This window comes from Tinamus guttatus, unplaced genomic scaffold (assembly GCF_059628265.1).
Source record: "Tinamus guttatus ecotype Peru unplaced genomic scaffold, ASM5962826v1 Tinamus_guttatus_pri_ptg000067l, whole genome shotgun sequence".
NCBI lineage: Eukaryota > Metazoa > Chordata > Aves > Tinamiformes > Tinamidae > Tinamus > Tinamus guttatus.
In genome coordinates, this window is record NW_028288601.1 from 652578 (window position 1) to 724666 (window position 72089).

The window sequence follows — 72089 nt, forward strand, 5'->3', positions numbered from 1 at the left end:
AACAAGTAAACAGCATACTCAAGTACAAAACAGATTTGTTGGAAGAAAGTTGAAAAAAAAATTAAATATAAGTTTTGAGTTGACATAATCCAGGTTAAATCTAAAAAAGAAAAATACTTACTTTTGTAAAATGAGAGGCTATTTTATCACTCAGAGAATGTCACATCAATTGTAAAGCCATCAGCCTCCAGGCTTGTTGGTGATTGCTTCATATTTACTGTTAGTCCAGCAATGGAGATGGTACTTTTACAGTCTTTGGACAGACTAGTGAGTGTGACATTTAAAGTGTTGATTTTTGCAGCACTTATGTTAATTGTTGTAATTTTCCTGATGAACCACCATTCTGGTTCCCTGATGCAGCCAAGATAGTTTTACATTTTCTATGCAGGCCTCTTTGCCATTTGGTCTGTGTAGTGTCAGCTTCGAGTGCTACTGAAAGCAGACAAAATTGCAAGCAAATTGCATCAGATTGCCAACATTGTGAAAAGGTAAATTGCTTGCAAATCTATTTAAACCACTGCCCTATTTTCATCAGCTTCAGTACTTGGTATTCATGATTGCTTAATTGGCGACCTTTCCTATTGTGTAGTGCTTTATGGTGTAATGGAAAGCGATCTTTACCAAACCAATTACCCTTTTTTTCTCAGCACTACATTATTGCTGTGATTGCAACTGCCAGTCCTTTGTAAATGAACTTTCTGATTTCAATGATGTTTTTAAAATGTAAGATAGAAAAAAAGTGGCATTCATATTGTGTGATGTTCTATTTTGAAGCCTCTTTGTAGTTGCCATTGTCTGGGAAAATGGACTGAAGGGTTACACAGTACCTACAAATATCCATGTAACTATTATTAATATTATCATAATGTCTCCCTTTGTACAGCAGCTCAATTAGGAAAGGATAGGAGAAATATTTTGTCACCCTGTCAAGTGCACAGGAAGTGCTTTTGATGCCTCTTTTTTGACACATACATTATCTTCACTAATAATACGAGATTTCTTTTTAAGACATGGACATAAATATACAAAATCTTAAATGCTATGAAAATTCAAATCACTTTACATTTACAAAAAATATTTTCAGAGAGTCTTAGCATTTCCACATGTTTAGGTATAAAATACTGTGAAATACTGGGTGAAGTATAAATAAAGCTAAATATAAATATTTCCTTGTGATAGAGCAGAGATGCCAGCTATTTGTCTTGTAAATGCAGAATGAAATTGTAAATATGTTGAAAGAAAAATATACTTCACAAGCTGTATATTATCTAGTTTGGTTTCAGCAAATATTTGAAAGTGTTTCTGAAGAGAAAATAAAATTCACTTCCACAAAAATGACAATTTTCATTTATTTTTATAATGCAAGATACAAAAAAAAATGCAGGATTCCAAGAGTTTAGTTTGTGTATTTATTTATGTGATTTAGGAAATTATATCGTTACTCCTAAGTGGCGACACGGAAAAGGCTTTACAAGTAATTTAGTCATTCCCTAATATGGTACTGTAAGTGCAAATGGATGCATCATTCTACCCCCTACAGTTAAGAATTCTATTGTAACCATAAAAAATTGAAAGGATTTATTTTACTCTTTGTCCTCTCTTTTCTTTTACCAATTAAAAAAAAAAAAGATCTTTTGACCAAGCTTTCTGATGATTTTGGTACTTTGGATGTAATGTAATGGTTTATTTACAGATATACTCTTAAGTAAAGTGCTTCCAATTGTATTTTCATGTATTTTTTTATAAAACAAATATCACTGCTCTTCTGTATTGCAGCACAATTTCAAAACACTAAAATTTCAAAAACATTTAAAAAATGATAAAGTCATCAAATCTAGCCTTCTTTCACAAGTAAAAAGTCATTTACTTCACAAGGAGTCATGATTCTATGATTTACACCAGTTGAGTTCCAGTTCTATACTAATACTACAAAAGCTTACATGATAGACTACAGATCACATTGTGGGAGTCATGGCATTTACACACATACATGCACAAACACACACACGCACACACACATCCATACTCTGTCATAGCCCTAAGCAACTTAATGCCTGAGAAGATAAAAAAAAATGTGAAAATTGTGGAGAAAAGGATGAGGACAAGGATGTTGTTTATAACGCAGGTTTTACAGAGGGACAGAATGCAGCAAGGAAAATTATCGCCGTATCAAATTTAATTATTTTCTGTCAATAGGAAAAAAAAAAGAGATGGAGAACATGATTGAGAAAGAGAAATTGAGGGAGAATGATGTGAAATTTCAGTTCTCTTATATATGTTTATAATACATATAAATTATCAAGCATAGTTGACTATCCCTCAGCCTACATAGTGTTTGTGAATTTCTTGTAGGATCTTACTAAAAAAAAAAGCCTGAATAGCAAAGTAATGGCATCACTCACTTGATGGCATCAGCTCAGAATGGTGTTCAATTTTAGAAAAGCAATGAGATGACGTGGCAACAGCAAATAAATGGTGATTAAGCCTGGTGTTAGTAAAGTATAAGAGTGAGTCTCTAGCTGAAGAAAACTGGCATTGATGGAGTGAGGAACTAAGGAAAGGAGTTTTAAGTAGGTGCATTGGAAATAATTTAGCTGCATTGTGGCTTAAAGAGAGGCCATGGGTTTGGGATGAGGCAGTGTGGCTTCAGTGAAGTACAGACATGATATCAAGATTTGAATAGGCTGATTCCGTGGGGCAAAGGACATAGAGGAATCCAGGATATGCCTTAGGTTATCAGAGAGAGTGAAGTATTTTGAGAGTTGCAGTGTGTATGTACGGAATGAGAGAATTCAAGGAGTTTGTGCTTGGCTAAGGAAACTTCACGGTGAAGGTGAAACACCATTTGGGGGAGGTGAAGAAGTTTCATTACTCTAAATGTTTGTAACTGGACTCTTTCTCAATATTGTATAGTGGAAAATTCCATACAATTTAAAGTAAGAAAAGAGCAGAAATAATAAAATATGATAAAAATCTTTTCTACAATTCTCTGTCAGGATTTAGTTCTTTGTTAAATAATACTCTGTGGCTTACTTGTTGCATTGACTTTCATACTGACTTTGCCTTAAATTGAGTAGTGTTCAGATAGTCACTGCAAGTTAATACCATGATCCATAAATGAACTATTACCTTTAATATACCTTTAAATGAATGCATACATTGCTCAGCTATGAGGAATTTCTGCCTACTGGACTGATATGTTCACAAAGAAAAGGTATATGTTATGCATCTGAACTTATCTCATTCTTCTCCTCTACATTTGTGAGTCTAAAATCCTTGGACTTATTTTTGTTAGTGCTATCACTGAACACTTCTGATCAGTCTGCATGTAAATTGCTTCATTAAAAAAGCTATAGACTTTTACTGGTCTGGTTACTTAGTCTCCTTTATTATATGTATATATTAAATCATAGAAACAGAGACAGGAATTTTGCCATTGTTTTGAGTGAGACAGCGATACAGGAGGCTTGCAAAGTGGAGCAATTAAATATGCTCAGATCAAAAAAAATCCTTCTTTTTATCTATTTTATGTAGAAATTTCATTAAACATTGCTAAGTTTGTAAATGGATGCCTAATGATATTCAACCATTTTAAAAATGTGTGTGTGTGTGTGTATGCATCTGTAGTGGCTTTTAGAGATGCTTGACAGTGAGCAGAAACTTGACAGTGTAAGCTTTGCTATGAATGGTTCTGAGTCATCCATAGCAGAAAGATATTTGGCTTGGAAACTTCTCCTTGTTGGTTTACTTTGCAGAAAAGTTACCTCACAGATCGCTGAAGTTTGTTCAGAAATTTCAATTAAGTGTGAGTGAAGGGAGTTAGTCAACAATTTGACTTAAGAACTTATCTTGTAATTAAATAATGTTATCCAAGTATTCACAGTAAGTATCACATGATTCTCCTGCAGAGGATGTTGTCCCTGGTACTACGAATACTCTTTTATATGGTTATACAACTGTTAATGGTTATTTCATAGAATTGACCTAGTTGACCTATAATCTGACTTGAAGTCAGACTTAGTTTAGATTTAAGTCAGACTTAGCTCTGACTTAGTTTTCAAATGTAAACCTGAATGTTTGAAAAGACACTCTATAAATTATGTCATGCCATCAATAGTTGGATAAAACTATTAATTTAAATTGGGGGCTGTTAGGGAAAATATTCAACTACAAGTTAGAGGCTGATAATAAGCTTTGAGACATTGTTTTGTACATCTCTTTAAGTTTGTAAAGCTCTTTGGGATCCCTTAAAGTAAAAATGATACATGAGGAAGATATAATTTGTACTAACTTACTGTTCATACAGCAGTATATAATCTATTATGAACTTCATCAGTATGATAGTTCAGCATATTCTATCACAAAATTTCTACATAGTCTTTTAAATGAAAAGGGGTGTTCCTCTGTGACAATATTTGGTTTTATTCCGTCACATTTATGCCCTAGACTAAATTATAGTACTTTGTTTGCAATTTTTTTGTCATATCATGTTAGCCTAATATACCACTAATACAATTTTAATACAGAAATGTTAGTATTCCTACTCATCAGATGTTACAGGACCTTATCACTTTAGCCTGCTATGACTTCTTGTAATATCAGTTACTACTCTATAATTAATTTCCTACCTTTTTTACAGACTCAGAGTCACCACAACTATTCACACTTCTATATTTGAGACCCTCCACAGACTTCATGTTACCAAGATTCACTGTTGCAGAGGTGGTGTTGATTTAGTTAACAAACTTTAGGAGATTATTCACAAGTAAAAGTGGGTCTTGTCTGCCACAGTGGGACAGCAATTTCTAAAAGGTGAGCATTTTTGTTTGTAACTTACAAAGAGAAGTAAGGAAAAGTATTCATTGCCTAGAACAAAACTGTCCTCCCACCAACAGCATTAGGATAGCGAGAGTTGTTCAGTAAATGAAAGAGGAAACCTCTCTCAAAAACTTCACTCTCAAAACCTGTCTCAGTAGAAGCAGCTCTTTTATTTCCCTACTTTTCATTTTCTCCTGACAGATTCTATTCTCCCATTAAAATAGATCATGAAACCTCTAAAGCAAAAGAAAACGCAGGGAAGAAAACCCTGTGATCTCCATCCTACAGACTGTGCTGCTATCTTAGCTACTGCAGCCTTCCTGAATAGGGCTCTTTAGTGACCCTCTCTTTCAAGGGAGGGAACAGGGAGAGTTCTGGTGTTCTGGACCAGCCAACCCGCCGAGGTCATTCTGACACTATAAGGATGAAACCATTTATTTCTCTTTTTTTCTTCTTCTTTTTTCTTTTTTATGTAAGACAAAATGTTATGCCTTGGTTTAGATTAAATACAAGTTTTAAGAAACTTGTTGCAAAATGATTAAATGATGAAGTGTACGGCTGTCCAGATCAACTCCTGTACTCCCTTTCATTCCCGTAGCTGGATTATTTTGCACCCTTCTGTGCCCAGATTTGCCACATTTACTTCTTGGACCATCTAAGAACACTCGTTATCATACTCTAATTTTGCAATTACAGCAGCAGAAGTAAAATGAACAAAAAAGCACCTGTGTATCTTATTTTGTATTTAGGAATAGAATCACATATTTTTTAGAAATGTTTTAACAATACAATGTTATCCTTAGCAGTCCTTCTCGAATGTGATACTAGCTAATTCTTACTCTACCTTATCTATTTGTATCGTTATAATTTCATCACTCATTTATGCTGTATTTTGAATGGACAAAAAACATACTGAAGTAAAGAGTAGCATTCAAGATGTGAAAGGGAGAATGTGATGTGATGAGACTTAGCACAACACAGTAGGAGTCCTTTGTACATTAAATTTTGCAGAAAGCTTTTCTGAGGTCTGGCTGTTTAAAGCAGGCAGAATCATAGAGCTGATTCTACAAAGTTACTGCTGCTTGGAAGCCTCCTTTTCTAGCTGGGATTGTCAATTTCCTCTTGCATTTCTTTCATTCATATTTTTAATCAAGGTTTCATAGTTAGAATCCAAGTTCATGAGCTAGCATTTTGCTTGCCTGCAGGTTTTTAGAGTTCACATATTTCTGTGTTTGCTTTAGCTTAAATTGGATGTTTAAACCTAATTTATTCATGTCCCAGATTTCTTTTTCACTGTAAGATCTAACTGTGTGTCCTTGAAATTTTTCTCCACTTGAGGAGGAAATGCATATCTTTGGTCAAAATAAAATTTCAGTAAGACAGGCAAGAGATGTGGAGCTCAACCTGAGTAAAATCTGCATCATCACAAATATGCATTTTGGCCCTTGGTAATTTTTTTTAAAAGTCAGTTTCTGTGCTTCAAATTTTAGTATTATTGATAGTTAAGTTCTGAACGTAAATGATGAGCAGAATATAGTTTGCATATGAACAGGTTTACAAACCATTGGTAAATTGAGCAATTCTTTAATTCTCTGTCTATTCTTTGGCAAAGTACCTTTGCCTTTGGTATGGGCTGGGACTACAGCAATAGAACCAGAAATTTCTGGTTGAATGTACAAACTGCTCCAGTTACTCTCTGAGTGTTTCCAGGTTGCGGGAGTATCTGTCCTTTTGAGTGATATTGTGCAATGCCATGTATTTTTCAATTTAACTTTGTAGTGCTTTTAGGGTATTTCCTATCACAAGTTCTGTGAATGTCTGTATTTATCCTTATATAGAGAAATTGCTACATGAACAGGATCAACCTTTTGGATAAGGCTTTTCAGTGCATAAGTTACATATAATGTTAGTGCTACTTCCATTGCATAATAGTTTTTTTTTTATAATTCAGAATCTGAGTATCTGAGAATCTATGATTAATCTGCTGCCTACTATTTCCTGGAATTTTGCTCTTTTAAAATATATTTCAGTTTTAACAGAAATTAGAGGCATCACCCATAATGAAGTTACAATTATTCTGCCCAAGTTTGTAAGCTAAATATTCACCCTGATACATATTTCAGGGGCAGCCCAGAAAAGGTATCTGGGTGTCTTTGCTGTTGCTTGTGATCTGAGGAGCAGATCTACCTCAGAATGGATCTATCTGGTGGGATACATCGGCCTCCAAAATTCGTGATGGGTTCCGTCTGTGTCTACCACTAACAGATATTGACAGTGATGTTAATAAGTATTTATCCATAACCATTTTACTTTCCTAAACTACTTGCGGTATCTTCCTTTGTAAGGGAAAAGCTAAAGGCTTGTAGTATATTCAATAACTTTACACAGAGCTCTTTAATTACTGGTGAATCCTGTAATACACTTTTAAAATTTCTTTGTGTAGTTATATTGTGGTTTTGTAGATTGATTGTAGCTTTGCCTCCATGTGCCCTCAGGCTTTTGGAAAATGAGATTCATCATTTCAATGAATTTACACTAAATATAGCTTAATCAATTATACTACATTTCAGCAAAGAGATTATAGGAGGTCAACAGACTAAAGTAAAAGGCCATTTTTTAAACACAGTGTAATTTCCTTTGGATAATTGTCCTGCATTTTGAATTGCTAAGGAAGTGTACAGGTTCTTTTGCTCCTGAAAAACCACCAGTTAAGCAACAAGAGCTCCTGGAGTTTAATGAGAATTCTGGTGCAAATCTATGTGTAATTGATTAGTAATCTCAGTAGTGCTAGTAATTAGCAACCTGGACTAGAAGGCTGGTGATTCAAGGCCTCTCCTCCCATGCTGAGTAGTTGCTGCAGGGGACAGTGTACTTCTGCCCCGAGTCTTCCACTTCCATTCTTCAATGTGCAGATTTCTGGACACTGAAAAAGTCCTTATTGGGATGAGAAAAGTGAAAGAAATTTCATTTTCTTTTCCAGAAATTTCCTTTTTTTCATTTCCCATGAGCTTTTTTTTTCATCTTTTCCAGAAAAAAAGTGTTGACACATTTAACATGCTTTCAACAGTAGTGCCTCAGATCAGTTGAAAACCTTGATTTTATGCAGGTTTGGAAACTTAAAGTTTCCGTGTTTTTTTTTTTTTTTTTAATGGGGAGAGGGAAGAAACTGCCACAAAATGTAATTGTTAACTCTGCTGTAACTTAGAGGGGGGATGTTATCTGGCTCATTGCTTTGTGTCTTGCAGTCAACTGTAATCTGAGTAGTCTTTACTTACTTGGGTTCTGAGGGTGCTTCTCCTTTGTTTTTCTCAGTAGAGACAATTAATACTATCACACATAGTGAAGTTGTTTCTGTGCAAAAATGCCTTAAACACAATTTTGAGAGCTATGACCTTTCTCAAAAGTACAACAAACTTCAGGGCAATATACTCCCGTGCCTTTTTCTCTGCCTTTGTACATATGGGATGTTGATATTTCTCCAGGATGAATGAGGACTGGATGCATTTCAAAACTGTCCTTCACATTTTTTCTCTGCTTGGTATGATATATCTCATATATATGAAGATGCTGTAGAAAAAAGATGATGTGTGTGATATTGCATGTGTTGTGACTCGGAAGGCCAATAAAATTCACTTTACACAGATGGCTGGTGAAATTCACTGGGGTATTAAGGAAAAGTTTTGATGAGTAGAAGCACATTCTCTCCACCCAAGGTCTGCTGTAGCATTCGAACTGTAAACTGAAATAGCAGTCTATTGCATGGCAGAAAACCCTGGAGAACAAGCCAACAGCCTTGCCACCTGTTAATCCTTGCATGGCTATTGAAAAGACATGGGATCCTTCCTGTGTATGAGAAGATATATTCTATTTTTAATTTCACTAGTGAATAAGATTCTAGTGCAGATATTAGATGTGTCCTGAAAGGTGAATATTTTCATTGTGTGTTTTTCATGCTGTAGCAATAATTATTACTCCCTTCAGGATCCCATAATATTTAGCAGTGCTTATGAAACTTTTAAGCCAATGTATATAATTTAATTAGATGTTTCCTATATAATTCCTTAGGTATCATTAGTTTTAAAAGCAGTAAAATATATTTTTCACTAAAAATTTGAGAAGATACATGGAATCCTATAGTTTATTATTGATTAAGTTGCATAATATATATAGTGGTTTTCCATTTCTTTATGGAAAAAAGAAATTTTTTGTTGGAAAATCAGCTTGAAAATATAAAGATATTAATAGAAATAATATCAAGTTCAAAATAGCGCATTATATACATAAAAAGAGAAGAGTAAGTATTCTGGCTTAGTATTGAGCATACTTCTAAATTTTCGTGAAGAAAGTTGCCTGCTACTTAGGAGACTGTCAGGATAAATGCAACCTACTTTCAATTAAATAACAAGCTGTGAAAATGGACATTTCATAAGTGGACCAAGTTTTTTATGATTTGCTTTAATGTTGTGAGTAGTACATGAGCTACACATACTTTTACTTAGACTATCCTGAGAGGCTGAAATCCACGGGATAGAGTTTGCACAGATCTTTCCACCACCTTACTCCTGCTGTAACATCATGTATCTCCTCCTAGTGTGTCTGCCAGACACAGTCCTGTCACACCTGCCATACACAGTGTAAACTGAGACCTGGAGAAACTTGGTCTAGTTTTGGTAAGGTCTAGGAGTCTAAAATAACTGGGATGAATTGCTTACCGACATTCAATATTTCTCTCTACAGATTGCCGAGGAAGGTTATGTGGCTAGCTTAGACACTTAATTTTTGGATTCAAAAGTCAAGCAAGATAAATCTGAATTCCACCCTTAATGAATTGGCTGTTTTCATGCAAACAAACTGCGGCAGACCCAGAGGCAAGACTTCAGTCCTGAAACCCAGATAGAGGCTTGATCTCATGATAATTTACAATATCTTGAAACAGTCCATGTGTTCAATGGGTAAATCATATTTCTGAAAATTTGAAGACACTTCAGATTAGGCTGACAGAAACAGACACGTCCCAGATTACTAGTTGTATTTGAAGTGTTTAATCTAAAACCAGGTTTTGTTGGCAGAATTATTCAGTAATTATTTTCTTTTTAAAAACCTGGGCCCTCGGCTTGAGAGAGAGATTACAGTCCCTTGGAAGACCAAGTCAGTTCAGTGTCCTTTTACATACAGTAATTTGCAGATAAAATCCATGTTAATATCTGCAAATGAGAAAGTAAAATAAAATCGATTACATTTAAAACTTGTCACCATCATCCTTTTAGAATAATAGTAAATTGTTTTCAGGTATATGCTAAGAGCACCCAGGTGTTCAGGTAGCATGAGACTATCCCTCAAGAGAGGAGAACCTAAAAAAGTCAGAGATGGTGTCACAGGAAAAAGACACCTGCAGGGAAAATAAGTGCAATATCCCTCACAGAAGATGATATCTTTCTAATTTCTGGAGGGTTGGTCCCACTGTGTCAGACAATCACAAATGAAGGGAAAGGAGAAAAAGTAAAATAAATCAGCACTCGTCATACTGTTTTTTGAAACCCTGGTAATTTACTGTCAGATTACTTGGGGGCAAATCATACTGAGGTGTCATAAATAAACCATGTAGCACTTGTTTTTCTGCATGTTGTATTTCTACATTTCAGAGTTCAGATTGCAAATGAGCTACTGTACCTTTCTACTGTCTTGGTACTATTTTAATTTCCTTCATCTTTCTTTGTTTTTAGTTGAATACAAAAATTGCATGCTTTTACTTCCACTTCATAAGGAATTAGGTCAGGAGAAAACAGCAGAATTGCTTGGTTGTTGGTTTTTTTTTTTTTTTTTTGCAAACCTTAGGCAATAGTTTTGCTAGTGCAAGTAAAACAGGGTTGTCTTTTTTTTTTTTTTGATTATAAGTTTTTAAAACAGTAAATGAATCAGGACTGCAATAGGAGCAGTTTAAACACTCCTAGAAGTGTTGACTCTGACTTCATGGATGTTATAGGCAGATGTTCAATCAGGTTCATATTATCTCATCTTGCTGAAGAAACACCTCTTTTTTGCCTTCACCAAAAATAAGTCTCAGGTGAAACACCCAATGCAAATAAGATCCCATTCAGTTAAGAAAGCAGCACAGTCTGTAAAACAAAACATCTGTTTTACTGGGTGAATTATGTTAAAATCAATGTCTGTGTATGACAACAAATTTCTACTGACTCTGATCTGTTATTAATGTATGAGACACTTGGGCTTCTGAGGGACAGGTATGTTTTATGTTATTCTGTCAGGCAAATGACAGAATTTTATATAGAATTTTAAGCTCTTTGACACTAAGTAAAAGGAATCTGACCTTGTAATATGCTGAATTTCACAGTCCTTCTAATGAAGGAAAACAGAGGACACTGGACTGTATAGAAAATGTTAGACAACTACTGGGATTGAACTCCTTCTCCCCAAAATTTTTCAGATGATTACAAATACATATACTCTGTATTTTGAGATATAGTCAATCCATTCTAGTTCCTGGTCCCCTGACCTTTCATTTAGCTACTAAACTGACCAATAAAGAATTGCTTTAAGGAGGCAAAAAGCTTGAATTTACCAAAACCTAGTGATCTTTAACTCTCCTCAAACACAGTCTAATTCTTTCTAATCTCTGGTCTTTATTTCTTCCTTTAACAAAAATTCAGCAAGCAGTTTGTAAAACGGACCTCTCCTGTGAACCCCTGGGGCCTAGAAGCTCTTAAGATTGGTAATGCAAAGGGTCCTATCTGCTTTCTTCATTGTAAAAAGACAGTTCAGATCCAATTCCCAGATACAAGAAAAATTGTAGTGTGGAAGTAAGTTAGCTTAGCCAACAACTGCCTAAGCATCACAGCTCGTGTCTTTTCTGTAATTATTGCATTTAATACAGCTAGTTACTTGCACAAAAGAGCTTCCGGATACAGCAATTTCCACAGAGGGCTGTTTAGGAATGTGCAGGCCCATCATTTAGCTCTGATATTGTTGGGTTGTCAGAACTGATCATAGCTCTTGACGGAACACCTCTAGCTTTTTTATGGGGTGCATCAGAGTGGCATTTCACATTGTTTAAGTAGGACTGATCTGTTTTAGTTTATATTTTATCTAAAACTGCAGAGCAGATGACCCCCCTCAGGGTCTAAATGCATGAATCCTATGCACATGTTATAATTAATAGCAGAGCTGGGAGAGAAATTCATAACAAGGGGCCGAAGAGTTGGGCAGAGCAACTTGTCAAAAAGAAGGAAATTCCACTACAGATTAGCTTATTTTTAAGCATGTCAGGCTCTACATACAAACATGATATATTGCTTCCTTGTAATGTCTGTTTAGGCCCAGATGCTCGAGGCACTGTCAGGGAGTGCTGTAAATTTTGTCTGAGTCAGGGCAATTCTGATTGATCTCTGAGTGTAAAATCGATAAGAAGACACTGTCATTTTCTTAAAGGATGAGCTAGAAAAGGAAAATAAATTAAGACTCCACTGAATGTCTATCTCCAGTGCTCATTAATTCAGTGTGGTCTGTACTTTGTTAATGTTATGTCCACAGCTTTAATCTTCCAGGTGCTCTTCCTGCAGATAGTCGACAGCAGCCCTTTATTATGTTATGTATATTTCATCTACACATGGTGGAAATAAAATGTCTGCCCTCTTCTTTCCCTTAGCTCCTGATTAATCCATTTTATTATTTTTTGGAAATACATCACTTGGGTACTGATTAACTTAAAAATGGAAAGCCATTGTCTTTCTTGCATGTCCTTCATCAGAACTAACACACTGACTGCTCATTTGTCTTGAGTTGTTACAGCAAGTAACGACTACCAAGCATTTCCCCTTATGTAATGGACTTCAGGAAGATTAATTTACTTCCGTGCTTTTCCTCTGTCTCTTTTTTGTCTACTAAGACTTTTTTGACATGTTTTGAACTCCCTCCCATCTCTCCCCCTCCCTTAGCTACTTTTTAAACATATTTTTACAGAATGCACCTGAGCAGTGGAACCATTGCTAAACTTAGACATTATAATCTTAAAAAGAAGTAGCTCAGTGCTGCCTCAGGTATCAGCTTCCTAAGCTGACTTTCCTCTGTCTGCACGTGGGAGTACTAGCTCAGGGACTTGAGGTGGCTCTTCTTTAAAAATATCTTTCTGGTTATCATTTTAGTCCAGCAACCTTCTCATACAAAAACAGACAAATTGAAATAAATGGGGTTGGCAAGGTGAATATAGACTTATAAATGTTACAAGATCAGACCCCATTATGCTGAAGTATAGAATTATTTTTATATCCATGAAGCCATTTTCCCTTCTGTGCATATACTCCCAATATAGCAATAACTTGTAAACATAAAGAAGTTTGCATTCTGTACTTCTGTTCCTGCTTCAAAATGTTAATGCTCAGCCCTGGATGACCTTCTGTCTCTGCATGGCAAAATGCAGTTGCTATTAATAATGAATTATAGCGCTTAAATAGTTTTGAGAATAAGAAATGCATTTTTTTTCCAGCTAGTCCTAATAGATAAATATGCTATTTACTTACAACTTCATTATGTACCTCTAGGGTACCTTGACTGGGAAAACAGAAGTAGTTCAAAAAGAAGACACATCAGTTTCAGCAATCATTTAATTCATATTCATGAAGTATCTGATTTCCCTTCCTTAACAAAGCACATACATGCCAATTAATTAATTTTCATGGAGAGGTCATTGGCTAGACTAGATTTCAGCCCGGCTGTTTTCTCACTGAGCTAAACTAGAGACTCTCATAGTTTCATCAAGAAGTCTGTAAAATTTTATCTGAAATTTATCTATCAGTATTTTCCCTGTAGTTATAATTTTTTGCAGAAGTTCACAAAAAGAAAAGCCTTTAAAAATTGCAATAAATGTATCTAGACCTGAGCATGTTGAGTTAAATTCCTTATGTCCCCTGTCTATGTTTATCTTTGAGAAGGAGTATAAGTCATCTGATAGTTATTTGTCTGTTATATGTCAAAATGCATACTTTGAGAATAGCTCACTAGAGATGGTAGGACTCCACAAGAGGCTGTGGAGCCACACAAGAGGTGTTCTTATCACCAGGTTATATTTTGGTAATATCTGGCATATGATAATTGCTTCCTTGGTATCCACCTTTAAAACCGCTTTCATAGTATTTAAGTTAAATAGTGTCTTGCACTGCCCTTGTGCAAGGAGGGAGAGAATCAAATTCCTAATTTGCACCTGACTTGCATGGACTGATTCCCATGTTCCGTGGAAAGTTTAGGCTCCCCAAGGTTAGCAACAGTCCTGGCATTAACATCCCCAAGTTAAGTAGGCAAAGGTGAGGTCACAGCCAAAGTGTCTTCAGGATAAAGACAGAATATATGGTCTTCTGCAGCATCATCCAAGCCACCCATCAAGATAATCTGGGCTTTTCAGCAGAGAAAGCCATAAAGATCCTCCAGACACTAACATTCCACATTAGGAGGAAAATTATGACTAACTAAATGCAGAAGCTATCCCCAGATACAGAATTGCCTCTGGGTTAGATAAACACTGATCTGATCGTTGTCTGAATTACAAATCTGTAAACTGCTCTGACAGCCAGCTATTTGCAAAGGCAATAAGCATTTGTGAAAGTAAAGGACTTCATAGTGGTTATGCTGCCTAGCCTACATGTCTAAATCAGCTGAATTTGGGAGTCAGAAAACCCCCACTGAAATAGAATTGGTCCCACAGAACATTATTAAACAAGTGTATTTTTCAAACATATTTTGAAAGACTGAAATATACCAGCAAGTTTATAAACTGTATCATAGTAGACATTTTTACACTGTCCTTGAAAAATGTACCTATAGTTGAGTGGATGGAATGGATTTAATAGATGGATTTAAGGAGAAATGCACATAGTAAATATATAAAACTATATACATAATGCACATAGAAAATGACAGTACATCCCCCACACTCCATTTGTACTAGATCCTTTGCCTGTTCTCTGCAGGTTCTGTTATGTACATAGCAGAATTATGTACAGAAGCAGAATTAATCGAAATTATCTAAATTAAATCACTGCTAAAGTAATAATTTTCCTGGGCTATTCCTGTTAGTATTTACAGTCATTTTCATGAATGAACTTAATATTTCCCATTCTGTTCTTCCATCAGGTGACTAAGCTAAACAGTGTCTGATCCAAAAACTGACACTGAATTCCTTAGTTTAGAATGATGTTATTGTAGGACCGGATCATGAGACCTAAACAGTCTAAATTTTTCTGGAAATACTAAGGGATTATTAAAAAAAATTGAAAGTCATGATTGAAGTTAAAAGTTGCAGGATTCTTGACAAGGTAAACTGCTCCCTTATATGCAACAAAAGGGTTATTTTACTGCTATGCAATGGATCTGTGTATGACTCCCTTAAAGTTTTGATCAGGAAGACTTCCATGGACTCCATGGAAACAACAAAGGCTAAACTGAATCAAACTAATTTAGATATTATAAATGTAGATATCTTCTAAATAGGTTCTGGATAAATAGGTTAAAATAAAGATGGCTTTAAATTTCCTGTGTGAAGGGAGAAATGAAAGCTAAAGAAAAGATAAAAGAAATCGATATCCAAATGATTTGGAACTGGTTCATTGCACCTCATGGGAAAAAATGGATATGTAATAGGAAAATTGAGGATTTACATAGAAATTATAAAAGTAGTTTAAGAAAATTATCCTTTGACATAGTTAATTCAGGTGAGTAACACATTGATCTATGAGGTTTATCATTACACTGAGAACTCTGCATAAAATTTTGTACAGTTTATGGAAGTATTCATGGACCCATCTTGATAGTGCCTTGGGCAGTCTAAAATTTCTCAGTCTAATTTTATACTTGGTTATTAAATATCTGTGAATAAATTCTCAAAGCAGTTAAATTTAACAATTTTTTTTTTGTAAATTTTAGTGGAAATAGGTTAATGTACAATCAAAAGATTTCCTAATGCTCAACATATATTTGTGGGAACTCACTGCCTTTTCTGAGCAGTAATTCATTGCTTCTTACAATGAATTCATGCTTCTTGTGCATATGAATATCTGCAAATTTGTAGAGGGCTGGTCACCATTGAAATCAACAGGTTAGTTTCCATTGACTTCGGTGGGGGCCAAGATTGGTCTGAAAATGTAAACAGAATGATTTTCTTTAAGATTGTAGATACTGAGAAGCATTAATGAGAACATGTTTTACAGGATGTGTACTTCATGTGTTTCCAACACCAACATAAGAAACCTCAGCATTGCTGTACAGCTATATAGCCATAGTATAACTGGAATCCATATCCTTTTGGATATGAATAGCAGCAATACATCAACATACATGTGCACATTTTTGTTGTAACATGATTCTCCTTTTCTACCACAATTGTTGAAATAGCAGCAGATGATTTTATTTTGTGAATTCTAAAGCAATGTGGTTACAAAGTAGAATGTTTTCAATAGTGGCTATTATTGAGTTTAGTGACAATGTAGTTTGGTAGCTGCACAAAATCCTCATAGAATCTTTTCTCTTACTGCAGTTTTTTCTTAAGGAGTTGTCTTAGTTTTAGACACTCATTGGGAAGCAGTTCAGATTCTTTGCTGACACAGATTTCACTTGTCACTTCTTATTCTAACCAAGGTACCAAAAGACAAAAAAATGCTTCTCCATAAATCACTGGTATTAATGATCTTATATTTTAAAATCGATTTCCTCTTCATCCTTTTAAGATACAGCATTGTATCTTAATACAGGTTAAGATACAGCAATCTGATAGAGCATTATTAAAATGAATTGTAACCATGCTTTACAATACAGATGTTGAACATTCACTTCACATATGTTGAGATAGCAGCCACAGGCATTTTTCCATTTCTTCTTGAAATCACCAACATTTGGTGATTGGCATCGCCAACATTTAAAAGCACAGCTGTTGCTTCAGATAGTTTTGCTGTCAGCCCTAAATAAAAGCAAAAATTTCTTAAGGGAAAAATAACAAAAACAAAAGAAAAAATGACTAGGAGAGGAATAATCTCCTTTGCGAAGCACACTGGTTTAAAGTGCATGTTATTATGTTAAAGAGAAAACAAACATGGGTCTTGCTCTATGAAATATTTGACAGAGAGACAACAGCTGCACTGTTCTTCAAATACATCTTCACAACCACTTCTTCCAGCACCCATCTGCTCTCCTGCCTTCACTTAGGCACATAAAATTACCTATCCAACCTCCTGTTCTCATCAGGAGAAGCTTATTAAACAAAATCCAGAGAGGGTACTGCTAATACTTAATAACAAGCACAAATTCCTATCCATGACATATCAAAATAGGGATACAAAATAAAAATATTTTTCTTGCTCTGGACTTATTCTGCTATCTTTGCAATTTGATTCTTGAGTTTTCCATTGTCTTTGTGTATCCCATTTTCTTTACTATTTGCGCTGTATTTATTTATCTTCATGTAGTAGATAACTGCATATTATCTATGTATATCAAACCACAGGTGCCCTTCTTGCCCGTACAAAACCCCTAATATTTTTCCTATCCAGCCCTGTAGGAATAATAAAATCCTCCAGGCTAGTTTATTCCCTTCTTTGGAACAGAAAGTTCAGTAGCTAGCAAAACATCCCCCCTACTAAGAGAAAAATTCAGGTTTATTTTGGGACTAGACTCTCTGAGGAAGTGAAAGTAGCAGAAGAGGACATGGAAGAAAAGCAGCAAGAGACTTGCTTATGCACCTCAGTGAGTTGTTCAAACCATTGGAATCAAGGACAATTTGGGTTTCTGACCTGTTTCAGTTGGAGGGAGGTTCTGCTGCTACTTATTCCCCTCTGGGATGTAGCTTTACCTTGAAAGGACAATGTGCCAGTCCATTCTTCTGATGAAGCTAATTTGTTGGAATCTTGTGGGATTTTTATTGAAAACTAAGGCAGAGTAAACACATAACCAAGTCCTATGTCTTTCTGTTGTGACACATCCTTGCACTCTGCTCTTCCATGTTGTCAGGCCCCTTGTTTTTCAAGACAGACCACCTCTGACACTGAAAGCTAGCTTTTCCATGTTCAACCCATAAATGCCTATTTTGCAAGATAGGAGATGGCAACAAGAGGTCCATCAACTTTCTCCTTCCAACTGCCTGGAAAAGACACTGTGCAGCAGGTAACTGTGTCATAGTGCTGGTCCCTTTGTGTTACAAACAAAGAATCTCCCTGGAACCAGGATCATGCTATTTCTTGGACTCCTCCAAAATATTCTGCCTTAGCAGGTACCGATAAAGCTTTTAGCTAGTGGGATGTTTCTATGGAGTAGAAAGGACAAGAAAATCTGAAATTATGTCATATGATAAGCTAAAGTATCTTTTGAAAAAGCGTATTTTTCTATTCTATATTAGCAAAAATAAAGGAAGAAATAGCATACCTGAAATATGACTGGTCACTCAATACCTAAATCCTCTTCTTCCCATCACTAAAAGTAAAGATACTTATCTCCAGTGGACACTGCCTGCCTATCTCTTATTTCATGAGTCAAGTTGCTACTCATCAGCAATCCAGTGCCAAATAAGTGTCATTTTCTTCCTGTGGAATTCTTTTTGCTACTATACAATATATTCCTTATCTAGTGTCTACAACTAATATCTCTTTTTTTTCCACATTTTAATTTTTACCTTTAAGATTAGAGAAATTTCTCCCTTCTCTTTGGAATAAGAATTCCAGGAATAACTTGGATCTTGCTCCCCAGGAAACTTCCTCTTTAACTTCCCACTTAAATATTTTGTTTCTGCATTTCCTGTTCTTTTCTTGATTTACTAAGACTACATGTGACACATCCACAATGATATTAAGGTGCTTAATTGCCAGTTGATTTCAAAGGAAAAGTTTTTATGCATTTCGGATCTGCCAGGTAATTATTTGCAGAGGAGGAAACGTGTTTTTTATTGCTCTGCTGGACCACTCCACACTTTGAGGATGTGAAGTCCTGGATTTTTCTTTTCTTTTTTTTTTGTCCTCCATCACAACTGTGGCAACAAAGTAGCTTCACAGCCTGAGCAGTTTTATACCGGTGCTTGGTATATGAGAAATTAAAATTCTGTGGTTACTTAATTTGTTGACTTGCCTCTCATAGTCTTTTTCCTGAATCTGTAGGGTTTTCCCATCTCTGTGATACAAATCTACCACAATTTCAAAATTTCACTGTGTAAAACCTTGATATCTATAATATTTTTACTTGAACAGCATATTTTCATCAGATTAAGGACATAGTTGAAAAATATTCCTTTATCTCTTCTCTCTGTAGTGTTGGCTATTTCATGACAGTCCTGTGAAGAATTGTCTGATAAATGTGGTATTAAGCTCAACCTATCCCTTTTGATTTAGGAAACATCTTGATAACAACAGTAGGCCCATAACCCTCCTAATTTATAGATTTTGATGAACTTTATTATCACCAGACAATAATGGGAATTTAAGCAGGATTAAACTTTTCTTTATTCTTTGCCACAGCCTTCTCTAGCAGACCAGTTGCAGATTTCTGAGGTGATATTGTAGGCTATATTTCTAGCTTTGAAAGATACTGGATGTGACCCAGATAAATCTCTGAGCCTCCCTCTGTCCTGTACTATTCACAGCATGTAAGGAAGCTATCCTTATCGCAAACGTGCTTCCTGTTTAACTTTCGTATGAGAAAATAATGAATTTTTCTACCTTTTACCATTAACTGAAATTTTGCGCTTTTTCCTGTCATCTTCCCTGAACTGCCTGCTTATTTGTACTATTCAGTGAAGTTGGTGCTGTCAGTAGGTCTTTCTCAGGAATAACTACTGGGTATCATTCTAATACTGTGATTCCCTTGGTACCTCTATTGCTTGAAAGTATGGCAATATACAAACTTATGTGAGGATGTATATAATGAAAATGCTTGGGTGTCCTATTAGTCCTTCACCTGAAGATGCTTGAAGTCTTCTTATCACTTCAGATCATTTCTAGAGAATTCACAATTCGATTTGTTAGGTGATCTCATCCTGATTAATTCATTATATTTTTGATACCTGTAGAGCTCTTGCTCCTGGAAGAAATGAGCAAACTATGCCCCAAGAAGTTAGGTCCAGCTATAGTAAGTGTCTTGAAATGGTACTGCAAGCCTGCTTGCAATCCGGTTTTGGCACTGCTTTTCCCAGTCTGAACAGGAATGCCTGTTCATTCTTACTTTGTCCTTTCACTTTCTTTTTTTTCCTCACCGGTGACTTTCTCACCCTTGTCTCCACAAAATAGTACAGAAGATGGCCTCGACTATAAATTAGTTATTCGGACACTTTCATTGTTCCAGGAGATGAGTTTGAGTATATTAGTATCTCAGATATGCTTCCTAGAAGCAAATCTAAGCAAATCTAAGTGGTTCTCTAACCATTAGAAGGTAAAGCCTTTGACTGCTCCGAACAGCTCTTCTTTTCCCTTTCTATAGATAACATGGAGGCTGAGACACCAGGAGGTGTCCCTTGAAACACCTGTGCAGCACAGTTGCTCAGCGCAAGATTGTTTAGCCCCCAAATCTGTTAGAAAAATATAATTTCGTATTCTTTTTCTGAGTTGGTGGCCTGAGCAAGGTTTTAGCAATTCCTGATTCTTCATCATGAAGAAATTTAGGCTCTGCGATTTGGTGGTTGTTTTTTTGCCACGGGGCATTTTGACTGCTATTCTCAAGAATCATCCCATCTAAGTCCGTATGATAGACCTGTCTCCAAGAACCAGAAGAAAGGCATCCTTTATCTAATAGCTGAATGTATTTGTCATTTGAATGTAAAGAGAGGTAAGGGCAATACAGCCCTCAACAATGTTTGATATTTCCAAATGTCATCTCTTCTGGTTTCATGCACAGTGTTGATTGTTCTAACATCTTGATTAAAAGTGTAACTCTAATAATGAACTTATTTTTAGACTACTTCTCTGAGAAGTGTATTGTATCAAAGGACAGGCAATTCAGAAAGCAGTTAGTCTGTGGATCAACAGTGACAGAGAGCACTTGAGTAGTCACTGGGGGTCAGTCAGCACATTTCTTTCGCCTTGGTGCTAGTCAATCACTTTTGTTTTCCAGATTAATTATGTGGCCTTTCATTAAAAAATGTAGCACTCTGTTTTCTTGCTATTTCCATTTCAGCTGTGGAAATAGTCTTGCCTGGATGAATTTTATGTGTTGATATGTTTTTTTTTCTTCCTTTTTTTTGTTTTTGTTTTTTATTTTTTTGTATGGAAGTGGAAGAACTCAATCTAACAGCATAATGTGGGGGTTGGTCCATAATTTCTATATATCTATAGAGAAAGTTGGATAATATGAACTCCTATTGAAGAGGTGAATATTTCATATTAGGAACCATACTACTGTCATTGTCTCCCTTCTCTTCGTATTCTATAGTTTTCTGCAAAAGCTGAAGCAGTGACTTTATTCAACACCTGCGTCTTTAACAGCTAGTGCAGTATAATTACCTTTCTTGAATATTCTATAGAATTGTCAAACAGCAATTTTCTTTTACAAGGCAAGCTTTTGAATAATGCCGTTTACATACAGAGCTTAACATCTCTTACGTTGAAAATCTAATTATAAGTATCCAAAATTTACTGCATGTTTGCTGTTTTATAATTCAGTCTACATAAAATTGCTAAAACACAGAACCTTTAACATTTATTCTGGAGCTGAATTAGCACACTCTCTATTGGACACTGTTGCAGTGTTAAGTGTAATTTATTCTGTAACAATATTTTTCTATTTTTCTTGCTATGTTTTTCTTAAATTTCTAAACATATTTAAGGAGCAGATGTAGTTCAAGAAGATGGGCTGTTGATAGAGGTGTTTTAAGTTCTGTTAATTTCTCTTCATTCCCTGAAAAATTATTTGATGGTGAAGAGGAAAAATACTCGATTTTTGTGTATTATTCACTGGATATTTGTTGCTGATGTTGACAAATTAGGACTGTGGATAATTAGCTAGAAAATCTTACAGCAAATGACACCTTGATTTGTGTAGTGTATCGTCTTCATACTTCTGCAATTTCTGCAATGCAAAGAAGACAGACCTATCTCAAGCAGTAGAACTTCAGTATTCTGTTAGGAAGGTGATGTTAGAACGGAAAATTAACGTAACTCTGTATTATTTCTTACTGATGCAAGCTATAAATTAATGTTATGAAATGTTATGACCATATCTACAAAACTACCTCTTAACAAAAATTAAAGAATATTGTTACAATCTTCCAACTGTCGCTCTGGGAATTCCTGTATTGCTACGCAATATTTTCAGAGTGTATGGCAAGTTACATTTTCCTTCTCAGTCTCCCTTCAGGATTTTGGTTCTTGTTTCCAATTTCTGTCCAAGGTTTCTGTAAATCTTTTGTGTCCTTTTTCTAAAAGTGTTGCATTCTTAAATAATAATAATAATAAAAAATCCTCAGCTATTCAGGTGGTACCTTCCAGTGAAACTGTCTTCAGCTTTTTCTCCCAAATACTCTGTTGTACAAATACGTGTAATATGCAAGCTCAAAAATATTTTAAAGACTATGCCACATCCCCCTGACTTCAATCATAACAGTAGACAGTTGGTCTGTTTATGATTCTCTTTCATTTTGTGTGATTAGGTGTAAAAATATGTCTTTTTTATTTGAGTCATTACTAAATTTGATTCTTTTTTTTTTTTAATATCTTAAATATGCCAACATCATCACAAATACCCAAGGTTTTTGAATACAACCCTTTCGTGTATTGTATCACATCCAGTTTAACTCTTCACTCTCTTTCAAGAATCGAAAAAAAAACTTTCTGTAGAAAGGAACACGAACGCATGTAGGAGGTTGCACTTCAGTCAAAGTGTATGTTACAAAATTACTCCTGTGAATGAGTGACATCACACAAGCACCCTTCTTAGCTTTCAAAACAGTTTTCTTTGAAGTTATGCATTTTGATATGCAGGAAGTAAAATGTGAATATGTTCTGGCAGCAATATGTATAGATAAATTTATATATACACATAGGCATACATATAAACATGCGTGTGTATAGACTGTAATCCTTAAGAGACAGTTATATTTTAAAAGAAACACAAAACAAAAAAGTGACACTTTTCTACAGCAACAGCTTTAATTTTTATGTGGTTTACCTCATAAGATCTTTAATGGATTAAAGAGTAAGAACAAGTTTTCTCCATTACAAAATTCTCATTTAATCCTTATCCACACTTAGTTTATCAAATTAAACTGGACAAGATTGATGCAAGGGCTTTTTAAGCCGGACATCATGTGTAAAATCGCTAGACAACAGATTTTAAAGGGTGCCCACCATGACTTGTCACATCATCTTTCCTCAGCTTCAGCTGCCCTTGCAGTCTTATGCAGGGTCAGGATTCTTCTTGGTGTTACACTATGGACTACTGCAGAGAAACAGAGCTGCGACACAGTCTCCAGCAGAGTTACTTATTACATCCTCAGCCCCCTTCACCTGCCCCAGCCATTCAAAATAACATCACACCATAAAATATTCATGAACAGCCCAGTGCTCCAGCAAAGGCCTCGCTTCTGCAGGTGGCTGTTACATCAGTAATTGCCTGATACTTCCCTCCACAGCGTAAAATTGTTTTCATTATGTGTCATGCACACAGAGCCAAGCAAATCCCTCTTGAGTGGTTTCCCAAGGGCTAGAGGGAGGTGGTACTTAACTTAAACAGGCGCTTTTGGCTTAGATTAAAAAAAAAAAAAAAAGGGAAGAAAGAAAGAAAAAAAAAAAGGAAAAAGCCAGTGAAATCTCATCATTAACTCTACTTCTAACCGCAACAAAAAGCAGAAGCTCATGCAAAACTCTCATAAAGATTATCCTAAATGTCTCAGTTACTAGGAAGAGCTTTAGTGGCTTTAGCTGTTCTTACGATACTTAAAGCTGCTTCAGCCAGAGAAGAGAATAACTTTCCACCTGACTGAAGTTCCCATGGTTTGCGGTGCAAGGCGATAAGCAGGTTTCAGCAATAAACTCCTGCATTGTGAGACAATAATGCACAGTCAGGTCCCCCCATTTTGATTCAAGGGTGTCTTTTTCTTTCCCCCCTGCAGTGGACTAATCACAGCTCCACTTTGTTTAATTGCAGCAAAGAGAGAAATGTGTTTAAGAAGTCATTCTGGTCCTCTTTAAATGAATGCTCAAGTTCTTCAAAGACAACAAACAGGATGCATAATAAATAAGATTTAATTTTCAGATCAAAATAGGCAGAGTTAAAGATTTTATTGACTGATGTGGGAGAGAGAGATGCTTCTGAAAAGGGGGAGGAAAAAAAGGAAGCAACAAGTGGGATTAAAGTCTTGGGTTTTATGTAGCACAAGCTGGTTTTGCATAGTGGGAGGATCGGTACAGGAATAAAATCTTTCCAGAATTAGTGGTTGGTAGCCTGCCGGGCACTGTGCTTGTGATAAAAATGCCTGGAAAACTATGTCAACCCCTTGATAATTGACACAGATGCACCCACTATCGTTTTCAAACTAAGACCTAGAAAACCTTGGGTGCGATGTATTGTAAATTATGGCCCAAGGGTCATGAACTCCAGAGTGGTTGTGGGGGGGAGAGGGTTGGACAGAGAAGCATTTATCAATCAAAGTTTTCTTTCTGAATTTGACAGAACTAAGCTACAGCCCAAGTAATTTGGAGTGAAAAACTTTAAATTAATTTTAAAAATCCCAGCTATCTAGTTCCTCTGTTTTGTTCTTTCCTTTATTTTTTATTTTTTTAAAAGAATATTTTGATCATTGCTTGAAGGCAAGCTTATCTTTACTACTAGGAATTAAGTACATTCATCACATATTTCTTCTGTCTTCTTTTGGAAAAAAAAAAAAGACCTTTTTTTGGATATGTTCTGTGCAATGCACAGTAAACCATTTAAATTTTTTTTTCAGACTAATTACTATGGACTCTCATATGAGTCCAGACTGCATAACACAATATATTCTGATGAATCAGCATACTGTCTTTATCTTTCCTGGTGTAAGTCTCACAGCTTGATTTTGAATTCTATTAAGAGAGAAACAGATATACTTTTCCTTAACATCTTCTGGCTAAACTGCTATGGACATGGTTTGATACACTTTCATTGCTAATACTCACAATTGCTGGTGACTGTGAGCTGTGAGGTCTCATAATTTTGAGTAGGAACTCAGAATGCATAAAATGACCTTCATGAGCATCTGCTATGGCTTTTTTTTCCCCTGTGTTAAATCGGATATGTGAGGTTATCTGAGATACTGAAAAGCTATACTCAGAAAGTATTTATTTTTTTCATAATGAATGATGGAGTTCTTTTTGCTGCTGGCAACTATAGGCCTTTTCTGAATACAGCAAATGACTGTTTCAAAATGAAAACCACTATGTGTTTGAATGTAGTATTATGCCTAGTTGCTTTTTGAGTGAAAGGCGGCTTTAAAAAGTTAGGTATATCATTGCCAAAAAGGGCTAAATAGTATTGTCAGCATTTTGAGAAGGAATAGGTCCTTTTTTTCCTGAAACTCCATTCTGGACAGCTGTTAGTGACTTACCAAACTTTTCATATGGATATGTATGTTAATGACAGGCAATGAACTGGAGATGAAGAGACCCAAACACAGACCGATCTCTTCAGTGCACATCAAAAGCCTTTACAAAAGGAGCAGTAAAAGAGGCAGTGATGGTGGAGCCTTCACTTTTGTACACTGAATTAGTTCTGCAAGCAATGAAACTGATCTTTTCTCCTTGCCAGAAAAGTCTGGTGATTTTTGTGAGTGCTCATTAGCACAAGAGGCATTTGTGAAGATAATTGACTGACGCTGATACCGCTGGCTGTCACAACAGTGCCAGCAGTGTATGTGCGTTCTAATAGTTGTATTTTTTTTCCTCCTTTCCCAGATATAATGGTTTCGAAAAGATGCTGCCTCTCTAAAGTTCCCCTCGCACCTATGAAGTGCGGAGTTTAAAGAACCCCCTGCCTTGCAGATGTGTCTGTTCGTCTGCCCTCTTGTCTCTCTAGGTGTAGGGCATATGTGCGTGCCCGTTTGTGTCTGGGCTATAGGTGGACAGGCTACAGGGGGAGAGATGATGCAAATGAAACATAGAGGAGACCCATAGCCCTGCGTCAGATAAATATCTGGACCTCACTGTGTAGAGGACAGTTACCAGAAGAGATGTGGCAGCAGAATTAAACAAGCAACCACACACACGGTCAGCAGGGAAACCATCAGTGCAATTTAGGACTTTAACTAGACACAGAGATGAGTTAGGGGAAAGTCGGTTGGTTGTTTGCATGCATGCTCAAAACGGAGTGGTGTGCTTGAAAATATATTTATACATATTGTGTATCAGCTGGGTTCCAGAAATCTCCAGTTTCAGCTTTCTTTTTCCAGAGGGTGAAATGCTCTTTTTACTAAAAGTAGATACTTGCTATGCAGACGCTATATCATATAAGGTTAAAGTATTTTATCTCCACCAGTACAACTTCATTGTATCAAGACATTTTTTTCAGGATAAACAGATACAGAATTTGGCCTGTAACCTTTCATGTGATAGGGAATAAATTCAATCTTGACAAAGTATTTAAATTATCAGCAAATTAAAAATTGGTGAAATTAATCCATGAGAGTGTTGCTCTCAGTAGATATCCAAGCTCTAAAATATTTGAAAGAAGAACTTCTGAATTTGTCAAAATTGTCTTGCTTAAACATTTACAAAATGTCACCAATATGGTCTTTGGTTTGAAATGTTAGCTATTTTCATGCTCTGAATCCTCTCCCACTTAAAAAAAAAAAAGAAAAAAAAAACTATTAGGAAAAAAATCAAAATAAACTTTTACTGTTTTTTTTTTTTGCAAAGAGAATTTTACCCCATTCCACTTAATTTCTTCATAATATTTTTGAATATTTGAGATTTCAAGGTTGTTTAAATCCAAATTCAAAATGAGAAACCACGTCAAAATCTCATTTTTTTCCCCAAATTATTTTCCTGTCCAAGAGTTTATTAATGTAAGGAGAAATTGAAAGTAAAAAGATAATGATTTGAAGTAGGTTGCTTTCAGAATATATCTCTTTATTAATGCATAGCACAAAACAGAAAGTCGAAGATATAATTCCTCAGAAAATTAAGTCTCCTTCCTTTTATCTTGAATTACTTTTTGCTTTGTTTTTCATAATATATTTCCTTTTATTCTTCTGCTAGAATACAAAATCTTGATTTATAGTAATACTAAATTAGGTGACCTTAAAGTTTTTAAGAAAGGATTTTCAAGTGTGATTTCATGGCCTAAAATAAATGTTACGTATTATTGTCACCATTTGAGCAAGTAAGGTTATGCTACAAAAGACTGTAATGTATATATTCATTAAAGTCTATCAAGAACACGATTCTGTGGTGTGAGTGTGATTTGAGTACCCACTGTGGTTTGTTGTATTTTTTTTGTGAAATATTTAGTAAGGAGGCTGTATTGTGATTAGCAAAACCTATTTTGCTCACTTCTAGATAATTGCTAATGCAACTTAAACATCGGTAATCAGTTCTGCGAAACATTTTTTTTAATAGATATAAAAATATGGAGGCTATTTAAGTCATTGCTGGGGTTAGTTACTCACTAGATGTGATTACAGTTCTAAGAAGTGGTGAACAAAGGAACTTAAAAACTTAAAATAGTAGTAATAAATAGTCTAGGCTACTTTTTTCATGGCATGTAACAGTAGAAACTATAATTTTATCTCTAGACCTTCTATGAGTAGGAACTGCCTGCCTAAGGTTCCATATTCCATTGTCTTAAAACATCTATCTGTAAATCTATAGTAGTACAAACTATTGATTCAGTAATATCCAGGACTTTATTGTCAGTCATCTGTGGATGTCAGTTTGTGAAAAGAATTGCATGCATGAGTGTGAAAGATGTATCTCAAAAAAGTGGCACTTGGCAGAAAGTATGCAGAGATTTTGAGTAAGATTGTTAATGATCAGAGAGCCAGTGAAAAAGTTTGAAATCCATGATAAGTTCAGAAAAAATCTCTCTGTGCATGGTATGTGGGTATTTCCATTAATAAGAGGTTTACATATACCGTATAACTCTGCAAAGACAGACACACGCTCCATGCATTCTGTCCAGGCTTGCAGAGTGAAAAAGATGGAATATGTAAGGTTTGTTAGCTTGTTCACAAGATGAGGTTAATATTTAAATCATAGCCAAAAAAAAAAAAAAACCCTATGATATTAGCCTACTGTCTGGAAAATATTTTATAGACATGTTAATACCATTTTATATCAAGAAACAATTATCTGGGAAGAAAAGCCCACAGAATTGGATGCTGCTAAAAGGCTATTTTACCATGATCTCTGTCTTGCTGGAAGCATTTAATAAAAACCCAGATACCTGGCCAGTAGTCTTTGAAAAAGAGCAAACCAACAAAACCAGTCTCTGTCTACTTTCTGTGTTTGAACATGGAGAAGGCAAATGGAAAACAAAAAAAACTTGTTAGAAATAAGCAAGGGGAAATCTTCATTCTTAGCGCAATTATTCAACAGTCTGTAGAATAGTATTCAGCATCAGGTGACATTTATTGTCATTTTTTGTGTGCTTCATGACTGGCAATCCATTAACATCCTCTGGTAAAAAAAGAAAAGACATCCGCACCACTGCAGTTCTGATTACCCCTGAAAAGCAGAAAATTTGACATGTCAGCATTTCCTGAAACATTATTTCTTAAATTGTTATATTTAAGAAAATACTGCTCTCCAAATAACAGTTAGTAGGAGAAAGAGTACTGGGAAAGAGACAACAAGATGTGTAAGAAGGCAGGCAGCTCAGGAATTAGCTGAATACTCCTGTCTAAATCCAAGGCTTTTCTTATTTTTCTTGGTGCATCTGACTAATCATAGTGATGGAGTTTGTTGCTGGTGTAATTATAACTTGTAGAAGTGACCAGCCTTTGCCTGCCTCCTTCCACTGTGTACATAATCCCACCATAATAATCCAGGCAGAAGTTAGGAAGACTTTAATTTTCACCACTCAATAAAAAGCTTCCTCCCTCACTTCTAATATACACATTGATCATCCTACGTTGTCATTCATCTGGTGGCAGCACATACTATTATAATTTTTATTTGCCTTTGTATAGATAGTGATAGTATAATGCTTTTTTGTTGTTATTTATTTTTTTAGCTCTTAATATCCATTGATGGTCTTGGCATGGCTTCTGGGTTGAAAGAAATGACTTTTTTCTATCTTGTAACCAAGCTCTCACACTCTCACATTGGACTCTTCCTCCTTTTGCCCTCCTGCTGTGGTGGAAGAACAACAGTAACCTGTACTGTAATCCAAATAATTGGAAGGTATGAGGTGAAATGCAGTGGGGAGGCAGCTGCAGACAGATTTCACTAGAGTGAGGAGTCTGTCAGTAAAAAGCTGCATGCCCATTTGTTGCAGAATAACAATTACTGATACAAAGACCTGAATTTTAGAGTCCAGGAGGAAGAAGAACATCCATTTTCCAGCTGCAGAGCCATGCAGTTCTTTGCATCCTGAGTGTTGTTGAGGAAATTCAGACCTTTGAGAGCTGATGTTCCAAGTTCTTTGCAAACTAAGACAAGTCATGCTCACACATCATCCTAACAAAGTAAGAATTTACAAGGAAATGCATATAAGATCCTCGTGCAGAACTTTCCCTGGGTTTTGTCATGCTTGAATTGTAGATTATATGTAGATTATATAGTTTAAAATATTGGGCCATCGCAGGTGTATATATATGCTGACAAAATCAGACAAGACCAGCAAATGTTTCCTCAGATTATGACTTTACACTGGATATACAGCATGAAGTGTAAGGTCTGAAAAAATATAACTTGCTGAAAAAACTCAGAGGGCAAATCAGTCTTGGTGTGACAAAACTATATGCAGACTTTTCACTGTCCGTCTTATGTCACTGGGCTTTCATTGTTGTGGTACTGCAGCTGGCTATCCGATTTTCCTCCATCCTGCCACACATGCACCTGAGGTTGGAAGGTGAGCATCAGCAAAAGAGTATTTGAGCATTGCTGGTCAACAGGACAGAATTAACTCATTTTCCATTTGGGAAAGAGACACTGAATATGTTTTCAAATTGGTCATGCATGCTGAAATGTACATTCTTTTATGTTTATTGCGAATAGATATTGTATACATTATCATATCAAAGCTATATTTTTGGGATCTGCAACTGAAATCAAGATGAATAGTACTATATGTCACCACCTCACTGTATATTTCTAGAATACATTTCCTCACTTTTAGGGTTCTGGCATGCCAATACTAAGAAGATGGAAGATGGAGACTTGTTCTGCAAGCTGAATGTTCTGTGATGCATTGCCAGTGTGAGGAGCTGTAGATATGGATGGAAAAAAAGGTCCTTCACCATTTCTTGAAACATTAGTAAAATAAATGTCAAGTTAAACAGGAAGCTAATTTGGTGACAAAACATCCATAATGAGGCTGAAGAACCACACTGCATCTTGCAAAAGTTTTCATGGCAGCTACATTTCAGGTTAACAGTTAACAAGTTGTCTTCAGGCAGTCTGTTTGCAGTCCGTTGAGCCAGCTATGCTAGACAATACAGGAAACAACAGAAATACAGGACCTTTTGGACTTTATATTTTACATAGGGAGTACTCTAGTCCATTTGAAATATGAGCTAAATTACAAGTGACATTTGCTCTTAAGGAGAAGATATCTCAGGGCAGCCTGTTAACAAAGATGAGAGACTGAGTATATGCTAGACATCCAAAGTTGCTTGGACAATTTGATGCAGGAAGGCTGTAGGCACATAGCTGGCATCTGACTGCAGCCTCATCGATTAATGGACTTAGTTAATTCTAAATAACACTAAAAATTCTTCCTATGGCACCCAAACTTTCTTTAAAGGCCACTCATATAAGGACTGGCTAACTTGGCTTAAAGTATGTGATAAGAACAGAATCTGAGTAACCACAATGGGAAGATTTTATTCATAATGGTGTCCCTTACTTAAAGTTGTGTCCACTGGTTCCCCTTAATGTACTTTAGGTTTTGCTATTTACAAATTTACCCAAAGCCTCAATTTTAGCGAATATCTTCCTTTGCATGAAATATTTCACAAATGTCATTTATTGCTATGTGCTTGATTCTTTGCAGGGTTTCAAGACTATGATTTAATATCTTAGATTGTCTAAACAAAATCCTACTTAAAATTTTCTCAGGTTTGCTCAGAAACCCAGAAACCCTGTAATTATAGGGAGAACTTGAAGGAGAAAGCAGTTTCATTAACACCAAAAACTACTGTTTATGCCCATGAACTATGTAAAACTGCAGTTTCAGAAATTTTGCTGAAATAATCCTTCAATGTACTTGGTAAGCCAAAACTGTAAAGAAATGGTACTCCTGTGTGACAACATCCAGTTTCTTCCAGCCCCACGTAACCTAAATTAAAATTTTCGAAGTATAGCAGACAAAGCCTGCTACACTCATTGCTGGTGTCCTGCACCAATAAACAGCACTAAGGGCAGTGTAGACATACCTGTGTAGGGACACCACAGGTCCTACTGATGTTGTCAGATGTTAGTAGGAGTTTGACCTGTAGGTGTGGTGCTATGTATGACCTTAAATCTGTATTTGGCTAACAGATGCTAACAGATTGTTACTTTAATGATATAATCCTGTCTACCTAATCCTACCTACAAACATACCGTCCTTGGTGTGGGCCTTTCATCCTTCCAAATACAGTAATTAGTCATATGTGTTCTCTAGTATGTCGTGTATGGGGTTTCTGTTTGTTTGTTTGTTTGTTTTTCTGTTTGTTTATATTGCCTTTGAAGAATGCTAGATTGACAGTCATGGGGCTTCAGGTCCCCTCTTTATCCACAGAGCCGTTTCTGCCATTTGAGTTCTGAGCAAGCATTACTTGCACATATTTAACTTCAATGAAATCAGTGTCCATGCATGGCAGCTAATGTTTGGGAGAAACAATGAGCTGGATTCTGCACTGTTTGTTTGTTTGTGTTCATATTGAAAATGAGAAAAGTGCAACTTCATTAAATTAAATTAAATTTTATAACAATCAAATGATTTAGGTAATAAATGGGGGCAAAGAAAGAAAATGTTGAATTTTAATAGCTATAACCTGTAAGCATGCTTTATCTTTCTGCTGCTGTTGTAAGGACCAGTAATTGCAGCCGTCTAGACACAGGAACAGATGCAAAATAGAGCTTTATTATATCAGACATTTGCCCTACTACGATACAGTCTAATTGCCCAGAAAATATATTTCTACATGAATTATTTCTAATTTGATTTGAACTAGACCAACTGTTGTATTTTACAGAACTTTATCAAGTGATAAAATGGAGCACTAAATTTCAAAACAGTTTCTGTTATCATTTTTTTTTTTATAGAAAAGAATGAATTAAATGAAACTAAGAATGGCATGCAGTTTTCCAAAAATAAAATAGATTTTCTTCTTTCTAATCTAATCTTTGCTCTTTCTTTCACCTTGGTGGCTGGAAAAGGAAAAGCAATATTTCCATTAGTGTTGCAAGAAAATATTTTAAATTGCAAGTTTGAAATGCAATCAGAAATCACATCATTGTGCAAGACACACAGAGTTTTGTTTGATTATCTGAAAATGTCGATTATTTAAAACGAATGTTTTTTTTCCTCCGAATTGATTATGCTTTCCTTCTACAGCATTAGGATGGAATCTTGAATTTGTTAAATTCTGAAAAACACTTTGAGTATTTCAAGACAGGCTGAATCATCAGTCTACTGAAAATGGATAATCAATGTGAAATAAAGGTAACTGCTTGGAAGCCTACCTCTGTGTTTATTTCTTTCTTCTTTTTTTAAAAAAATATGGAATAATACAGAGATATTGTTTTGATGTATGTCTCTCTATTTCACATTTTTTTACTACATTTGTCCTATTTTCTCCTCAGGTTTTAGGAAGTGTTCAGGAAAAAAAAAAATCAGCGTTTTTAACAGAAAAGGATAATAGTGACTTGCTTCCTCCTCCTTCCCATCCCCCCGCCAAAAAAACAGAGCATACTACTGAAATTATTTAAATTGACTGAGCCTTTTAAGCAAGTAAACACATTTTAACTAGTTTTTTTTCCCAATCCCTCCATTCATGCCGACTATAGAAATTAGCCTTCACTCTTCCTTCACTTACACATGGATACACACACTTGCATGGACACAAGAAAAAAATTTCTTTTCTCCTGTCAGCATTCCTACCCAACAATAGTTAGATTAGTGGAAATGAGGGCCTCCGCAGAGAAAGGACATTCAGCCACAGAAGGCTCCCTGCAGGAACAGCTGGTAGGGGTTAATGGCTGCTGAACCTCACAGCCAGGGCCTATTCTCTATTGTGTGTTCCACTCCTGGGAAGGAGGGAGCCTTGTGACAGCTTCTGGGGTGCAGCGGATCAGAGGTATAGCAGCTAGGTCACAGAGGTAGTGTTCAGGGGGAAAAGGCTAGCCTTGAATTGCCGTAAAAATGAACTCTGCAGCGGGGATGGCAGCGGCTTGAAATCTGTAAAAATTGGGCACAAATTGCCACGGGGAAGCGGCAAAGGATTATGCAGTAACGTGGCTTCTAACCTTTTAACAACTGTGATATGAATTAAAAGAACAATTGGTTGGGGATGGCGGATGAATAATTCATATCTGAAAGTGGGTGAAATACAAGGCAAAGCTAAACATGCACAGCTAATGTATGTTATTTGCGTTTGTACGCTAACCCCTTAGCGTTCAGTCCCCTTGGATTATAGTGTGAGCACCGTGGCTACTGCACCAAACACACCAGTCAGGAAGAAGGAGTCGTCGTTTGGTGCACAGCGTGCTTAAGCTTAAATAAAGAGTGATTACCAACTACATGTTTTTCCCAAAAGCAGGAAAAACATCCCCAGAAAAAAGCCACACCATCCACATTGCAGGGAGGGAGCCCTCCCTGGAGGAGTGACGCGAGGGATGGTCCCACTGCTTTGAGATCTCAGAAATCGCTGGGTGTCTCTTCTCCTGCGTGCTCATGTCTGTCACACCCATGCATAAACCTGTTAACAAAGTTAGGAAGAAATGATTTCATGGGGCTGGATAGATCACCTTTGGGAAACCACTGTCTGATGGCTGCGGGTACCCTGATGTTCCCCTTCCCCCTCCCACTCTATTTTAAAATACCTTGGAAGAATGTAGTGGTTTTAAATTGACTTTGGAGGGAGCCGTATTTCCTCTTCTGCCAGTTCATTCCTCTCTTTTACACAATTTCTGAAAACTTCCTAAGTGCTGAAATGGAGCATAAAATAACTCCCAAGAAAATACTAGATCTACCAATTCTAACCTCCATTCTCTCAGCTTTCCTTAGTGGTGGCCTTTCTGTTTTCTTGCTCTTTCATTATGGGAATTCTTGCCATTCTGTGAAATTAAACATTATGAGCTGTTAGGTATTTTATATTTGAAAGTTATGGCTTAAGCAAGGGAATAGCAAGTTCGTTGGTAATTTTGCCCTAGCCCTCTGATTCCCTATGTGCATTACACATCTAGATAAGATAGAGAGATGTGGGGAGGCACTGGCACAAATTTCATCCAGTGCAGCTTGGGTGAAAAAGTTCAGCAGTAACGACAACTACATGTTTTCATTTGTTTCGTCTCAAATGTTACAGCCATTTGAATCACTTGCTTTATGCTTCTTCTTCTTCTTTTTTTTTTTTTTTTTTTCTCTGAGTTTGTTTAAAAGGAGGAGAAGCAAGGGAGAAAAATGTGCTATTGAGATTTTCATCTGCAGCAAAAGCTTGAAAGATGCTGTCAATGAGCTCCCAGTGAGTCCTTTGGAAGCAATACAGATGCAATACACTCATTAAAGTTCCTCTATTTGGATTGTAATGGCTCAATGAAAGCGTACGAGCCAGCGCCTGAGGCGTTTTAAGAATATTTAAGATGCACTGGAGTGTGTCATGCCTTAGTACACCTTGACACAGTATTGCAGCCCACTGAATGAGAATTGACAAGTACAGGTAAAAACAACAACAGAAGCATAACAGAACAATAACACAAATGCCTCCCAGAAGTACCAGCACTGATGATTTGATAGAATAGGTAAAAATAACACCAAAAGGACTTATAGGCACAAATAAATTAGGCTTCCAAACATCCATGAAAGAGTGAACAGCATTTATCCATTTAGCCTCCTTTAAGCTATGGATAAGGGAACGCTAAGTGTAAGTGACTTGCCCAGACACCCACAAAGTCCATAGCACCTGCTGCCAGGATCTACATGTTCCTCACCCTGCTGTCTGCCAGGTTTTGAAGTACCCTTCTAAAAAAAAAAAACACCTTGTTGTCTGTGTTCTGGCAGGTCCTCTGTGCAGATTAAGGCCTTGATTCTATAAGCAACTTGGTAGATGCATTGATTTCAATACGCACCTAAGTGCCTTTTAGCTTAAGAGTCCCAAAGCTGTATTCAAATTTATGGAGCATGCAGATCGTTAAACCAGAGCTTGTTACTTAGTCTGGGGAAAAATAGGTCTGCACCCAAATTTCTGTACTTTATATGTCTGAATTGTTTGGAAAGAATGAGGATAGTCCATAAAACTGGAACGAGAAATGGTTGAAGCAGCACACCTGGGCTAAGACTTCTGAATGCATGATTTCAGCTCGTAGAGAAATTTTACAGTTATTATAAATCTCTAGAAACAAGGCTGACTCAACTATAACTTAAAACAGCAGAGTTAACAGGTGCACTTGTAATAAGATGCATTCAAATTCCTATTTATTTCAATAAAAAAGAAAGTAAGAATTGAAGAGTTTGCTGACCTCTTTGCATTGCTATTCATATTGCCAGCATAAAGACACAAAGGGGTATGAAATTAAGAACTCAGAAGGGAATTATTCTGATGACAGACTCTCACATTATGGGTTTGTTACATTTAGTAAACTCCTGATCTCTCCAAAGTGTAGCAATTGATTCCAATAATTTGTTGTCACTTTTTAAAATATAGATAATTCAGCTTTATGAAACAAATTTAACAGAAAATTCTGTTTACAAAATCATAATGCTATTTTTAAAGCTGCTAGATCAAACATTATGTGTGATATTCTGTACAAGATGTGCTAGTGAAAGGGTTAAGCTTTTCTGACTTTCAGATACAATGAAATTATGACAGGAAGAAAATTGTGCCATTTTAGCATGAAAATGCTTGTACAAATACTGTCGTTCCTTCCTTCTTACTTTCTTTATAATGCCTCAACGATAGCTAAGATGACAGACATTTGACAGGTATCTGTAAGCATACAACCCAGGCAGCTCATTAAAGTTTTTCTTTCTATGCATCAGCTTTCACAAAGGCAAAAACCCATTAGCATTGACTATTTTGCAGATTAGAAGAATTAAGGGCTTCAAACATTGGCTTATACCAAGCAATGTCATTTGTGAAGTGATGTTTGCTTTATTATTTCCCTTTCTCTCCCTCTGAAACCAGACTGACATGACTTTAGCTCAACATAGGGCGTAATGTGCAAACCAAAGGACTGGCTCACCGATGAAAAGAAACACATTCCCTTTTATACATGACTGGAATGGCAAAAAGGGGAGACTTTACATGTACTATTTAGGCTCATTAGAGTACTGATTATGATAGTTCTCCGGTGTAATCTTTAATCGACTTTGACACTAGATTTGCCCCGTTACAAATCCTGTCATGCAAATTAAGTCATTTGTGTTGTTTGATATGGAAAGATCTGCTATGAAATGAAAGATTAGTTCACAGATGAGGCACCAGAGACTGCTGCCCTTGTGCACCATGCAACTGATTACAAGGATGAGAGCATCCATTTTTACACTGCTGTTAACATTTAGGAAATAAGATTAAATTAACGTAGCTTATTTCCTTTTTCCTGCATACAGTTATTTTAAATAACATTTCATAACCTTTATTTTTATAGTATACGAATCAGACAAAGCAGGTTAAATGCAATGCCACCATTTCAGATAGGGAAACATATTTTTGGAGGCGATGTGGATGGTGGGTTGGGTGTTTTTTTGTGTGTGTCCTTGAATGCAATACAGGATTTTTTTTTTATTAGTGATCAGATGGCTGAGATTTTGCCATCATGTACAAAACAGAAATGAAAAACTGCTGTAAATTTTAATGCTCTAAAAGCATACACTTTTGACTCACAATGTATAGTATACCGTTTATTGTTATCTCCTATTGATTATTTTTGTTGTGTATTGGTTATATTGGCTTGATAGGGAAATCCCGCTTAAAGAATGTGGGGTTTTAAGACCCAAAAGCAGCAGTGTGAGAAGCAAATGTTACACTTAGGTCTATTAAATATATGTTTAAATAAAATTTATGCTGTTAAATCGTTCCAGGCTTACAAGAGCTGTTTTTTAAACCTTTTAGGACATCTCATGCCCAACTAGTGGTGTTTGATTGGCATTGTATTGGTTCATAGATTTGGCCTTGATTTAGGCAGGCAAACCTTCCCTGATAGCAAGGAATACCGAAGTCTTTACAAGGTTCACTTATTCTGTACTATTTCACTGAAATATTTGAATCTACCTAAGGAATTTCAAATACTCAGTTACTATTAACATTTTCTTTAAAAAAATCTTGTATCTATATTTTACGTGGGCAGTCACTTCATTTCTCTGAGAATGGGAAGCTGTAAGTTTTAGACTGACATAGCCAGAATCTAAACATACCAAAATAAAAGACAAAATATACCAATTACTCATTCCATTTGCCATTTTCTGTTTTCAATAAGCAGCTGTGCAATATTTTTAAATTAATGCATAGAATATGCCTTACTCTGTGTTTATTGAGGAGCTGAAAAAATAGTAAGTTTAACTGCTACATACGTTTTAAGGCAATGGTTTATTAATGTGTCTCTAATTAAAAGTGCTATCATTTTGTCCTGATCATTTTCTTTGCATCTTATTTATAATCTGTTTGTTTTGTCCTTTTTAAAACCATATGTTAAAAGAAATTGCCACTACCTATCATAAAGTATTTTGATATAGCACAAATATTTCATATAATCTGGGTTGTCAGTAGTTTTGATATGAATATGAAAGTTGCAGTTACTTAAGTTGCTCTTCAACGATCATCACACAAGCTAGAATGACTCTTGGAAAGATTGTTTTACCTAGATATTTAAAAGAAATTTTAGTTTTTAGTTTCAACACACCTAATTTTTGCTTGTTTGCTCCAAGATTTTGTGTGATATTTACAAATCATTATCATTAGATACTGATCTCTCAGATCTGTAGCATGAGTTATTCCCAAGATACTGAAAAAAAGCTTTGAGGATAAGAAAAATTTTCTCAGAAATGTTGGAGAAGACTCTGTTTGTCCAAAAGTAGACATGGGCTAGAAATTTCAAACCACTGATGACATGAATGGGTAATTGCATATTTTCCCCCAACAACAACAACAAAGAATATATACCATATTTCAATATGGCATATTGCAGTTTCCAAGGATCTCTTGCTGCATGTAAGAAAAGACATTACAATGATACACTTAAACCCTTATTTTCAATATAATATTTTTTAAACTTTATGTCAAGGAATCCATAAAATCCGTAAGGTTTTTAGTCATGTTTCTTGTTTGTTACACTTTGGCAAAAGTCTTTTTTTGTTTAGCAGAGAAACTGTGATAGTGTAGCTTAAAAATAAGCATTGCAAAGTATTATATAATTTAATTAACATTTGAAAAGCATACACATTAGCTATCTGTGCCCTGTTATCACTGTAAAATTATCCCATTAGCATAAAATATATTGGGACATGTTTTCTTAAAGATCCATAATACAAGTGTACATTACTTTTGAAAAAACAATATTTGTAGATAGAATAGATTTTCATAAACATGCTCTAAGAGTTGGATCCCTCTGTTAGACCTGTTTTAGAGCAAAATATACTCCTCTATTAGTCAAAATATCACTTATATGCAAGATGTATATGCATCATTTTTTTCCCTCAGGCTCATTTGGCCTTACTGCTTAAGGCTCCCTGCATTACAGTAATGGACTCCATAAACTGTAATAAGAAAAAAGGTGTATTTCATTAGCAAAGTCCTGCTATGAATAAACTCTGATATAAATCACTTCTCTTTATTTGCATGTATGAGCAGTGTGTATTAACAATATATATTAAGTTTATTTAAATATCTAAATATGTAAAGTGAGACTGACCTGTCACAGTGAATGTGAAGTTAGGTCTGGTCAGTAGAAACCTTGAGACATTATATATTCAACTATTTAATTGTCTGAGTAGAAAAACTAATGAGAGATGTGCTAACATAAGGGATTTTTTAACAGGTCTTTTTTTAAATAGGTCTTTAGTTAGACCTATTTAGATCTGTGAGAAATATGCTAGAAGCTCTATTACTGAAGTCTATTTACAAATAACTTGGTTTAAATGAGTTTTACTGGCAAGGTAGGTTAGATAATTTAGTGAGACTTTTTCCAGTCTCCAAAATCTGAAAGTTTCATATCTATTAATGACATCCTAGGTATTATAAACTGTGTTTTCTTTTCCTTTCTTTTTTTTTTCAGACCCTGAAATACATAGATTTTTAAAGGCATCAGAACTATTTAGATGGTTAATTTTGAGATGAACATGTGCGGCACTGAAGTATGTTTTGCTTGGGGGTGTGAATATGTGTCCAGGACATCATTAACTCTTTTTGTAGGAAGGTAGGTCAAATACTATACTGTTCTCAAAAATTGTTCCACTGATACAAGCAAGAGCTCAAATGCAGACTCCTGGCTTGCACATGCTAGCCATGAGGTCAACAAACTTGGTTGCTCTCAGCACAGTGTAGACATGGTTTAATTTAGGGTCTACCTCAGTAAGAAGCATCCAGGTTTATTCTTCCTTTTTCTTTGCAGTTTTCTTTTTCTTTACATGAAGTTTAGTTTATTAACTTTCACAGGATTTAACTCTGTTTGACACTGGGGATGCTATTTGTTCTTCAAAACTAATTTATTCTAGATACGGATTCGAAATGACATAAGTATAAGGAGACATGGAGATCATGGGATATTCCCTACGCTTGTAGAAAGGCAAATATTCACTTATCTTCAAAAAAAGACCAAAAAGACAATATGGGATTCTGCAAGCAAGACATCCTCACTTCCATCCTTAGAAAGATCATGGATTGAGTCCTTTTGGAAAGCCTTTCTGGACACACCAAGGAGAGTATAGTGACTGCAGTACAGATTTCCCAGGCTAAATCATGCTTGACCATCCTGATTGCCTATGACACAATGACTGGATTTGTGGATGAGAAGAGTGGATCACATTTACCCGAAGGCAAGGCTTTCAACAATTAGAACTAGAATATCTAGCTCTAATTTCTCTTTTCAATTTATGCTGATTGTTTCTCATCCTATGAAGAGACTAGCTCTGTCTTGTTGAAAACCTCCCCATGAGCACTGTCAGGCTAATATTAGGTCCCTCTAAGCTACTAGCCTCCAGATATAATTCAATCCATGAATCACTAACTCCAAGTCCAATGATTCAGTCATTTTTTTTCCCATCTAATTGTCTACCTACCTAGATCTTGACATCCCAAGTTGGATTCAAAAATATTGTGTGACATAAAGAAACAATTACTCACCATGAGAGCAATCAAGCAGTAGAATAGGTTGTGCAGTCTCCATTCACTCCTGGGGATTTTCAAGGCTGGACTAGATAAAGTCATGAGTAGCCTGGTTTGATCTCACAGCTGATCCTGATTTGAGCAGGAGTTTGGGCTGAAGAGCTTCTGAGGTTTCTCCATACTGATTTATTCTGTGCTTTTGCATAACAAATTCGGCACAGAAGGATGGTTGCTTGCAATCAGTTCTATCTGTTAGGCTGTTGTAGCAAGTATTGACAAGCTATATTGCCTTTTTCACTAGAACACAGTGAATAAATGACACCAGTTTTGGATGAGCAGATCTAAAGCAGTGAATTGGCATCTTCTTTCATGGAATTGCCACTTCTCTTATTGGTCTGAAAACATTAGTTCCATTTGTCAGTAGTGCCTGACTAACATACCATTGTTGTTATTTAATGGACACGAACTTGTTGACTTAATTAAAAAATATGCATTTGGAATCAGATACAGATGCTGCCTGACATAATCATAGAAGAAAAAATAGATGGAAAGTAATTCCTGCTTAAAGCAAGGATAGTTTCAAAGTTAGATCAGGTTACACTAGGCCTTTTCCAGTGAGTTTTGAATGCCTCCAAGGATGGAGATTGTTCCATTGGTTGTCTTCTCTTATGGTAGAAAATGTTTCTTTCATAGCCAGATGGAATTTCCCTTTCTATAGCCGGAGTCTGTTGCCTTTCATTCTTGCACTGTGAACCTTTGAAAAAAGTCTGGCTCTGTTTTCTCTACCTGACCAATATGTAGTTTCTCAAATCCCTCTTGCTTTTTTTCTGGATGGGTAGAACATTTACCTTTTTTTACCTCCACTGATGGCCACAAATTTTCAAAGGTGCCAATGCAAGGGTGCTACTTTTCAAACTATGCAATTTGACCCAGGTCCATGGGAGATCTAAAAGCAGATTTTATCAGTAAAGTCTGAGGCAAAGGAACTTTAACTACCTCAACCTTTTCTTTGTCCTTGGTTTCTCTGTTCACCCTCAGGTCCACATTTTCCTTGTTCTTTCCTTTGCTGTAAATGTGCTAACGTTACACAGAATGATATGGAAGCAAATGCAAAAGTGTATACCTTGATTACAGATACACATGATGCCATATATCTCTTCTCACAATGAGGAGACAAAAAAAGTTGAAGAATTAGATTTCTCTTGTTCTTTATTTATATCACATTAGTGCTTAATGTTTTCAAGAAAGCTTCAGATGATGAGCACTGTATATAGGTTATACAGGTGAGAAGTTTCAAGAGACTACTGACTTGTGCTTGTGCAGATGGGAGCTGAGGATGTAGCAGATGATTACCAAAATAAGTACTCATGAAGTCCATGATAGTTCTGTGATTAGTCTCTAAATTTTACAGGTTTTCCTAATATGTTAAAAAAGAAAAAAAGGTATTAATAAAGAGAGAGAAAGTTGGACACGCTTTCTTTTATTGCCTTCTAGTTATTCTTGCTTTATTCTTTTATTTGCCTTCTAACTTCCTTCTAACTAACTTCTACTTTTCCTTCTAATTTCTTTGCCCTCTGACTCTGTGGTGCTCTTTAAAGGTTATGTTTTTAAAGTTCTGTGAGTTTGCCTGACAGCCTGCCCATATTGAAGAACGATTTTTGTATTGGGATGAATTTGTCAGGATTCTTACATGGCATTATATAGGTACCATGCTATACTTCTACCAGAATGTGTACAGTTTCCACAACAGTAGAAAAGACAGCAGAAGATGGCAAAAAAAGTGAACCGAGGACACAAATATGTGTGTGCAGGTGTTTGATGTGTAGACAAAAATGGAACAGTCTTAAATGGTGACTGATAACATGGATGAAATCTTCACGTAATACTGTAATTAATGTGATATTTGACTGTGACTCAGAAGATTAAAATTTCTAATGGGATGAAGACACTCTCACGTAGTGCTAAAATGAAAAACCTGAAAAAATTAACTTATACAATAGACTTAAAATGGATCCCAGAAAAATGAAATCTATAGCAGACAGAATTAATACAGTATAGCATTTAGTTGTCATACATTAAGGAGCTAAATTCCCACAGCTACAAAGTTCTGTTTTCTCCTTTCTAAGTCATGTAGTGGGTGATGTTGTCTTCTGAGTATGAAACATTTTCCATGAGTATAGCCTGACTTACAAATGTGTAATATTAACTCTGAGATGTCAGAACTTTTCAATGATTAGTGGTGTACCTTTAGTATTCTAGTTTAATCAGCACTTCATTTAATTAGCTCATCTTGTTAAAAACTGCGTTTTGCCAGCTTTGAAAGTTCCTGATGATACGAGAGCTGAATTATTTCAGCTGTAATACAAGAGAGTAGTTTCTTCCTGAGATAAAAATTCTTGTTTGCATTTTATTCAAGCTTTTGAAGACATTTTGCAGTGATTAATTTTTCATTTATAATTACACAAAGTAATGGAATGTTTGTAATATTATACTAGTCTTTCCTTAAATCTGAATATTACAGTTAGTATGCTATGTTTCTCATATATATAATTATCCTGTAGCTATAGACATGGATATATACTTTTTCTAATAAAGAATACATACATCCTTTGCAGAAAGTTCAGGATCACTTATGATGTAGTTTTCCATTATGATAATGATATTGAAAGTGGGGAGAGGGGCTGTGAGAAGGCAGGAAATGGTAAAACCAGACTGCATGTTGGTTACTCTATACTCCGAAGGGCAGGATATGGAAAGGAGTGCTTGGAGGCATGACAACATGCACCCAGTGATGGCTGCAAGAAAACTTTGTGTCTCGCTTAGTGGTCTGTAGATAGCTCTCAATGAGGAGCACAGAGATATAACTTACTTTGTGTCAGCTTGTGCTGTCTTTCTGTCCTCTGAGTCCTCAGGAGAGATTTCAAGTCTGTGTTTTCATGACATTTGCTGAGGACACAAACATGCTGTTTTGAATTTCAGAGCAGTTTTAAGTTAGGAACCTTAGAACTCCTGAACTGATTCAGACAGTTCATGAAATATATATATAATACTAAAAAACAAAAACAAAAACTTTTTCATAGAATTGTGATTTTTCACATACCACAGTCAGTAAAGAAAAAATAAAGTGACAGTTACAGATTTACTCTAGATATTGTGTATACACCACGAAAGAGATCTTGGGAAGAAAGTGTGTTGAGATATGCATCAAGTGTACACATCTGATATGAGTGTATGCTATGAGACAGAATTAATTGAAGTTTTGACCAAGAATAAATCTTCATAAACTTCCTCTCCTCCAACACTAGTGAAATATACTGAAAACTGCTGCTAAGTCTCCAAGGAAACCACTGCTATTTGTGACTCTGTTTAGTGGTGGAAAACTAATTTTTACCTGCTTTTCTAAGACTGACAAGTCATGACAGCTCTTAAAAGTCTGCATATCGATTATTCGTGGAGCCTTGCTATATTTTTAGTTACCTTTTTGTGTGTTTAGACTGAGTTACTGAGCTTCCCTAGAGCTTTGAGGTGGAAAAGTCATTTGTGATTTGGAAAAAAAAATGTAGAAATCCTATTTTCATTATGAAGCTCATTGTAAAAATGGCACTGTGTTGAAAAATTAAACCTCTTGTCTCAGAAGTTATTTATTGAATCAGTGGTAAACACAAATATTAATTTGTTCCTACAGTTCTGCTTTTATAGCTGCATATGGAATTATGTAGAAATATATACGGTGAAGATGGAGTGGGCACCTGCTAGACTGCTGTTATAAAGAATCTCATCCCCAGTGCCAAGCTGCCAAACCTGAGTTAAAAATATTTCCTTATTCTTAAATCAGATGCTGACAGTAAGAGCTGGGACATTTGATAAATATTTTGTACGGACCTCCTAGCAAACTTATGCGTGTTCAGCCTTTCTTTTCCCTTGTTTTGCTGCCTTCTGTAGTGTTGCTCAAAGCAAAGCTGTTGACATCCCTGAGATGTCAACGGTAGTGGGAGTTTGTTGTTTTCCCATATGACAGTAGAAGAGAGATAAGAACAGGTCTGCACCACATCACCCCAGAACTCCATCCGACCTCACATCCTTGCTCTGGTGGCAACTGAGGGCTGCTGCCTATGAAGAAGTATAGTTGCAAGGCAAACATACAGCAGTGAGCTCTCCTTAGAATACTCACCCAGTCTCTGGCGGGAGGGTTCTCTAGGTCACAGTCGCCTTGTGCTAAGTAGCTATACCTAAAACCATGATATTTTACTCTTTCTTGACTCTGGCAGTGGATAGTACTTGCAAGTAATTCTCTTTTGTGCTTTATTTTACATCCTTTGTTATTTACATAAAAAGTCTAAAGTATGTTTTCAAGCCTGGTCATATGTACACACTTATAGCCCATTAAAGACTTTTAAATGCAACAATTATTATTAAAGCTTCAGTTTCATTTATTTAATCCACTCTGTTTTTATAACCAATGACATAGGCTTAAATTGTGTTCTCAGATGTGCTGCTCATGTGCTAAATTCGTCTATAAATCTTTAAATATCAAATACATTTCAGTATGCATATGAGTTACTAAGCATTGCAGCCGAGATATGCCTTCTGAGGCATATATGTATATAAACAATGACTTAGTAAAGCCAGCGGTGTTCTAGTGATGAAATACTGCAGTAGCCGAAAATAGGATAAAATCCACTAAAGCCTTCAAGGCATCAAACAGGAACAGAAAGCTTCTATCCACCCAGGACTTGCCTCAATCTTTCTTGAACTAAGGAGAATTGCTGTCCTTCATAGTTTACACCTGGACTAGTCAACAAATATGCACCTTTCTCATATGTTTTTAGACAATGAGTCCGGAGGAGAAAAGTTGTCAATTGATTTGTAGGTCAAAAGCAGAAAGCTGATGGTAATATGAGCTTGCTCATCAGATTTGGAAATAACCAAATGCTGACAAAGTTTGTGAGTCAGATGTTGTGAAAGGGCTGTGATAGAGACAAGTAGCTCCATTAGTCTCTTTTAGAGTCAATTTAAGACCACAGTCATTGCATCCCCTGAGAACATAAACTTTTCGTGATAGTATCTTATTTATCATCCGCTACCCCAACTATTCAACGTATTCAATAAGAACATGGGAATCTCCTAAATTAGGCCTTTGACTGAGCACCCTGGGATTGCTGGGGCATTCTGTGTCTACCAAAAGCATGATGTTCCAGGTAGGCCGGACCCCAGGAGAAGGGTTACCTGTCCTTGAGATGTAAGGGATATCTTAAAGGCTGTATTGAACAATGCCTTGTGAATTTATACACGTAGCTAAATAAATGCATGAAAATAATGACATCCACAGACTCAATACAATCAGTGGCAAATATGCCATATCTATATGCCTGGAAATCTAGGGCTAGACTCTGTAATACTTACACAATCAGAATAATTCCAGTCTGTACAGACTACCATGGAGTTATCCCAGTCATAAATTCAGCCTGTTGACTTTAGTGCAAATGCTTTCATGAATAAGGCCTGTAGCACTACACGTTAATAATGACACCACTATCCAGAGAGCTATTTCCACCACAAAAGATGTCAGAAAGCCTTATTAAGCCATCCAGTTCTGTCTCTTTATTTTCCTCTCTGTCTTAATGTGTCCGTCAATGCTGATACAACGCAGTGTAGGCTGCAATGTCAGAAGAAACACAGCCATTCAAGTATTCTATTCTTCTGTGGATGTTGATGAAAAATGAAAGCTGTTTGTGCCTCAATATTGTGACAATGAAGGAATCACAGTTTTGCTTTTCTGTCCTACTTTTTTCCCTCTATTTATTTTTATAAAAGAACACTAATTTTGTAATATTTTCTTAGACAATTAAAATATTTTGGTCACTTCAAAAAGTAGCAGTGTACAGTATAAATGGGTCAGAGAATATTTTTAATCCTTCTGGGAAGATCCAAGCCTGGCTTTGTGCTAGCCTTTACTGACCTTAATTCTGTGACTGATTCCTCTTTCTTGTACTTTTCAGTTGATGAGAACTCTTTTCATTTGCGGGTTACTGGGAGGACCCTTCTAGGCTCTGAGGTCCTCAGAATGGGTTCAGCAACTGCTAATTTGAGTCATCAGGTCAGAGACAACTTGCTGTTGGGGCTTGAGTCAAACTTACTCAGCTTCACCTTCCTGTCCAGCTACTGATGGGCTTCTTTTATGACTCTTATTATTGGTCCCAATCTCTCTTACATTCCCTTTAGGCAACAGCTGTATCAGAAAGATGACTTTTACGAGCTATCTGCTTGTATCATTGCTTGTAGAAGGACAGGGGAGTTGACTGTTTCATACTCTACAAATATAGTAATCAGCAATGGCATTTCTGTGTAGGCAAGGAATTACAAAAAAAAATCTCCTGGGTTTTAATGTCTCCGGTCATTACACTACAGACACTTTGGTTGTTGTTCAGGTTTAATTCTTTAAATTTTAAACCAAAATGTAAAAGAGAGCAAGAAGGAAGGGTATTGTTTTTTCTCTACTTATGACTATCTTTTTTCCCCCCAAATCAAATTGCTGAGTAATTCCAAGTCAATGCCCTGTGCTTTTTCTAAAACTCATACTTTTTCCCTTTAGAGGTCTCTTTCTATCCTAAAATCTTTCACTTCTCTGATTTGACCCTAAAATGAGTTGAATCATTGTGTCTGCATAGTTATTTTGGAGCACAGAATGAGAGTTCTGATATGTAGCAATAAAATAGATCTTGCTGGATGTGACTTTAACCATTATTTTACAGATGGGAGGGGAATATTATTAAGAAATATTCCATATGCAGACAGATAAATCTTTTCTATCTGTGAGTAATTCCTAACATGGCTATTTCCTCCTCCTTGTCTTAGGGAGGTATTTGCTACCAGCCCCACTACTTACTTATCATGCATAGATTTTTAGTGCTTTTCTTGTAAAATATCATTGTTTTCACTTGTCTTACATCCCCTCAGATACCTAACTTACTTCCCCTCCTTCACCCCAAATCAATCTGCTTTTTCCTCCCAAACAATAAAAATATCCAGCATACATTTCTGAGACTACTTTCTTCCTATGTTTCATTCAGATATAGCCAGAAAGACCAGAAGCAGAAAGCTTGTAAAGTGATTAAACTCATTTTCTTCATTTGCTGTGGTGCCAGCTTGCTAAGTTCTTTATAGAAACTAGCTCAGTCATGCTGCAGGTGGAACCTGAGATTCCTGATGCAGATCATTATGCTCCCATAAATTATTTCAAATGTACTTGAGCTGTGGTTCAACGAGCCATTGACAGAAAGATTTCTCTTTTTCTTCTCTCTTGTATTTTTTTCTTTCCTTTTTTTTATTTTTTTCCTTTGGAAAGAATTAGTTCTCCTGTGGAGAACAATTGATATTTCGAACTGTTTAAGAAGTTGTTAGTACCATTGTCTTTGAAAGGTATTGTCTACTTATAAATCAAAACTATTTAAAAAAAAATCCTATTATAACCCAGTCTGATAAAGAACAAAAAAAGTAGTCTTTTCTATTTTTCAGTTAATTCAATGAGTCACAATCTATTTTGCTAAGCAATTACAGTAGGCATGTTTAAGCACAAGATAATATTTACCTCTGATGAACATATACCTACCTGTGTGTACAATTTATTAGCAACTCTCGACGGAACTGCTCACTGAAACAGAAAAAAAATCTTTAAAAAACACATCTATAGATGTGTTTATTACTCATTTTTAAACTCTACGATCTTTAACAAATGTTTCACATTAATCAGATGCATTCAGATATACATCACTTCTGTTATATGAATTAATATAATTATAATAATATCATGAATAATGCTAAAAGCTTACGCAGTAATAGATGTTCATAAAGTGATTTTCTAAATCTTCTGATTTTTGTTTAAAGACATTGAAAATTTAAAACTTAGTTTTATTTTCTGAGAAAAGAGATAAAAAACACAATTTTTATTTTAAAATTTTGAAACTTATGCTAAAAAGTTTTCAAATATTCCACTTTTCAGTTTTCCAAAGACAAATTGCCCATTTTTCAGGGAAAATTCTCAGGTGCTGCTATAACCAGGCTCAAGCATCATTATGAGCAGGTTCAGAAGTGTCCATACCATCCATGCAGGATACTTCCTCCATTTATCTTGTTAATTAGAAGTAACTGAGTATTGTGAAAAGTGCTCTGAATTCTTGAGGGATGGAATTTTAATTTCCTTCAGAAATTTAGCCAGGTGCCACATGAGCAGCTGACTCTGTTGACACCATCCTGTGGAATCAGTAAAAGACTGGAGTCTTCTTTGTCCCCTACACGAGGTGGTTAATGAATCCACAGAAAAAGGGGCATCCCAAAGAGCAGGTTGCAGGAAGAACATGGAGCAACACATTTTGACCTTCATAGTGATAAAAGCTTGCACTTAAGTGTAAGATAAAGTCAATAAAATATACATAAAAATCAATAAAAATGTTTAAAAATTATTAAAAATCAGAAAAAAATCAATCTCTTTAAACTAGCTTTTCTCAGTTTAACAGATTAGTCCCTTTGGAATCAGTTATAGCAGATATTTAGAGTACACTAACTACTAGACCAAAAAACAGACTGTAGAATGGAAACTGAAAGCAAGACCATGTGATTGGTACCGGGCAGATGTAAAGTAATGTGCTAGAGGACTTTTTGACTAAATGACAAGCAAGTGAATTTGGAACTTCATGGAGTTGATTTGGTTGGAATTAGTTGTTGGTAAAGAAAATGTATTAATGAACTAAAAACTTTTATTTTATTTTATTTTATTTTATTTTATTTTATTTTATTTTATTTTATTTTATTTTATTTTATTTTATTTTATTTTATTTTATTTTTTTCGGTTCTACAATAGACCATAGCCTGGTCCAGTATGAACAAAACTCTCTACATCATCTATGACACTAAAAATAAATGAAAGGATTGTTCAGCTCAAGGTTAGGTAAGCTCCCTGGGGAGAGTGATGAATACGTGACCATTTGGAAATGTGGTGTACCTAGAGCCAACTGCTAGTGATCCTTTAAGCATAGATACAGATTTTTGAGGTCAGAGTGAGAAGAACTGGGTGAACTGGGTGATGGTTGTAAAGTATGGGTGTGCTATGACTGTGCTTAGTTCTGCATGGCTTTTCTTGCACTTTCAGAAAACTATGAATGCAGTCATGAAGGAGCACCCAGGACCTAGGAAGAGAGCATAGATTTTATTCTTTTACACATGACCTAATTTCTAGCAAAATGAGGAGACTGATCACTTTCAGACTTTCACATATAAATTTCAGCAGACAAGAAACTTTTCAGTGTGGTCCATTCAAAGAAATTCCCTTTTCTTGTGCAGGGCTTGTGCAGGACTTGTGTCGTATTTATGTCTCCTTATGGCTACATTTATGTGAGTGCCTGCTTGAAGTGCCTGCTCTTAGCTTGAAGCCTTTCATTTTACTAGAAAACATTGTCTGAATTGGGCTTAGTCCAGAATTTTGGCATAAGACATTGTATTACTGATATGAGAAAAAAGGTCTGAAACCAAGATCTGTGTTCCATTTGTATGTATCTGTGGCTCATTTTTAAAAACAATATATTGAGCTCCATAGTTTCATAAACTGCAAGTCCAGCAACATGCCAGCAGAGATTTGATGGCCTATAATGTATTGTCAGAAGCTTTTCCTCTCAGAATTGTCAGAGTCATTGCTCATAGAGAAATTAGTGCCCTTTAGGAAATGGTTCAAGTATAGGAGTATTTTAGTCTGTCTTGTGTCTGCAAGGACAGAAGAATCTAACGAGAAAATCATATAAGATTTTATGTTTGACTGAAATTCAAATCCAAGAAAGGAAAGTGGAAATGTTGAAGTTTTGAATCTGGCAAATCAGAAGGGGGAGGTTTCTCCTGTGTTGTAGAGTGGGGTGAGTTTCCTTTCACAAAATACAATGTTAGTCAAGTATTTTTAAGAACAACATGCCTTGCTGTGGTTTCAGTCTGGGATTATCCATGTGTTCTGAAGACAGGCAGACACCTGCAAAACGGTTTCGGTGAGCAGAACATCCTGTAGTTACTAGAAGTGTTTATTGTACTAAATCATTGTTTTTAGTTTTATTTCACATAATCAGAACTACTGTGGTATTTTCCTCTTTGACCTTCAGTACAGATAAGCCTACACAGCTGAAATCAAATATACTGTCTATGTGGGTTTGGCCATTTCCAATTAAAATATTTTTTTTCTTGCAATTCTTGCTCTCTTTAATTTAATGTTTCAGTATTATTATCTTCTAGAGCTCACTGAGTCAACTCAACACTCTTAGTTTTCTCCGGTGGAATATATTTCTCTTTCACGAGTGTTATCAAAAAAATATTTACAAGTCATTATATATGGAAAATAGTAATGATAACATTGTATTTCTTGAAAGGTGGTATTTTATTTCCTCAAGTAAGGAAAACAAAGGACAGACAACTATTACAATATTAGAATCTTGCATAAAATAATCCAGAAAAATCAATCAAAGCTAACTGCACCAGACTCTTAAAATTAGAAACTGCTATGCTCACAGAAATAATGATTTGGAGTAGCATGTTTCATGGAAATGTTTGTTTCCTCTTTCATTCACTCTTCTAATATCATCTTTCTTCTCTGTCTCTTAAAATCATTTTCATTCTTATTTTTCTAAATAAGATTTTTATATTTTCTCCTTTTCCGTATCCCAAATGGTCTTTTCTGATGGCGTGTAGAGTTAATTTGCCCATTTTCATATTCTAAATAAAGATTTGCACTCTTTGTCCAGGTGCATAAAGAGATAGATGATCGCAACATTTTTTTGTCAGTAGAGCACTCATTAGTTAAAATCAATCCTTGGGTTTAGACCAATTCTATAGGAAATATACTCTAGCTAGAAGTTGTACTTCAGTCCCATTCTTGAGTACCATTAAGCTGGATCCTGACCTTGAGCCTATGGTTTATACAGAGCTTTAATGGTGGGCCTGTGTGCATTTAACCCCAATATAACAGTGTGGGGTCATAGGAAGGTGACATGCAATCACATACTTCCCCCTGTAGATGATTAATTATGAAGAAAGGCCTTTGCATAGATTAGATCTGAAAATTTCATCTGATTTCCTCAGCAAGGTTTCTGGCAGAGCTAAAAAAGCATCTTTGTTGATTCAAGCCAGCTAGTGTCTGTTGTACTTATCACAGATTTCCTTTCACAACATAACCATCCCAGCTGATAGAAGCAATGAAATTTCAGTCAACAGAGTGCTAGAAATTTGGATCTCGAATAACCAAATATTGCCATCAATATCCCCAACATTATATAGCTGCTATTAATATCAGGCTTCCATACTGTAATTTTATTTTTTAAACTACACAGATAGTGTTTAGATGTATGGATTTATTATCACATTTGGCATATATTATTTATAGCATAAGAAAGGTGAAACATCTTGCAGCATGCATGTAAAGATTAGGATTTATTATCCAGGAATCCTTGAACAATTTTATCAAAAGCCCATTTCTAGGTGGTGTTTTTCTGCAATAAATCATATAGTAGAAATCTATCAGTGGACACCAGTAAGAGATAAATGAGAGCAGAGGAAAGAGGGTCATCACAGATTTTTTTTCTGTATCATGACCTGTCATTGGCAGAAATCCATTTATTATCGTACACAGAGGATTTTTTTCCCTTACTCACTGGGTTTGCCATTCTGGGGAGTGCTATCTAAAATAAAATGAAAACTTCACAAAATGTAAGCTTTCAGGCATGATGAAAATGGAGATAACTTAAAGATCATAGGTGCTAAGACTAACACCCTTTCTCTTTCCCTTTCCTTTTCCCTTTCCCTTCCCTTCCCTTCCCTTCCCTTCCCTTCCCTTCCCTTCCCTTCCCTTCCCTTCCCTTTCCCCTTCCCTTCCCTTTCCCCTTTCCCTTTCCGCTTCCCTTTCCCCTTTCCTTCCCTTCCCTTCCCTTCCCTTCCCTTCCCTTCCCTTCCCTTCCCTTTCCTTTCCCTTCCTTCCTCTCCCCTCCCTTCCCCTCCCCTCCCCTCCCCTCCCCTTCCCTTCCCTTCCTTTCCCTTCTCTTCCCTTCCCTTCCCTTCCCTTCCCTTCCCTTCCCTTCCCTTCCCTTCCCTTCCCTTCCCTTCCCTCCCCTTCCCTTCCCTTCCCTTCCCTTCCCTTCCCTTCCCTTCCCTTCCCTTCCCTTCCCTTCCCTTCCCTTTCCCCTTCCCTTTCTGCTTTCCTTTCCCCTTCCCTTCCCCCTTCCCTTCCCTTCACTTCCCCTTCCCTTCCCTTTCCCCTTCCCTTTCCCCTTCCCTTCCCTTCCCTTTCCCCTTCCCTTCTCTCTACCCTTTCCTTCCCTTCTCCATTTCCTCCACCTCATACATATCAACAAATTGTTTTGAAGTTTTCAGTATGGAGATACAGGAAGGGGAAGGACAGGACCTTAAACCTAGTGCTGTGAAGATAAACTAAAAAACCAACTAAACTCACTTGGTTGGTGTATTCAAGAAGGAGGCAAACTCTGTACTGCACAATTAGAAGTGGGTGAGCTCTTTTTCAGCTGTATTTCCCTAGTTACAATTCTTCATGAATGTCTTTTTTTAAAGACACAAAGTTAAGTTTTGCTTTATGTGTTCTGGAAATGGGGGGAGTAGGAAGAAGGGCTGATATATAGCATTTCTGGCTAGCTTATAAGATGGGGAGAAGCAATTTAAACTCACCTATCTAAATAAATACCACCCAAATTTCTACAGAAACCTCCAGTGCAATCCATTCACATTCCAGGTAGGTGGTGTGGGATTTGTGTAGGGAATGTGGCCACCATCCAAGCCACATGGGAGTCAGACATCGCACATCAAGGAAGAGGTAGGAGAAGCTGGTCTTCTATATAGTGGGCTACATTTTTATAATATGGCTACAAAAGCTTTAATGCTTGTCAGCATCAGAAGAGATCTGAACATGTAAATCCTTTCCTTTGAACAAGTATCACTGTGGTACACACTAGCTGAGATACCTACTAGCTGAGAGGCCTCTTTTGGAAGACCTTGGCTATTTCTGATTTAATAATTTAGGATTTTTATCACATAACTATGGTTTTACATGATTTATAAGGATTTATACGGGTTCTTGATCCCTCTTCATCGCTTTATTTTAGAAGATATCTTACTTGCATTTTTCTTATCACAGGCTAGATAAAGAATAAGACTGCTTGGGCCGGGGCTTACCCACCTATCCTTTTAAAATAGATAGTGGCCACATGGTAAGCTAAAGATTCAATTGCCCTTCATCAATGGAGACCAGAGTGGCACTGTGTGAACGAACTATTCCAAGTGATGCCACCATTTAAAAAAAAGATATATAAAAATTAAAAAGCCAGTCAGGGGAAATCTTTCTTCTGTGGTAGTCAGTAGAAAATTAATGCTGACTTCATCTGAGCCAGGATTGCCCACATTTCTGTTTAAAACTTTTGATACTGACTTTGATAGTAGGAAAGGTTTCTAGCAGATAAAGACTGCTAGTCACTCTATCTAAATCTTTCAGTTCTAAGCATCTTTATGTTGAACACATGCAGAAATTTTGTGTGTAAAAATATTATTTTATTATTTCTTCTGTGCAATCATTTTTAATCATGCATGCTTGATTTTAATGGATTCCAACACGTGCAGATTTTTAATCTTTCGGGATTAAATTTTAATCAATTCTTAATCTTTCAAAATCTCCTTGCAATATTTAGTTTTAGGTTATTTTCTTTATTGCTTATATAGAACTCTTGCAGAAAAGAAATTCACTTACACAAAGTAGGATGTTGTGACACAGTGAAAGAAACAAAAATCTGAGTGTAAAGACACTACTACTTTTGTATTTTGAGTTTTGTTTCATACTTCAGTATGAAAACTCAATTCAGAGTTATTACAAAAGAACCTTTTGCAACATTGTAGGAGCTGAAACAAATTACCCACATTCAATTTCATAAGTGTTTATTCTAAACTGAGTTGCCCTTCAGACAATTTTCAAGAATCCTGCCTTTTCAGATCTAAGACAATTAGTGCTCTTTTTATTTTGGTGACTTTATTTTCAACTTGTTAGAAGATTATATGCCTTGGAATCATAACAGCTACAGATATGATCGATAATTCATGGGTACCATATCAATATACACCTCACCATATTAACTCAAAACTCAATTTGACAGTAAAATCAACAAAATAGTTTAACATCTATGAAAATTAGAATATTCTAAACATCTGGCAGCGCTATTTGAATAATAAAACAATGATACTGTACATACTACATTAGAATAGAAACTTCTGCCTGTAAGTCAGGAAAAAATAGGCTATGTAGATAACTGCACATTTTTGAATTGTTAGGAGTTGAATTTTTCCTAAATCTTCATATTTCTTCTTCCCTACAGGGTGAAAACAAGCAGCAGTTTACACAGTTCAGCTTCTTTTGGAAAAAAAAAAAAGTATTTTGGTTGAAACCTTTAATTATAACCAATTGAATCTCCTTAAAGATTAGGGGGGCCCACATAGACAGGTCGTGCATAGCTAGTCATTATCTAGAACTCAGTCACTGATTAATGTGAGTGAATTTTCTACGATATCATGCACTTTTACCTATTACGAAAATTTAAGATATATTCCACCTAGCTTTCCATTTCAATATTCATGCTGGTTTACACTGTCTCTTTCCCCAAAAGGCCACAATCAAATATTTCCCTGAGACAAATCCAAATCTCACTGACTGCAGTTGGATCTAGCAGAATTGGGATTGTTTTGAACTAGGAAGAGGAGGGTCCTTGGAGGTGTCTGCAGGGCAGTTATGGGAATTTGAGTGATATAAGAATTATAAGAATTGCAAGGCAATTGTGGATTTTTTTAGGCCTTACTTGCAGATACTCCAGTACAGATGACAATGAGGATAGGGCAGGGTTAACCTGCAAAAAAGTCTCACATTTATTCAGTGAAATGTGGACAGCATCTTAACATCAAACTCCATACCACCCCTGGTGCTGCCCCTAAGTGGCTGAGACCCTTTTGTCTCATCTGGTTTGAAGATGGCCGGAGAGCAGACATGACAGCAGGAAGCAAGGAAGACAAATGAGAGGAAGCAACTTTCTCTCAGCAGAAGTCCCACAGCTCCCTGAGCTGCCCCAGTGTTTCAGACTGCAGCTTCCACAAGTGATAAAGGGCATAGAGAGACACTGTACAGTGGACAAATATTTCTACTGTTGTGGTGTGAAACTGAGACTAGAGGGCTTCACTCTTCTCTCTATCTTTGTAAACAGGCTTTGTGGTAAGTTGGTATAAGTCTAGAATACCTGAATGCCATTACTGAGTGTCTTCCTTATCTTCCATGTTAACCCTTTACGCCTATGTACTCTAAGTTAGTAAAATAATGTTGCCTGGCAGTGAAGCTTCACTAATAAATAAATCTGTGTTGGAGTTAAATATCACCCCGTTGATAAAAGCCATGAAAGTCTTCCGTTGTTTCACAGTCATAATAATTTGTTCAGGTGGAAATCCTTCATGTATCCTCCCAGTGCAGACCATGGTGTGTCTGTTCTGCTCAACCTGTTTCATCAAAATAGTTTTGTAGCTCACTTTCCACTTTTGATGTTGATGCTCATGATATCTGTAAGATTTCTGGACATAAAGACTTTTAGGAGCTTTAAGGTTCACATGAGACTTTTAAAATTAATTTGGAAACTAGAGACTGTTCAAGTTTCAGGCAGCTGATGCTTTCAAATGAAACTAAAACTCTGTGGCAACGGACATTGATGTGGAACTGAGTAGGAAGTGCAAGGAAACTTGTGCTAAGGTTCATTGAGGCATCCATAGGATCCCATGTTAGAGAATGACTTTGTATTTTGCTACTCATGAACACCAAAATACCTCTTGAGAAAATGTAGACACAGTGATTAAATTGCTGATTTTTTATCAGTGTCTATTTCTGGAATGCAATAAGCAAAGTGTGTATACTAACCACTATTGCACAGGCTCCTCAGAGATCCTAGTTCTCTTTCATTAGCCCCAGCCCAATGAAGGGCCATATAGAATCTGTATATGTTGCATATGCAGATCTCTCTCATCCTCCACCTTCTCTACCTCCTATTAAAGAAAATCACCATTGGATGTACTTTCCTATCTTGCCCACAGCAGCTGCCTTATCCCTTCTTTAAATGTGTCAGTTTGCCTGAAAGTCGAGAAGGATGCAAGATATTCAAATCTGCCGAACTTTTAAAAAATAAGCATGCAAAAGTGTGTAAATTCTTGCATGTGTTCAAAGCTGTCAGATTTGGAAATGTGAGTTGTAGAAACAAAAATTTGAGGATCCTATATTATTTTTCATTTTTAAGATTTTTTTCCTTAAAAATGAGAGGAAATGTGACTGATAGGAGTGGAACAAGTGTTAAACTGAAGATTAGAAATAACTCTCAAGGTTTAATTTAACACACGATAGCCATTTTTATATCTGTATATTTTTAAATAGGGGGCAATAGAATTTCCCCCTAGAAATAGAAATTCTTGAAGTTAAATTCCTCATCATTTTCAGCATTCTCTATTCCTTCCATTATACTGGGAGGGATCCTTGGTTCTCCTGTCACTTTGGGGAATGGAGTTAAACAATAATTCAAGGGAGCAGATCTTTGAAGATTTCTCTGTTTAAAGAGACAGAAGGTCTCTAGATAGGATCTGTATGACATGGGGTAAAATAGATAACTTTGTTTAAAACTGTCACAGGATTTTTCAGGAAAAATGCTAATGGGATCCTGATAATGCAGATCATGGCTACGATTTATAATGTTCAAAAATAGTTTTGTCGAGAGTTTTACTGTTACTATGTAAAACATGGGAATGAATATTCACATTAGTCCCAGAGAAACATATGGTGGTGTATCATGTTTCCAGCACTTAAGGATCTAATTGGGATATTGTTCTATACATGCTGTTAGACATGATAGCGACAAGACGAACCTTAGCCAACATTGGCAGTGAGCCAGCACATACCTTCTGCGAACAAAGTGTAGGGCAATTAAAGTGTAGGCGCTAAAGAAGCACTGCAGAGAGAACATGAAAATAACCATCAGACAAAATACTTGGAAAATATATTTCTTTGGAATTTTGGAGGATTAATGGTCCGTCCATTCTTTTCTTTCCATTATATCTACCCTCTAACAGAAATCTTTTTTCCTTCTTCAGTATTCTTAATGTTTGGAGAAATTTCAGGATTCCTTAGGGAGTAGGGGATATCTTTCCAGGGAGCAATGGAGACCGATTTTCCCATTATGAGAAATGAGGGAATAGAAGATTAGAGAGAAAGGACTTCGGGGAGCATGTTTTGAAATGGAGCTTTTTATAAAATATGTGAATTGCATGCACAATGTGTATTGTGTGTGATATAGAATATTATAGCAATCTTACTGTGACCACAGCTATATGTGGATATTGAAACTATTCAAAACAACATTTTACAATAACAAAGCCTGAAATGCTACTTAACAAAATGAAAACCATTAAAAAGTCAGATATTCCCCTTGTCTTCCAAACAGGGTGGTGTAATTAAGCTGAATTCACAATCACATTATTAGTAATTTGGATAACCAGTATTGACTATCTAATATCCTAAAATAGAATGGCCCACAGATAATCCAAACATTGAGTTTTGTGATACTTGTTAACAGCATCTAACTGGGATGAAACATTTATTACTTGAAAAGACGTTTGCTAATAACAGGATTGATGAAAGAATGTTAGAGAGGGAAGAAGAGAGCAAACAGGGGAATCAGCTGCTGGAATTGAAGAATGCATAAACATACAAACATAATTCTCATTCTCATTCGCTGTTGTAATATGCATTTTCCTTTCATGCAGATCTACTCCAATACTCTTGTGTATCAAATGTTTTTAAAGAACAAATCAATGGCCTTTACTGAATCTCTGCCCTGGATACTTTTTTCTCAAAAAATATTTATGTAATGGAGATCTGGTTAACTATTTTGTGTCTGCAAGGTGGAGGTTTTTCCAAAGAAGTTATACAGAGAAAAAAATCATTTTTTTTTGCTTTTCAAAGGCATATTTACATACTATCTTACTTGTAGCAAGAGCAGGAGTTACAGAAAAAAAAAGCTCCCAAGCATATGGCAAACTATGGTTGTATTTATTAATCTGAACCTTCTGAAAGTTCCAAATGCTTTCCTAGAATGAGTGTCTTTCTTTACATCATGTTTACGTTAGGGCACCATCAGAAAGCACAGCCTTTTTTACTTACATGTGTTTTGGAAAACAGTTATTTATTCTGCAGAAAGAAAAGGTTATATTGCAGAGGTCAGACTTCTATCGTTTTCTTTTTATGGAATAAGCCATAGGGATATTATAATGGTATGTCAACTGAGCACCTACATGGCTCTACAAGGTCAAAGAGAGAGTTACAATGGACATGTTTTATGTATGTATCTTGTGAGTGTTGTTCCAGAACACTCCAGCCCCCCTCACCCGCTCCAGGAAACTATTTTACTGCTTTACAATAACACAGTTTTGTGTTTCACAGTTTTTTTTCCTTCTTTCAATGAATGATAGATTCGTACGAATGTCAATAATAAAAATTTACCAAGTTCTTCCTGGGGTCATTTAATGACGTTCGGATTCTTAATGTAGCTACTAGGTGAAAGAGCTGCCAGCACAGCATAAAGAATGGGTTGTTCTCCTTCTGCCACAGCCCAAGCTGATTTACAACCACTTTGTGTTTGATGTTGGACAGGATAATTTCATCAGTCTCCAGCCCTTGTGATCATGTCCCAAAATGACTAGTCAGGTGAAGCTCTAGCCGAAGATTGCTTGTCACCTGTAGGAAGTAGCTGTCTGCTATGAGTAGTCTTTACTCATAAATGTAATCATCTGTTAGTTATTCATTGAGCTATACTTCATGGTCTAGATGTAGCGTTGAGGATAATATACAAACACCTCACAAGGAAAATGCTTTAAAACAACAGATGTGTCCGTTAAAAACCTTGTTTTTTACAATCTTAACGACATTATCTTAAACAGAAGCAACTGTCTTCCAAGTTCATCCCTGAAGTTTACTTCAGAATATCTGTCAAAACCTCTCCCCCCCTGCCAAGTGATCCACTGCAGCAAATGGCTTGTAGTTAAGAACAATGATTTTTTAAAAGTCCAACACGGATATTGTTACAGTGATTTAAGGGAATCATAGGCCACATAGGTAAGGGAAGACACATATAAACCCTTTGTGCATTATTTTTTATTGTGCATCACTCCAAGAAGGGGTGATGCTATGGTAGCCCTGTCTGAGAAAATAGTATAACTATACTGCCATGCCTCTGGAGGGCAAAATCTTTTTTTTTTTGGTTAAATTTGCTGAAATCATGCAGTTTGTTTCTATTTTTAGCACGAGTGATGCATTTTTATCACAGTCAATTGGCATAAAATAACTACTACTATTTTGATACTAATCTGAGCTTAACTTTACTATCTTAACTTTAGAATAAAAATAAAAATTGCACTTCAGAAGTGAACAGTAAGAATTCTATAAAAACATTATAAAATTGCCAAAAAGAAAAGCAGTGCTGCTATTAGTCCAATATTGCTGTAAATGATAAATTAAAAAGGCAACGTGAAGAGGGTAAAAAGTAGTGACAGCTACAATGAGTATATTTTATCCTCTCTCGGTGTGAGATCACAGTGCAGAAATATATGAACTTAGAATTCCTGTGTGAAATTTGTGCTTATTTTCACTGTTACTGCTGCAGGTGATGAGCACTCACAACCTGTTGTTTCTGTTTGGGCTTATAAAAAGGCAAGGGATAGCTTATAGTAACAAAGAAGTAAATACACTGATAAGTATAATCATGTAGCTAATAGAAAATCATGGATCTTTGCTCTTTTTTTCTTTTTATTTTTAAGAGATTCCAAATAATTTTTGGATTTTTTCCAAGGCTTATGATAACAAGTGCAGCCAGATATTTTATTTCTTAAAATAAATTTGGAAAAACAAATGTGCCATTCTATATGCATTAGCTGCAATTATTTATAAGGATACTCCTAAGGCTAAAAAGCACGCTATTTTTCTGCCTCATGCTTATTTCTCAAGGTCTATTTTTAGTATTCCTTTCATCAAAAAAAAAAAAAAACAGAATTATAATCTGGTTTTAAAAAATGTCAACTTAGGCTGAAGTTTCAAATGGCCTTCAGAAGACTTCTAATATGGTAATCATCCAAATCTCTGAATTTTGAAATAAAAGGATGTGCAGACTTGTCATCTGTTTTGAGATCCATTTCTGATTTCCTCTTTTCTTTCTTTGTTTTTTTTTTTTTTTAATAAAAAAGAACAGAACTTAGTACCATTTAAGAACAATTTAGCTTTTCTTCCATAGGCCAAATTTTCAAAGCATATTTTATTAATACTGTTCTTTCCATAATTATTGAAAAAATGTCCTTAAAATGATATATATATTAGAACTAAATATAAGGAAGAATTTTATCTTCTGTTTTTAAAAGTCTGTGTTTATTTGGATCTTTTTGGTCTAACCTGGCTTTGCATTTCCATCTTTTATTTTTATGCTTGGAAGTATCTGTGGCTTGTATCAGTTTTTAGCATCTTGCTGCCTCAAAATTTTCATAGAAGAAAACTCAAAGAAAGATTGGGAGCATGGTCTGTGTGTTGTCAGACAAATTCAATGGCAAATTTTCTTGAACAACCACAGAGAAAATTTCACAGCGCACCCACAGGAGTTTCTGCATAGCAGAAGTCTGTGCTGCCATTCAAGTGCCTGTTTAAGCCACCGAGTCATCAGTTGAGGGAAACAGTGCATTAATAAGGATTTTTTTTTAATTTAAAAAACTATAAGAAAATGTTTTATGTATCTTTAATACTTAATGGGATATCATTTCCAGTGTGGAGAGTTTATACTGTTCCAGGTCAACTCAGCAACACATTTCTATTGTCCAAAGAGGGAAAATCTTAGAAGAGTTTACATAGAGACCTGATGTCTGGCTCTTTACTATTGACTTCAATAGTGCTAGCAGGCACCATGGTAAAAGAGATGTTGCATTTGATAAGACTTTTCAATATACAACAAATGGAGAAAGAGCCTTTGGCTGTTGACACAGTGTCATTTGTCTCCTATAGCGGTGCCTGTGTGAACATGTGCACACACATGCACACATACAGACTTGACATCCCTTGACATATTCCCTGCCTGCCCTTGGAAGGCTTTCTTGACAGAAGTTGTACCTTGCAGTTCACCTGACCTCTTATACAGATATATTTGTAGAGAAGGCTTTACTTTTTTAACTTTCTAAAAATGTATGCTGTCCTGTGATCCCACAGACTCTATATCTAGACATCTAGACACCATACATTCAGCAAAATCTGTGACTCTTATGCTCTCTCTTTCTCCCAACTTTTTATTTCATGGACCTGCCACATTTTGTAGCAGTCCTGTATGCAGAGCTAGATAGAGAGCAGAGCTGATCTTACCATTTAGGAAATGCCATTATAAAATGAGATATTTCAAAAGGATCAGCATTGATTTTTGGTAAATCCATCAGGAATGGCAAAGTTTTATTATTCATCCTGCTCTCTCACTGGATGCTTACTGCTGGAAAAAAAGCCTTGGGATATTTTTAAAAGGAATGGCTTAAAATTGCTGTTCATCGTATGTCACTGTGTGGTCCTTTCTTCTCCTATAAAATGTTACTTGCCTGCTTCTCAAAACAGTTGTGGTTCTTTCTGGAGCAAGGTTTGTGTGGTGCAAGAAGTCATGAAATGATGAAGCCATGATGAAATAGCCAGTGTAGGTGGCCAGTGAAGAAGCTGACATGAGCTTCCCCCCAAAAAATAATCACCTATTTTTCTTAGCCTGAGTCTAAATTTGCGGAAATTAAACCACAGAGGAAGAAACTTCCACATTTCATGGCAATTTCCTGTAACATTCAACATAGACCTCTCAACATACTGCTTCTTCATAGACTTAGGATTTTATTTTTTAATGATAAAAAGAGCACTCCAAAGACAAACCAGTGAAGCTGCAGTGATGATTGTCACTGTCTTTCCGAGGGCAGAGAGCCCATTGATGTAATTGTGACTACAGGACATAGTTGCTTGCCCCACCCACGGTCATGACTTTCAGAGAGGTGCTCTTGTACTGTAACTGTCACTGCAGGGACAGGATGGCTTTCCAGAAGAAGCAGTAACACCTAAAAGCATAATGAAGAATTGCACAAGCACATGTTTAGACTGTGCTCATTCTAGAATCGAATCTTCTCCAGTAGTGATACCAAGGATCGGGGTTACTCTTTGCTAGTAGAGTTGAAATGTTCCCTTGCTTTCCCTGACTGACCTGAAAGGTATGAAATCCAAAATCAATGAGATAAATGACACCATAAAGAATCTAAATGAACTAAATTAGAATAGAATTAGCATGTATCATTTCTAAATACTCTGAAAGTTATTTTGTGAAATTCATCCTAAGGTAAGGACTATGTTATATATACAATACCAAAGATATTCTTATCATCACAGAAATCTTTCCCAGACAAATGTTACTCATTCCTACTTTTGAATCAGAGTGTGGTTATCTCTGATAAACTCTGAGGCAAGGAAGGAAATTTGTTTCTGATTCTAAACCTTGCAGCAGCAGTAAAACAACATTTACATCCTTATGACTGCTGATTTTCGAAAAGATTGTCTTATCTGACTTTTGAATATTTAATGGATGTATTAGTCTGAATTAGTGATGCTAGCTTCAATTTATAGGAATCTCTGAAGAGGCATTCCTAAATCATCTCATCCTAAGATAGGTCAGACGAATCATCTTTTGGAGGTATGCATTGCTCTCAGTAACTATAGAAGTAGTTGAGTGTGTTTAGCTCAGACATAGGTACTTGATCGAGTTAGGGTAGCTGAATTTCACCTTTTTGTGTCTATGTCTTCGACATTTGAGCACCACAGTTGCTGAATGGAAGTTAAGACCAGTGGAAGGAAATGCATACCGTAACATACTGAAGAGCTCCCTTCACCTGGTCCTAAGATACCCACAGAACGATGGCGAGATATTAGATGTTTTTGTGATACAGGTATGCTATACAATAAAAAGAGAAGAATGCAATAAATAAGTTTTAAAGATAACATACATTCAGCTGATAATGTGAAAATGCAGTGTTGAACATGATGGGAAGTACAACTCTTTGCCTCCGTAAGTACAGGATATTTGCTTCCTTGTGATTCTATTAGGATGTTATCACTTTATCCCTCACTAACATTTTCTAATTTGAACCTGTGCAAATGTCAGCTTTGAATGACAGTTAATATTGCTAAGATTGTTACTAAGATTTGTCCGGTGCTGTGAAGGAAGTACAAATGCTAGGCATAATGTGCTTTCTTCTACAGAGACGAAAAAAAAACACTTAACTTGGGAAGAGGTGAGGAGTTGCTAGCTGCAGTGGAGAAATGCCACATGCATTAAGCAGAATATTACATCTATGCTATTTTAAGGACCAGATTTTATATAGGCATATAAATGTATTTTGCAAATATGTTGTCTTTAGGGTCAAGAGATGAATGAACCCTCTTCTTAGGCAGCAGAACACTGCTGTTAGTACTTTCCAGCTCTCATTAAGTTGGCTTCAAGCAATTTTCATAGTAACTGCGCTTCCGTTGCATTTGTGGATGGAAAGAGAGCCAAGCTTAGGTATCATCTCTGTGGCAATTTCATTGCTCTATACCTGTTTTGAATATACTTTGCCACCTCTTTCTCTTCAAATTTGTGTCAAATCAATATGAATGGCTCTTGCTATCCACTATTTCATAGATAGAGAAGAAGAGGATGAGCTGGTGGGGACCTTATCCACCTGTGTTGGGTAGAGCTGCACCAGTTGTGCTGCCTGGTACCTCTGATACATCTGTGGGAAGGGGGTAAGGACACTGAAATGGCAGTCAGCAAAAATTTCTACTTTGTTCGGGAAAACACCTAGGGAGACCTATGTGGTGACTTCAAAGACCTTTTATTCACTGCCCGAGGGAATGGATATTGTGTTATACAAAATGAATCAAATTTCAAAGCTTGTAAAGGTCAAAAGAAGCCTCTGGCCAAAAGAGAGGAAGATGCTGATAGGAATTGCACTTCTCCACAAGAGGCCACTTGAACACAGACATCTCTTGTGATGTAGCACCTGCAAAGAGTTAACTGAAAACCTCCACAATGGCTGATGGATGAGAGGTGATCACTCACCCCATGGACAGGCAGGGACCAGAAAGGCTGGGTTGATGCAGTTTCACTTTACCTGCTTGTATTCTGTAAGCTCTTGTTAAAGTTACTTTTGACTGCTTTCATGCTAATCTTGCTTGAAATAGGCTAGTAAGCAGCTGTTATTTGCCGCTTAGGCTAGATCAGATACTGCAGGCATTAAAAAGCCCTGTATGGTGATAGTGCTTTCTTTCTGCTTAAATAAGCACAGGAGATGGAAAGCCAGGGAGAGCTTAAAGGAAAAAAACAACAACAACAACAAAAAACTTGCTGCAGTTCTGAAGCTTTCTACTGTGAAGTTTGTCCTCCTTGAATTACAACTAATGTTATTTATATGTTCTGTATTTACAGGTCTATGTGATTTTCAAGAGGAATTGATTAAAAGGTGCCCTGCTGTCCCTGAATTAAGCTATCCCATCACGCTGGGTCAGTCAGTAAGAACAGTCAGTAAGAATGGCATAATCATGTAAATATTCAGAATAAAGGGTTAAAGTAAGACTTTGTGTTGGCTACTTTATTCAAGACTGACATAGCACTAATGTCATTCATGTTAAGAACTGTATATTTACCCTTGTTATCGGATGTTTTCAAGACTGGACTGGGTAAAGTTCTGAAGAAATGTGGTCTGATCTCAAAGTTGGCCCTGCTTTGAACATGAGTTTGGACTAATAACCTCATGAGGTATTTTACAGCTTGAATTATTGTGTAAGCCTACGATTACTACCCAGCAGTGAAGGTAAAATGCTGAAGGCATTTTAGTGACCAGTAAAGTTCACACACACTCTTCTGGACTAAAATACTATCTAACAAGCTGTGCCTCCAAAACTTCATGCAGAATTTTTAAATAATTTACTAATTTGGAGTTATCAGAAAAGAAGGAAATGTTTAAAGCAAACAAATGAATGAATAATTTTATCATCATACAGTTTGAAATTAGTTTGTTGAAGGCAGCACTCACCTTCACACAAAAATAATGAGCAGACATGTGCAACTGTCATCTGGATCAGGTTAAAAGGAGACAGCTCTTTCATTGTCCTGGCCTGTGTCATGGCATTCTGCGTGAGCAACATCAGAGAGAGCCATCACATTTCAGCTGCCACTGCAGGGTGCCTCCAAACAGAAGAGAGAGGAGCAGGCTTTGTAGCTACCACCTGCAAAGCTCTCATTATTGGCAGGTACTTTGCAGTGAAGTACTAGAACAGGATAATTGCTGGAGATAGAATTGGCAAGAGCAGTATATGGGAGATACATTCAATTGCACATGAGTATGGTAGGTGAACTATAAAAAAAACAAACCTGCCATTATATGTTGAACAGCCGGCAACTCTGGATCTTCCATTTTGTTTACAGCAGAATGGACAAAAGGCTTGCAGTGTTGGCAGTAAATAGCTTGGGGACTGTATGCCTTGTAAAGGTATTCCGAGTGCCTTTACGAGCCATAGCTCAAACTTTTGTGACAATAACAGTGAAGCATTACAAGTTTATTTGCAAGATTAAGTCTAAATGTCATCCCCAGAGTGTAGTATAAAAACTAATTAATTTTTTAATTCTTTATCGTTGATATCAACATTCTCCACAGGAATTTGCATTTCTATATGACCCTTGTGTAAGCCAGCTTGCATGGGAGGGAGACCAATTTTGGTTTTGAGATTCATCAGTAGTGTTGTGTGTCCTGCTCAAATATTCCATTTGTTCTGAATATTCTATTAGCAAGTGTAATTCTCTAGCCAGCCTTAGAAGAAAAATAAGTAGTTCTGTGAGATACACAATTGCTACTTTTCATTACATAATATTTTGCTAGGAATTTATATCTTACAGCTGTTCTGCCATATGGTTTCCTTGATGTCTCATGTAAGAAGTGGATTCACACTGAAATGTTCATGACAGTGAGGGCACTGATTGGGCTTTTTCTCTCAGCCACTTATATTAGCAAACCTTGGCCTCAAGTCATTGACAGACGTAAACTTCAGTCCTTTGGGTTGCAATATGGCTATGTCATCAAATATGAGAGTCAGAGCCTTCCTTGTGCGGAATTTTTGCCAGATATTCAAATCCAAACCTCACTCTTGTGCTTTCTATACTCCCTCCTGCTGTCTTCCTATGTCTTCCAATGAGGAGTATTGTCCACAGGTAGATATGACACAAGATGACACAAGGTTATCTATCTGCCAGCGCTTTTCCTCAAATGTCTGCCTGACACAGTGGGTGGCGGGAGAAGACAGAAAATAGATAGCATCAGGTCAGGGCATGCCAGATCTCTGCTGGATGCAATACGGGCTGGGGAGCAGGAACGTTCCAGCTGTGGGGTCTGAATGGCCATCTGGAGAGGCATGCAGCCCGGACTTTGTGCAGTCCTATGTTGAAGGATCTCCTTTAATATTGTTTATCCTCACATGGTCTAAGCACTTTTTCCCCAACCATTTTTTTTTTGTATCATGATCCTTCTTTAACTGCATAAGAGGACTCGACAAAAGTGGCAGCCACTCTCTCTTCCCTTCATTGGCAAATTGTCCAGGTGATGTGCATGTACTGCAAGGGACAGTCTGATCCATTTTGCCTTATTTTCCCCCTTATCCAGAATGAAAACCACTTTATCAGATTAACTTTATCTCTGCTCTTTCTGCACAGGTAGCAGGTGCTCAGTTAGCATCCATTTGCACTGTTGCAGGGCTGCCTCTACCACATTTCTGTTGGGCTAAAATACTCTACTCCCATACCAAATATATGGATTTAGATCATTGCTGGCTCAAGATGTGCAAATCACCTGCCAGATCAATAGGTTTCTCCCGTAGATCTGAGAACAGCAAACATATTCCCATCCACGTAACACTTTCTCAAAGATGGGAGAGAGTAAAACTGAAACAAACAAAAAATCACGCTTTAAAATCCATCCGTTTGGCATCTATTCCTTTTTCATTTTGGCAGACAGGGTTGCTGGCAAGACTAGTGAGGTAAGGGTAAAAGACAAATGGATCATCATGAATCCTTTAACTAAGCTGATATTTCAGCACAGTGCATGCCAGAATTTTTCATTGGCATACGCTTTATAGAATATACAAGACGACTACGTCAGCATTGTTAATATATTGGCGTTACTTGCCTTACTACTCATCTTCCTCTGAATCAGACCCCAAAGTTTCATGAAAATACCACACAGAAGAAGTCTACCTTTTCCTAGTATTTATTTCCTTGAATGCAAAAACGAAACTAAACCTATACTATCATGACTTTAAAAAATCTCATCCTACCAGAGAAAGAAAATACTTTTTAAATTAGCCTGTTGTTGCCGAGGATATCTTTTTGAATATTGATCTAGTAATCACTAACTTTCAAGTATGAGATGCATCAAACAGTTCTACAACTATTTTGCATGAATCACTTCATAAAGATCATTATTTTTCAACAAACTAAATAAACTACAATAAAAATATGGTTTTCAGGGATTACTGGAGTTTTATTATGCTTTTTTTTTGTCCTGAAAACAAAAACTGAGGTTTGAGGAACAAAACTGATTAAATGAAGATGTACTGATGAAAATAAAGTATTTCAAATTCCATTATGAAACCACCCTGCAGACTACATTCTATTACAGTTAATGGTAAAGTTCATACTAACTTGAATGGATCCAGCATTGCACTGTAAGCACATGACAGTTTAGTAAAATTAGTAATTTTGAATCAAATAAATAGAATTACACACTGCAGAAGAGGTTAGATTCATTTATTCTGATTTTCTCTTTATATTTCCTCCCCCTCTCCCTCCCATCCTTCCTTCTTTCCTCTCTCTCTCTCCCTCTCTCTCTCTCTCTCTTTAACTAGCTATCTGCTTACTTAAATTTCATATTTTATTTTTAAAGGTCCCACAGGTGGCATTCCACAGCATTTACCTCTATTGCAGAAGTGATTGCAGTTTCGGGAAGGAGGTAGCTAAAGAGGATTTATCATTAATTAAATACTGAGTGTCTATCTGAAATGACGAAGAACACATTGCCAGAGCTGATGTTCAAGAGGATATTGTCCAATATTTCAGAATTAAATTTGCTAAATATTAAGCTAGAGAAAATCTGTATAAATGCATCTTGCTCCGATGTACCAAGGCACTGTAAAAATCACTGTAGAGATAGTAACTGAAGGAGATGCAATGATTTAGGCAATCCAGGATACTATAATCTGGTCAGAGAGCTTAATTACTTAACCTCCTTTCTAATAGACTACCTTAATTTCTCATGCTTGCTTAACAGAGATAAAAACTGTAGGAATAAAATTACAAAGTTTGTCCTTTGAAACTCTGATTATGACTTCAGGCTTTATTACAGGAAAATTTGTTTGTTTGCAAGAAGAGACAAAAAATGATATATCTGGATTTTTTTTTTCTTTTAGGATTGATTCTAATGTTAGGATTTATTAATAAAAGAAGACTGAAATGTGAGAACCTAAGAAGACAATATGGAATAGCTCTACAAGCTACGAAAAGAATGAATAACAAACCATATATTTTTCCTGCCATGACAGGGCACTGCATAAAAACACCAGGGGATGGATGCAAACAATGTATTGGGGAGAGTGACAATAAAACAGGGTTGACAGTATAAAGAGAGAATGATGAATGTATTAACACAGGTAAGAGAGTTAGATAAAAGATTGCAGGGAATGGTAGAAAATTCAACCTAAGCAGATCTTGAATACTCTAATAGGAAACAGTGGTAATGTTAGGTGCACGTTTGATAGGGAATGTGGTGACAACAGACAGTAAGAGAATCTTTGCATCTATATGAAAAGATTTATATTTATGTCTCTAGATATACATTTATAGATATTTATACTAAATATATATTTTGATATCCCTGTGATAAATTTCTATAACCATATGATAAACTATATTTATAGCAGTAAACACCCTTTGCCTGCCTTACATGCACTACGTTCTTTTTTTTTTCTTTTCTGTTGGTTCTTTCTCTAAGCAGCTCAGAACTGCTGTCAGAATTGTTGAAATCTGCCAGTTTTTTTCCCCTTTCTTCTCAACACCTCCAGAGACGAGAAATTCTCTCTGCTCTACTTTGCTTTGAACAATACCTGATACATGCACTGAAATACCCTATTATAGGTAAGTTTGGATTTAAAGGCCCAGTTTCTCTTATCCCTGAGGATAAGGGAGAAGAAAGAGAACTGAGGGTTGTATTATATGATAAACAAATATTAAATTATTAAGCTGCTTTAGTAAAAAAACTGTTTCCATAAAGTTAAAAGATTGATATTAGTCTACCCAAAAAAGTAATAAAGCCAAACTAATTTCTTGTTTAAATCTTCATTTTCATTCCAAAAGATTTGCAACAATAAATCTATCGCAGAGCTGTATTTTGGATTAATGGCCACTGCTCAAGATTAGTCTCTAAAAATGTTCTTTTTTAACAATTGAACAAACAATGAAGACATAAACCATATTGGCTTTGGTGAGCTTTATGTTGATGGGCCTTTAGATGCAAATACTTCAATATAATTTTGTTTTATTTCTTGCTAGCACTCTTGTGTTTCACCACTTACAGCTTCTGAATGAGTGGTTCTTTAAAAACCTTTCTCTTTATGTAATTATTTTCCGCAGAGTAATATTTGAGATGTAGGGATCCCTGATTGCCTTTTTCAGAATGCAGATCATATATTTGGGGCATTTGTTAGATGTTGAATGAAACACAGCAGCATCATGTAGAAATCTAGCAAAAGAAGTGAATACTAATTTATTCAGAAGCTATGAAGAGCTTTTATAGGGCTTACTCGAAGAGGAAGAAAAAAAATTACCAAACCAAAAGCTTTTGGACATGCTAACACATTTGCTGCAATATTTCCAGGATTTCAGGACCATTTTTTTTTTCAGGATTGCAGACTTCTGTTTTCTGTTTCCTCCTGAAAATAGTATTTTCAGTATTATAAGTCAAACTTACACTATTCAAAGGTATTCATTTATTAGCTGTGATTCTGCAGAAGACCTTTACTTGTTGAGTCATCAGTGAGGGTTGCCACTTTCATTTTTAAGGCAACAATCCCTGATCTTTCCCAAAATGACTTGGCTGAAATGAGCAGTGTGAGACAGATTAAAACTAAACATCGTTCACCTGTAAGTCTGAGAGCAGGGAGCTGAAAAAAAAACCTGTATATTAAGATATGAACTGCTGTTTCAGAAGAACGGTCAGAAAGAATGACTTTGCAAAACAAAATATCTGCCTTGGAGACTTTTTCACTGACCTATGATATACTTCTGGTTTGAAAGACCTGTTAAACAAATACAGCTCTAGCCTTTCAAACCTATCACAGGTCTATAAATCACTCCACATAAAATCTACAGTAAGTACAAATAGTATGACAAAGATTTCATCAAAGGATTTTTCTCTGCAGTAAAAGTAAAGTCAAAACATCCTACCAATGGCAGCTATTTTGAAAGATTTCTAAGACTATGTATGCCTATAAGATGGCAAATTCTCCATCATTGAGAATATAAGAAACAAATTTTTATGAGATTATCGCCATACCAGCAATATTCAAATGAAACATAAATGGACCTTAGCCAAGAAGTGACTGCTCAGCCTCTAGCAAAGCCTCAGCTAAGGGACCCACCAGAAAAACAGAAGAAACAAACAAACAAAAACCCCAAACAAAAACCCAACTCTTGCAGTAAAAATATCTGCCAGCACATTTTTGAGAATTCACCCACTGAGTCACTCATCAGACTCAACTGTGTGTCACTCTAGCTGTTCTTCAAGGCTCTTCATGGTCAAGGTAAAACAGTAGTGAGAAAATAAATCAGAAAAATTAAGAGAGCAAAAATGGATGTTGACTACTCAGTAAATCAGCAGGCAAATAACTCGCAAATATTGATTCTCAATTGCTTCACAGGGCTGCAGAATTCAAGTTGTCTGCTTACACTTCTGAAAATATAAGTTCTATATTGTACTGTTATTTGATTTTGGCCATTCACTTTAATCTGTTCATCTTGGGGCTCTTTTCATAGATATATGCATAGCTGGTTACGTTTTGTGAAAAATTAATACCCAAAAAGCATAAGTCTATGTATTTTCCATAGTGTAACATATATTGACTCTAGTCAATCAGTACGCAGTGTGCCAAGCAAGCACTTGTTAAACTCTTGTCACTACTAGTTGAGTTTTCATCTGGAAAGATGAAAACCCTATCTCTGCTGATCTTGGACCCAACTGAAAACTACAGCCTTGTTCAACTTTGTGCACATGGTAGCAAATAATCTTGTGACAACTGGAATGCGCTGCATTGCACCTTGAATAGGAACTGAGACAGGGAAGAAGAGAACCAAAGAAAATTTCATAAGAAAGACTGAAAAAAATAGATTTTAAAGACTGAAAAAAGTCTTCAATTTCTATGCATAACACATAGAAA